At 45.6% G+C, this 72,089-nt stretch overlaps 1 protein-coding gene across 1 annotated transcript; it reads right to left on the bottom strand.

Moving 5' to 3' along the window:
* Window positions 1-24,229: 24,229 nt before the first annotated feature.
* LOC123101761 (expansin-like A1) lies at window positions 24,230-53,948 on the bottom strand. Its single transcript, XM_044523064.1, has 6 exons — window positions 53,748-53,948; window positions 53,647-53,667; window positions 51,964-52,131; window positions 25,246-25,471; window positions 24,853-25,147; window positions 24,230-24,759 (listed from the first exon to the last, which is right to left on the bottom strand). Exons 1-6 carry the CDS (start codon window positions 53,946-53,948, stop codon window positions 24,375-24,377), a joined length of 1,296 nt encoding a protein of 431 aa, XP_044378999.1. The 3' UTR covers window positions 24,230-24,374.
* Window positions 53,949-72,089: the final 18,141 nt, after the last annotated feature.

Below are 72,089 nucleotides of genomic sequence, written 5' to 3'. Positions count from 1 at the left end.
TTGTGTGTCCCTGGCCCCAATTAACCCCTTTAAGCTTCCTAGTGCGATGGCCCTACGACTAAGTCCTTGCTCTAGGACATCTGCCATGTCAACTCCACGACAGTTGGCGCCCATCGTGGGGCCAGCGCATGGTGGATTTGAGTTCTTGAAGGACAACTTCGAAGGGCTCAAGGGATACGCTGTGGGCCGGATGACCAAGAGTCATCGCGGCAAATTCTACATCGACGATGAAGGTTGGGGACCCGAGGCCAGCTCGATCGAGTATGGGTGTCGGGTCCCCTTCAGCGGAATTCACGTCTTCATCGGCCGGATCGGCGAGTCAGGCCCCGAGCCGGACGTCCACACCAACCTCATTGAAACGGCTCAGCGCGCCAGGTCCGCTCATGTTCAATCTATCATGAAACGTGCCTTCGTTGGCTGCATCCATGGCGGTGAATACTCCGAAGGATCGATGGAAGGCGGGGAGACGGCCATCTGCTCTGATACTGCATCATCAACAGGTGAGACGGACTCGTTGTACCAGCTGCAAGACGGCATGCTCGGGGGCTGTTCCGATGGCAGCAGTATTCCGGACCCCCTTGAGCCGCCAAATTGGGCCGGAGTCTTCATGGCGGGGACGCAGCCCGGGCAGAACTCCACCGCAGGGGCAGCAGCGGCTACCGGGTCGGCAGCAGCCGGGTCAAGAGACCCCGCACGCCCCCCGGCTTAGGTTCTAATGGACCTCATGGATAGGCTGACGATTCTGTTAACCGTTGTGGTAGAACCGTCGGATAAAACCCAGCACGACGCAGAAGTGGCACGCGTGCGGGAGGATATGGTGCAAGCTAAGGAAAATCTAGCCGCGGAGGAAACCCGGATGGCAGCAGAACAAGAAGCTCTGGATGCTCGTGCTCATCAGCTTCAAGCAGAAACTTTCCGGCTCTCGATGGATCTTAATGCAGCAAACGAGGTCATGAGGAGGAGGCATCAGAAAACTCAGTCGCGTCTGCCTCTAACGCTGGATCTGAGGAACCTGTTCCATACACCCGGGGCTGGGGGAGCAACCCGCCGGAGGCAAACCGGGTCACGACACCCGGTGCACCAGTTCAGCCACGCGCCATGGAGCCACCTCGCATGAATACAGCTACTCCTCTTTATGTATCAACACCTCCGGGTCACTTCTCCAACCCTATGGAAAATCTCATCGCAGCGTCGGCTCGTTTGGAAGCTCTCCCAATGGAAGGCGACTCGCCAGCAGCAATTGAAACCCGGAGGGTAAGAGAACTACTTCAGACAGCTTTGGCCCAGCAGGATGCATACTCCTACAGTCGAGACAGAATTCATTCAACTCCTCGCCCAAGCCGGAGCCCGAGTTACAGTAGGCACATGGAGTCCGCAGAGATATCAAGTAATGCTCAACACCACAACCGGCCATATAGGCATGAGCCGGTGCGGGCTGGAGCCCTTAACTTGGCGGATCAAGAGAGGATTCGTCAAGAGGCGGAATGAGCGGCTCAGATAGCGGTAGAGCAGGCGGCTCACCAAACCTTTCCAGCTTATCCAGCAACCTCGGTTGAGGCAGGAGTGGCCACAAGAACCGGAGGCGTGCCTTGCTTAGTACCGGCCATACGCAATGAGCGGTTGCCAAGAGATTTCAAGGTGCCTAATTACACGGCTGACCTACAGCCGGGGACTTGGATTGAGAGTGATGAGATGGCTATGGAGTTATTGGAGGTTAGCGATGCTACAATGGCTAAGTATTTTACCATGATGTTGGATGGAACAGCTCGGACATGGTTGAAGGGATTGCCACCCAATTCTATCGGCTCATGGGTAGAGTTGAAAGCACGGTTCATCCAGAACTTTGAAGACACGTGTAAGCAACCAATGTCGATTGTGGACCTGACCAATTGCAAGCAAGAGGATGGTGAATCTACAACCCATTGGGTGCGCCAGGTCAAGGAGATAATACATTCGTCTGATAAGATGGATGCCGGCTCAGCAATTTTAATGTTGGAGAAAAATTGCCGTTTCGAACCTCTGAAGCGGAAGCTGGGGCGGCTTAAACGTGACTGTAATGACATGGGAACGTTGATGGTGGCTCTTGTCCAGTATGCTGATTCTGATACCACCAAGGACCCGGTGTCTGACGAAGAAAAGGCAAATGAAGGGAAAGAAGAACGGCAACGGCAAGGGTCACCAGCATAACCGAGCGAATCAGGGAGGTAATAAATGTAAGGCTGATGAGTTTGTTGCTAATACCAATGCACAGGGTGGTAATCAGCGGTGCAAGGGCAGACAACCCCCTCGATCGGGCGGGTTAGGCCCCACCCTTGAGCAGTTGTTGAATGAACCTTGTCCAAAACACGGCACCCGGGAGAAACCAACCACCAACTGGTGGAAGGACTGCATGATCATGAAAGCATTTAAAAGCTCAAATTCATTTGATGGGGGTCACGGCCCAGGTGGCGGTTCAGGTGGAGGCGGCTTCCAGGGCCCGTGCGCCAGTTCAAGCGGAGGAGGTTTTCACGGTCAGGGTTATCCTGGTGACCAAGGAGGATATAATCAGCAACCCGGCCAGGGGAATCAGCAACAGCAATCTGGTTATCAGAGAAACCCGAAGCAGTTGAGTAGTGGACAGTATCATGTATTTACTACCAGTTTATGTAAGAGGGACCAGAAACTTCACAAGAGGGCTGTCAATGCCGTTGAGCCGACAAGTCCACGTTATCTACGTTGGTCAGAGCAGCCTATTGTGTGGAGCAGAGAGGACCACCCGCCACGGGTTGATAATCCGGGTCACTTGGCTTTGGTATTAGCACCTTAGGTTGGTGGATACAAGTTTACTAAGGTACTCATGGACGGAGGCAGCAACATCAACATCCTCTACTATGAGACGTTCTGCCAGATGGGATTGACGGATAAGAATCTTAAGCAATCCAACACTATTTTTCATGGGGTGGTACCTGGTAAATCGGCATACCCAGTTGGTAAGATTGATCTAGAGGTAGCCTTTGGGGATGAGTATGATTCCAGAGCGGAGAAATTAACCTTTGAGGTGGTAAAGATCAAGAGCCCATATCATGCTTTGTTTGGGCGGCCGGCTTATGCCAAGTTCATGGCTCGGCCGTGTTACGTATATTTGTAGCTCAAGATGCCCGGTCATCAGGGCACCATTACAGTACATGGGAGCCGGAAGATAGCCTTGGAATGTGAAGAAGGTGATGCTGCCTATGCTGAATCTGTTTGCGCAACAGAGGAGTTAAAATTCTACAAGGATCATGTTGACCCGGCAGACATGATGTCATTAAAGAAACCAACAACAGAGCATGAGCCGGAGTTAAAATTCAAATCAGCTGATGACACTAAGATGGTTGACTTTGTACCTGGCGACTCATCCAAACAGTTCATCATCTGCGCAAACTTGGATCCGAAATAGGAAAGCGCGCTCATCGAGTTCATCCGTGAGAACCGGGACATCTTTGCATGGAAACCTTCAGACATGCCGGGTGTCCCGAGGGAACTCGCTGAGCACACTCTTAATATCGATCCAAAATTCAAACCTGTCAGACAGTTTCTCCGACGGTTCAATGATGAAAGACGCAAGGCCATTGGGGAAGAGGTGGCCCGGCTCTTGGCAGCCGGGTTCATTGTGGAGGTCTTTCACCCTGAATGGTTAGCTAACCCGGTGCTTGTACTCAAAAAGAATGGCACCTGATGTATGTGTGTGGATTACACAGATCTGAACAAGGCTTGTCTGGCTGATCCTTTTGCTCTTCCCCATATAGATCAAATCATTGATGCTACGGCAGGTTGCACACGGTTGAGTTTCTTAGATGCTTATTCCGGTTATCATCAGATTAAGATGGCAGTCAAGGATCAAGAGAAGGCAGCTTTTATAACTCCTTTTGGAGCTTTCTGCTATGTGTCTATGCCTTTTGGGCTTAAGAGTGCCCATGCGACTTACCAGCGGTGTGTGCAGAATTGTCTTCACGATCAAATTGGGTGCAATGTTCATGCTTATGTGGATGATATAGTGGTGAAATCCAGGAAAGAGGAAACCTTGGTCACAGACCTGGAAGAGACTTTTGATAATCTTCGGGTTTACAAAATGATGCTTAACCCAGCCAAGTGTGTTTTTGGAGTGCCAGCCGGCAAGCTCTTGGGTTTTTTGGTGTCTAACCGAGGTATTGAAGCTAATCCGGAGAAAATCAAAGCAATTACATCCCTAGCCAAACCAACCTGCGTCAATGATGTTCAGTGACTGGTGGGTCGTGTGGCTACTTTGAGCCGGTTCATAAGCCGGATAGGGGAAAAGGCTATGCCTCTGTATCAGCTGATGAAGAAAACGGATGTTTTTGTTTGGAGCGATGCTGCGAACGCTGCTTTTGAGGATCTGAAGGCACAACTGGCTGAGCCGCCGGTCCTGGCTGCTCCAATTGAAAAAGAGCCGCTATTGTTATGCATGGCTGCCAACTCATGGGATGTTAGTGTGGCTATTGTGGTAGAGCGCAAGGAGGCTGGCAAAGAGCATCCGGTTCAGCGACCAGTTTATTATGCCAGTGAAGTGCTAATTGAGTCTAAGCAACGATATCCACATTGGCAGAAGCTTGTTTATGGGGTGTTCATGGCGAGTCGGAAGCTTAAGCATTACTTTCAGGGACATCCAATCACTGTGGTTAGCTCTGCTCCTTTGGGAGACATTATTCAAAACAGAGAAGCCACGGGGCGAGTCACCAAGTGGGCAATTGAGCTTGGGTCTCATGGGTTCAAGTATGTTCCACGTGCTGCAATTAAGTCTCACGCCCTGGTTGACTTCATCATTGATTGGACAGAGATGCAGATGCCGGAAGAGAAGACGGACAACACATATTGGACTATTCATTTTGATGGGTCGAGGCAATTGGAAGGCTCGGGGGCTGGAGTCGTGTTAACTTCCCCATGAAGTGACAAATTTTGTTATGTGTTACGGTTGATGTTTCCATGCACTAACAACGCAGCAGAGTATGAAGCCTTGCTCCATGGTCTTCGAGTGGCAAAGGAGATGAGCTTGAGCCGGGTCAGATGTCTTGGTGACTCAGATCTAGTGGATCAACAGGTATCTGGCAAGTGGGATTCCAAAGACCCTCTCATGGCGGCTTATCGCCGAGAGGTCGATGCTGTTGCATGATATTTCAAAGGTTATCAGGTGGAACACATTGACCGTCGAAACAACGAAGCAGCTGATGCTTTAAGCCGGCTGGGGTCTCAGCGTAAGCCAGTGCCCAACACCTTTTTGGATGTTTTGCATAACCCCTCTGTCAAGTTGCCCATAGAAGAAGATTTAGTTGTTCCTGACCCGGAGGCGCAGTTGGTAGCGGCTCTTCATGTCATCCCAGATTGGACGGTGCCGTTCTTGGCTTACATGACCCGGGGAGAGTTGCCAGCGGATGAGACCCTGGCTCGACAGATAACCCGGTGATCTAAGTCCATGACAATTTCGGATGGAGAGTTATTTCATCGCAGTGTTTCCGGAGCATTTCAACGGTGTGTTTCCCCCGAAGAAGGTCAAGAAATCCTTCATGAGATCCATGAAGGCGATTGTGGTCATCACGCCGGGTTAAAAACTTTAGTGGCCAAGGCGTTTTGTCACGGTTTTTACTGGTTGACGGCTCACGCTAATGCAGAAGATCTGGTCAGTAGATGTGATGGATGTCAAAAATTTGCACGACAAGCGCATGTGCCGGCTCAAGAGCTCCGGATGATTCCAATCACTTGGCCGTTTGCGGTCTGGGGGCTTGACATGGTGGGGCCTTTCAAAAGGTCTAAAGATAAAAAGACACATCTCTTGGTGGCAGTTGATAAGTTCACCAAGTGGGTTGAGGCGGAGCCTGTGAGTAAGTGTGATGCAGCCACGGCGATTCAGTTCATGAAAAAAGTAATCTTCCGTTTCGGTTTTCCACACAGTATTATCATCGACAATGGCACTAATCTATCCCAAGGGGCTATGGAAGAGTTTTGTCAGCGAGAGCACATCCGGCTTGATGTTTCTTCTGTAGCTCATCCTCAGTCCAATGGTCAAGCTGAGAGAGCCAATCAGGAAATTCTGAAAGGGCTAAAACCCCGGCTTATGGTTCCTTTACAGCGAACGCCGGTTTGTTGCGTAGAGGAGTTACCCTCAGTGTTATGGAGCATCAATACTACGCCCAACAGGTCTATGGATTACACACCCTTCTTCATGGTTTATGGAGCAGAAGCAGTGTTGCCTAGTGACATCCGGCATGACTCGCCCCGTGTGGCGGCTTATGTTGAAGCTAACAATGAAAAAGCCAGACAGGATGCGCTTGACTTGTTGGATGAAGAAAGAGACTTAGCAGCGGCGTGGTCAGCAATTTATCAACAGGACCTACGTCGTTATCACAGCCGCCGGGTTAAGTCCAGGACTTTTCAGGAAGGCGACTTGGTGCTCCGGCTCATCCAGGATCTTTCAGATGCACACAAGTTATCCCCACCTTGGGAAGGACCCTTTGTGGTCAGTAAAAATTTAAACAATGGGTCATACTACCTCATTGATGTTAGAGAGCATGCAGACTCACGTAAGTCGGGAGAGGAGACCCGCCGGCCATGGAACATTGCTCAACTTCGGCCATATTACACCTGAGCCACCGGCTCTCAACATGTACATACGTTCACATTGTATATACTATGATAAGCAATAAAGTAAGACCATCGGTCTCTTTTCTTTTCACAGACTATACATCTTTATTATTTCTTACTTACAAATGACTATTAAGGAGCTCATCATATTTGAATCAAGTTTAATCTTTTTGGTCCAGCTTATGATCGTATCCGAATCTAGCTGCAAATCTCAAGGTCACTTGGGGGCTTCCTGTTCAAACATAGGTCGTATTCGAACCAAAGAGAACATAGTTGTCGTAACCCTCTTGATCGGCTCAAGGCCAAACTCACTTGGGGGCTTCTTGATCGTATCCGAATCATAGCTTAACCCCTTTTGAGTCCGACTTGGATCGTATTCGAATCAGGGTCGTTAGAAACCTCTCAAGGTCATTTGGGGGCCTCTTGTTCAAACATAGGTCGTATTCGAACCAAAAAGAATATAGCTGTTGGTACCCTCTTGATCGGTGCAACGCCAAAGCCACTGGGGGCTATATGGTCATATTCTAACCTTAGCTTAACCCCTTTGGTCCGGTTTACTGATCGTATTCGAATTAGAAACACCCAGCCTTTTGAATACAGAGTTAAAATTATGTTTATTATCTGTTGCTTGCCTTTTAGCCTTTGTTGTTTCAATATTACAAATAAGATAGCCTGGTTTTCTTCACCGGATCAATTATTGGACAACACAACCGCCCGGGTTATTCAAGCCGGTGGCTCAAGGATCCAAAGGTACGAGCTACTAAGATATGATGATCATTGAGTATTCAAGAAGTATTAACTTTTCATACATATTGAATTATCAAGTTCACCACCCAGATTATTAAAACCGGCGATCTAAGGATCAACAAGGACAAGGTATGGTTCTTACTTATACGAGCTTACCCGCTGCGTTAACTCAAGAGTTAGTATTAACCCTTATCCTTTCTTTACATTTGTCTCTATTTTTTATTGAGGTAAATATATTGGCTGTAAATTAGGTGTTTAAGCCCGTTTGGTTCTAAACCGCCTTGCCAGTCTTTTCCTTGTATTCACAGGAACAGAGTTCAAACATTGCAGAGACAAACATTAAATGATGCATACATTGACATCTGGAAGCAGATTCACATAGAAGTATTTTATGCGCGATGGCATAAGCAAACATGCGGTGTTTTAGCAACTAAGTTATTACAAGGCTTTATAAGCCCATGAAGATGATCATCGTCCCTCCCTCGCCGGTTCACCACCTTCTATTTGCTGGGAGTTGGATTTTGGCCAATCAAAGCCGTTCATGGCGACAAATTCGGCTTCGTCGTCAATCAGGCCGACCGGGTCAATTTCCGGGGCAAAGGTATCTTCTCTCACTGGTGGGATCAGATCTGCTAGCTCCTTTGTATGAAGGAGTGGCCATCTTCTTATTTTCACTATCAAAACCCGGCTGGTACTTATCAACATTAGTGTCATCTCCAAGACTAGTCGCTTGAGGCCGGACTTCGCGTACGCACGCTATGAAATCATCCTGATCAAACGGAGACCCGTCCTCCTTCCAGTAGGGTAACCTCTTGCTACGTCTGCCGGGTCTAGGTCTGGCACCCAAGCCTTGGAGCGGCAAAGGACAGTCAAAGCTCCGGCTCGCGCACAGGAGCGTTTTACTTCTTGGAATCTGGCAGGAAGGATGAACAGCTTCTTCAGGACATCGCTGAGCCGGTTGGGTCCTTGATTTGCAGGAGAGATAGCAGCCACAACCCGTTGTGCACCAATATACAATTGTTCAACCAAGGTGTATACTGCCTTCAGTTTAATCAATGGGTCTTGGCTCAGATTTTTACTTCACGGACCTGCTTATATTTTTAACAGAGTAAGTTGGCGGATTATACTCCGGTTTGGCGAAAATTATAAGAAAGGTCAAATCAGGCAGCTTTCCAAAGATAGCAGCGACCATCTGAGACACCCGGCCCTTTAAACCGTTCAGCTCCGTTGAAATTTCTTTCAGAGCTGTTTCGGCTATCTCAGCTCGTCGGGTTAGAAGTGTTTTCTCATTTTCCCAAGCCTTCTCCTTGGTAGCAAAGCTGGTCTTCAAATTTTCCGTTGCAGAAAGGCTCATTTGCAGTTTGGAAGTGGAAGATTTGATTTCAGACTCCTGACTTGCTAGTCGGGTCTTTGCGTCCGACAATTGAGAGTTTAATTCAGACAAGGCATTCTGTGAAACGTTCAGATAAGTCAAGACTTGGTTTCAAATTCAAATATCCAAATTCAAGATTCAAGTCTTAAGGTACTTTACGAGTAAACCACTTGACACTTGGGGGCTAATGTATGCCAAATCAAATTTTTATGACTCTACAAACATATTTAAAGTCCCAAGTCCCTTACAAAGTAACAACACTTGGCACTTGGGGGCTAATGTACGCAGTTCAGCAAGTTTATCAAGGTTAAACCAGAGTGTTAAGTACTTTGAAGACGGTTCTAAAGTACCGATTCATTGATGATCAAAATAAACCGGTCCTTGGGGACTATAGGTGAAGTTTTTGTTTCTATCAATATCAGGCAAAGATTCAGAGGTAAAAGTCTCGGCCTGTACTTTAAGTCTATAGGTTATTCCGTTTCTCTCATAATCCGAAGACTTGCGGGCTGAAGGAATATTAGTAAACCGGAAACAACATACCTCATACTTCAACTGAAGCTGCTTGACCATCTCGATCTTAGACTCACGACTGGAGTGTACATGACTGAGATAGCCGGATAAGATATCACTGGCATTGAGACGGTCATAGTTGGCAACATCAAAGCGAACCTTCTGCCTCTCCAATGCTTCTTGCTTTGCTGTGCACCGAGCCAACACCGTTGGGTTCCCCGGCTCAACAAAGCGGCTCCCAGTAATTTGAACATCTTGAGCACGTGGAGACGGCGGGTCGGTTGAGCTTGACGGTCCAGCTGTAGAAGGATTCATAGTGGCTTCGTCAAGGGACGGCTCCGGAGGATTTGCTTCATTGACAATAGGCGGGTCTTCTGGGGCGTCAGTTAATGGAGAAGGCGGCCTAGCCGGGTCAGATGCTAGCACTGGCGGGTCTTCCGCCGGTTTTGCTGCCTTCGCCTTCTTGGATTTAGCCTGGCCGCTAAGGAAAAAATATTGCAGGATTGTCAGCATCAAGATACAATTGAGCAACCCGGAAGAAAAGAGGATTTCTGATTACCCAGGAGCAGTCTTGAAAGCCGGAAATTGTGTTTGTGATGAGTCGCCTGAGGAACGAGACACCTCCTGAAAAGGTAAAAGAAAAGAGTTAAAAGAAATACAAGGAGCAGGATTCATTAAAACGAGTTAAGGACAGTAATAAGTAAACCTCGTTCGGGCGTTTCTGAGGGGTCTGTTGAAGGACGACAGCCGGTTCATCTTCAATCTCAACTTCACGACGGCTTTCAGGTTGCTGCTTTTTCAAATGAAAGTTGGGATCCAAGTGAGCTAAGGGGTTAGAAAACCTTACTTTACGGATCACTCGTCGAACTTTGTGTCTTGGTAAGGGCTCTGAGTCGGAGGAAATGATAGTTACCTCTACTTCCCCGGCCTGACTGGCCCAGTGTCATCCTGGTAAGGCTCAATGTCAATAAGATTGTTAAAAAATTGGCCAAGGGAATCAAGGGCTACCTCCGAGTCACACGTGTCATCAAGTTTCATTAAATCTTCAAAAGTGGTTTTCTTTTTCTTCTTCGATCTCCGGGTCAATTTCTTGGCGTTCATGGCGGCGAGTTTCGCCTTCTTGGCAGCTTCGTGATCATATTTCACTTTCCAAAAGTCAGAGTTGGCCTACAAAGACAAGAGGAAGGATCAATGATAAACAATATGGCTGGACAAAATACAAAGGGAAAAAGATCGGAATATCCTTACTTCTGGTACCGGGTTAAGTTTACATAAGGGATTTAACCCAACAACACTGAAATCTTCATACTTCACATTCACTAGAAGGTTTGACATTGTGACAATGTCCTCCTTGGTTAGTTGAACCGGGGTATGACGGAGAGAGTCGTCCGGGTCTCCACCATATTCATACATCAATTTTGAACGACGACTTAATGGAATAATCTTCCATGAGATCCAGCAGCGGGTTAGATCGACTCCGGTTAAACCGTTCCCCAACAAACCGTTGATTCTTCTGATAGATGGAAGCAGCTTCTTGCGTTCAGCAACGGTAAGTTTATCTGGCAGGGCGAACTTGGAGTGAAGACGATCGGGGCGGTAACCCGGCAGTGGCTTCTCGTTGGCGGTGAGATGTCCTGACAGTAAAACCAAGTTTGGTTCCAGTCCTTTGCGTGACTTGGTAAAACTATGAGAGGGAAGACAGCACCCTAACGGCGCTGAATTGAGACGCCTCCAAGCTCTAAGCTAAGGCCATTGGTGCACTCGTTCTGCCAGTTCAGATAGAAGTACTCTCTAAATAGTTCCATAGTCGGCTCTTGCTGAAGATATACCTCACAGAGCACTAGAAGTTACAAATATTGGATATGGAATTGGGCCCAATATCCTGAGGATGGATTTTGAAAAAGTGAAGAACTTCTCTGAAAAACTTTGAACCGGGCGGTGAGAAGCCCCGGTTCATGTCGTCAGTAAAGACGATCACTTCACCGTCTTTTGGATTGGGTCATTCTTCTTCCGGGTCAGGAGCACGATAAGACATGATGCTTCTTGAGGGAAGAAACCCAATGAGGAAGAACTCTTTTAAACACTCCTCAGTTATGGTTAAGGGGACCCAATTGCAGATGGTGGGTGTCTTTGACGACATGACATGCAAGGGACTGAAAAAGGAAAAACAACATGTCGGTTCAACAACTAAGGGATAATGACATGTAAGGAAAAGAAAGACGGAGTGGTAAGCCGCCATGACTACAGACTTTCTCAGAAAGCAGATTCAGAAAAAGGGATCTACTGCTATCAAAAATGAATACAAAAACAGCTACCGTAGCAGTTCTACACTATCTGACGATCAGGAAAGGGCATCAGAGGTGAAATCTATCAAGAGTCTGTAACGGGCGGCGACAAACACCGACGAACTCGAAAAGCCGCAATGCAGATCTAAGGCAGAAAAGGAAAGGGACTTACAGATGCAGGGCTACTGCGGAGGTTCGTCGCATTTCTCTGGTCATATCAGGTCGATGCAGCGGCCTGAGGTGGAGAAGACGAGGAGATCTGGGGCGGCGGTGGCGGCAGAGCTCGAGCGGCAGCGAAACAGTGAGAGGAGGAAGACGACCGAAGGGGGAGAATGAAAAAGACCTAGGTTGTGCCTATTTATAAGGGAGTACGCGAACAGGCGGGTGCGAAAATCAAGGAGACCCGAATAATGATTATCCAACTAAACGGACGCCTCGGTTCTCGGAAGGCATTAAAAAATAAAAGATCCGTTGGAAGATGACATCGTGAAAGTTTTTTGTGTTTTCAAAAGATGACGTCACGGCGGGTTACAGAAGTTTTCAGACAGAGGATGGATTCCATCTAAGTATTGAAGATTGACAAAGAACAAAGTTCAAAGTCAACCTGGGGCCTAATGTTGGGGATATTACTACCAGTATGACCCGCCCAGAAGGGGCCGGGTCAGCCCTAATGGCGGGTTACATAAGAAGCCAAATAAACATTCAAGATGATAGTTTACTAAACGTATAGAAGTCCCAAAGGCCTGGGGCCGGCTTAAGGCCTGATATTGTAAACCGCCGTATGTAAGGAAAGACTTGTAAAGAAAGGCATGTAAAGGAAGTCTCCGAGTCGGACGCGATTATGAGTCGGCTGGGACTCTGTAGGCCATCAGGCGTCAACCCGTGTATATAAGGGGACAACCCGGTGGCGGTATAGGGCAAGAAACAACGAAATCGATAACCAAGCTGGCGAGTTGAGCCCCTTGGAGATCGAATCTTCAAGCAATACCAATCCCAACTAGACGTAGGCTTTTACCTTGATCGTAAGGGGCCGAACTAGTATAAAAACTCTCTCATGTGTCCCTTGTCCTGATTAGCCCCTTTAAGCTTCCTAGTGCGATGGCCCTACGACTAAGTCCTTGCTCTAGGACATCTGCCGTGTCAACTCCACGACAATCCTGCTTATGCTACTTCACCTATCTTTGTTACTGACAAGGATTATGATTTCTCTGTTGATACTGAGATAATTACTTTAGTTGAATCTGATCCTTTCTATGGCTATGAATCTGAAACTGTTATGGCACATCTTACTAAATTAAATGATATAGCTACCCTGTTCACTAATGATGAGAAAACTCTCTATTATTATATCCTTAAATTATTTTCATTCTCATTAAAGGGTGATGCTAAGATATGGTTTACTTCTCTTGACCCTGGTTGTGTGCTTAGACCTCGGGATATGATTTATTACTTCTCTGCTTAATATTTCCCTGCTCATGAGAAACAAGCTGCTTTAAGGGAAATATATAATTTTGTGCAAATTGAAGAAGAGAGTCTCCCACAAGCTTGGGGGAGGCTTCTCCAATTACTTAATGCTTTTCCCGATCATCCTCTTAAGAAAAATGAAATACTTGGTATCTTTTATAATGGACTAACCGATGCTTCCAGAGACCACCTGGATAGTTGTGTTGGTTGTGTTTTCAAGGAAAGAACACCAGATGAAGCTGAAATTCTATTGAATAATATGTTGACTAATGAAAATAATTGGACACTTCCTGATCCAATTCCTGAACCAACTCCTAAGCCAACTCCGAAGAAGAGGGGTATTCTATTTCTTAGTCCTGAAGATATGCAAGAGGCAAAGAAATCTATGAAGGAAAAAGGTATTAAAACTGAAGATGTTAAGGATTTACCTCCTATTTAAGAAATACATGGTCTTAATTTACCTCCTGTTGAAGAAATACATGGTATTGATAACCCGACACAGGTAGTAAAGATAAATTCTCTCTATAGATATGATAAAGCTGAAATCTCATTTACTAAGTTTGCTAGCCCATGCTTGGATGAGTTTGATGACTTTATGGTTAAACAAGAAAACTTCAATGCTTATTTTGGTAGAGAATTAAAACGCAATGTTGATATGCTTGAAAATTTGGGTGATTATATGGCTAATGTTAAAGATGAACTTAAACTTATTAGTAAACATGCTTCTATGGTTACCACTCAAGTAGAACAAGTACTCAAAGCTCAGAAGATTTGCTCAATGAATTGAATAGTAAGAAAAATGATAATGATGTTAGAGTTATGACTAGAGGTGGTAAAATGACTCGGGAACCTTTGTATCCTGAGGGCCATCCTAAGAGAATTGAGCAAGATTCTCAGAGAACTAATATTGATGCACCTAGTCCTTCTAAAAGGAAGAAAAAGAAAAATGATAGGACTTTGCATGCTTCTAGTGAACCTGTTGTTGACACACCTGAGAATCCCAATGATATTTCTATTTCTGATGCTGAAACACAATCTAGTAATGAACATGAACCTAGTAATAATGTTAATAATGATGTTCATGTTGATGCTCAACCTAGTAATGACAACGATGTAGAGATTGAACCTGTTGTTGATCTTGATAACCACAATCAAAGAATCAACGTTATGATAAGAGAGACTTTGTTGCTAGGAAGCACGGTAAAGAAAGAGAACCATGGGTTTAGAAACCCATGCATTTTCCTCCTAAACCATCCAAGAAAAAGGATGATGAGGATTTTTGAGCGCTTTGCTGAAATGATTAGACCTATCTTCTTGCGTATGCATTTGACTGATATGCTTAAAATGAATCCTTATGCTAAGTATATGAAAGAAATTGTTACAAATAAAAGAAAGATACCGGAAGCTGAAATTTCCACCATGCTTGCTAATTATACTTTTAAGGGTGGAATACCAAAGAAACTTGGGGATCCCAGAGTACCAACTATACCATGCTCCATTAAAGGAAACTATGTTAAAACTTCTTTATGTGATCTTGGAGCCGGTGTTAGTGTTATGCCACTCTCTTTATATCATAGACTTGATTTGAATAAGTTGACACCTACTGAAATATCTTTGCAAATGGCTGATAACTCAACTGCTATACCTGTCGGTATTTGTGAGGATGTGCATGTTGTGGTTGCAAACATTACTATTTTAATGGACTTTGTTATTCTTGATATCCCCGAGGATGATAGTATGTCTATTATTCTTGGAAGACCCTTTTTGAATACTGCAGGGGCTGTTATTGATTGCACCAAAGGCAATGTCACTTTTCATGTTAATGACAATGAGCATACGGTACACTTTCCGAGGAAACAACCTCAAGTTCATAGTATAAACTCTATTGGAAAAATTCCATCGATTATTTTTGAAGGTTTTGAATTTCCTCTTCCTACTGTCAAGAAGAAATATGATATTCTTATTGTTGGGGATGTGAATATCCCCATTGAGGTAACCTAGTGTTATTCAAAAATTCTCCGGTTCCATGTTATTCGGAATGAGTTTGTTAACAAGACCTGATCAACCTTGTTAGTGGATTCCTTTTGATGAACATGAGATGGATGAATTTAGAAAACACAACTCTCTATACCCTCTTTTTACTTTTTGTTATTTATATTAAATAAAGCAAAAATAGTAATTTCTGTCTATTTTCTGAATTATCCATGCAATAAAAAATACCCCGAAAATAAAAGTTCTCCAAATGCCCTGAAATTTAAATATGATTTTTTCTAGAATATTTGAGAATATCTAGCACTAAGAACACAGCAGGGGGAGCAAGCACCTGGCCACGAGAGTGGAGGGCGCGCCCTACCCCCTGGGTGCGCCCCCTGCCTCGTGGGCCCGTGGTGGCTCCCCTCCACTTATTCCAGCTACCACACACTCCTTCTCCCTCCCACAAACATCACTAACTAGCTCAAACCCGAGTCCAAGCTCATTTTGCTGCCATTTTCGATCTCCTTGCTCAAAGCACCTCTCACAAAACTGCTTTGGGGGATTGTTCCTTGGTATGTGACTCCTCCGTTGGTCCAATTAGTTTTTGTTCTAGTGTTTTATTCATTGCATATTTTTGCTACTTAGGTGACCCTGTTCTTGAGCTTGCATGTCAAATTTATGTGGTCAAAAGTAGTTTTGATGCATGATATTGTCTCTAGGCAATTTAGGAGTAGTTGATATCAATTTTGTTGAGTTTGGTTCACTTTATTTTGAAGTTACTAAAAATTTCAGAAATTTTTAGAAAAAGATGAAGAAATTTTTGAGGGGCTCATCGAGTCGAAGCTCGAAGGATAAGAAAAGTGAGGAGGATAAGAGGCCCAAATATAATCTCCCTCGCACTGCGGAGGTTCGGCCGTGTGAATGGCCTTGTGATAATTTCTTGAGAGCAGCCGGGATTTATGACGATTTCTATGAATTGGCTGAGAATGCAGGCCTCACCGCCTTCCTCCATGACCAACGCGAACAGTATCTCTTACTCACCAATATCTTTGTGCAAAACTTTCATTTCCATGCTAGGAGCTCACCACCTATGGTAGAATTTTATTTATATGATGAGCATAAGGAGATGTCACTTCGTGATTTTTGTCGGGTTTGTTTGATACCTTTTGAGGGTAGCATAGAGGAACCACATCATGATGATGTGGATGGGTTTATTGATACCATTGCTGTAGGGGAAACGAGGAAGGTTTCCGATGCACGAATTACTAGCATACATTTTCCTGTTTTACGTTACTTCGCAATATTTGCTAGTAGATGCTTAATTGGTTGCGGAAACTGTGGCAACCTTAGTGCCCCTGATATTGTTATTTTGTGCCATGCCTTGTTCCATGATGACACATCTAGTATGGGCACTATTGTTGCAAAGTGGTTAAATCTTAACCGTACTAAGGGCCCCGTCCTTGGAGGCATCTTCGCCTCGCTGCACACTTTAACATACCTATTAGGCATTATGAGAAGGAAAAGAAGTTGCTGCCTCCTGTTTATTTAGATTATAAGAGTATGGTAGCACATGATTTTATTGTTAAGAATAGGGAAAAGGCACTTAAGTACAAATTAATATTTGGTAAAAATCATCCTGAGACTATTACCTTGCCTGCTCCTTCCTTGTTTGATTTATCTGCAGGCAAGTACCTTGTTCCATTGGAGGCCATTCACGCCTACCGGAATCCTACATCAGCTACATAGCCAGAGCCGGAACCACAATTTGATCCTCCACGACAGTCTGATTACCAGTGGGATCCAGAGGTGATTGCCAACCAATGGCAATCCGAGGCTTCTTCACAGTACGATCCCAATTATTACTTTGGATATCCGCCAGGCCAACCGTGGCCATAGACCAACTCAGGGCAAAAGCCTAAGCTAGGGGGAGTACGTATTTCTCACCGACATTACATTCATGTTCACACACTCATTGCTAGTTGTCCGTGCTCATACTTTTTCATTGTATCATCCATGCTAGTTTATTTTCCTTTTTTATGCTTTCTTCTTGTGTGTGTTAATAAGCCTTAAGAAAAACAAAAAAATTAGTTGTAGCTTTTAATTAGTTTACTTTCCACGCTTGTAGTAGTAATTAAAAATAAAACCCAAAAAGATTTCTCGTTCTTCTTTTGCTTGTTGGGAGCTTTCCCGTGTAAATAGTTTTATTTCTTTTCTTGTTCTTTGGGGGTCAATAGGAGAAGACCATAATGAAAATGTTGAGTGGCTCTTATATGCATTATTGTTGATCTAACAAAGAGCCCATATTACCTTGTCTTCTCTCTTGAATTGAATGCCTGCAGATTCCAGCTTAGTCCAATGCACGTGCACTGTTATTATTATCCACACTATTCGGTTGTGCAAGTGAAAGGCAATAATGATGATTATATGATGAACTTATTGAGATGAGAAAAGCTGGTATGAACTCGACCTCTCTTGTTTTTGTAAATATGATTAGTTCATCGTTCCTGATTCAGCCTATTATGAATAAACATGTTTGCAATGATAATTAGAGATTATGGTTGCTTATGCCATGCTTAATTAGCTAGGAGCTTATAATGGTTTACCTTGCGTGCCAACATGCTATTAAAATGATTGTGATGTGGTATGATAGAGTGGTATCCTCTTTTGAATGATTCGAGTGGCTTGACTTGGCACATGTTCACGCATGTAGTTGAAACAAAATCAACATAGCCTCTACAATATTTATGTTCATGGTGGATTATATCCTACTCATGCTTGCATTCGGTGTTGATTAATTTTAATGCATGTTCATGACTGTTGTCACTCTCTAACTGGTCGCTTCCCAGTGTTTTGCTAGCCTTCACCTGTACTAAGCAGGAATACTGCTTGCGCACCCGATTCCATAAACCCCAAAGTTATTTCATATGATTCCACCATACCTACCTATATATGGTATCTACCTGCCGTTCCAATTAAATTTGTATGTGCCAAACTCTAAACCTTCAAATAAACATTCTGTGTTTGTATGCTCGAATAGCTCATGTATCAACTAGGGATGTCCGTATCTTCCATGTTAGGCGGGTTATTCTCAAGAGGAGTGGACTCCGCTCCTCACTCACGAGAAAATGGCTGGTCACCGGGATGCCCAGTTCCATGCTTTATGCAAATAAAATCAAAATAATTGCAAACAAAACTCCCCCGGGACTCTTGTTAGTTGGAGGCACTCGTTGTTTCGAGCAAGCCATGGATTGATGCTTGTTGGTGGAGGGGGAGTATAAACTTTACCATTCTGTTTGAGAACCGCCTATAATGTGTGTAGCATGGAAGATATCGCCATCTCTTGGTTGTTATGTTGACAATGAAAGTATACCATTCAAAATATTATTCATATCTATTTCAAAACCGAGCTCTGGCACCTCTACAAATCACTGCTTCCCTCTGCGAAGGGCCAATCTATTTACTTTCATGCTGAGTCATCATCCTCTTATTGAAAAGCACCAGTTGGAGAGCACCACTGTCATTTGCATTCATTGTTGTTAGTTTACATTGAGTATGACTTGACTAGATCTCTTTTACCATGAATTACAATGTCTAGTCTGTCCTTGATCTTTAAAGGTGCTCTGCATGTATGTTTTGCGGTCTCAGAAAGGGCTAGCGAGATACCATCTTGTTATATCATATCATGATTGTTTTGAGAAAGTGTTGTCATCCGAGATTTATTATTATTGCTCGCTAGTTGATTATGCCATTGATATGAGTAAATATGAGACCTAAATGTTATTGTGAATATGGTTAGTTCATAATCTTTGCTGAAAATCTGAATGTTGGATTTACATATTTACAACAACAAGCAAACAGAGTTTGTTAAAGTTTTCTTTATCACTTTCAGTTTATCAACTGAATTGCTTGAGGACAAGCAAAGGTTTAAGCTTGGGGGAGTTGATACGTCTCCGTCGTATCTACTTTTTCAAACACTTTTGCCCTTGTTTTGGACTCTAACTTGCATGATTTGAATGGAACTAACCCGGACTGACGTTGTTTTCAGCAGAATTGTCATGGTGTTATTTTTGTGCAGAAATAAAATTTCTAGGAATGACCTGAAAATCAACGGAGAATTATGTTGGAATATATAAAAAATACTGGAAGGAAGATCCACGTCAGGGGGGCCTCCACCTGTCCACGAGGGTGGGGGCACGCCCTACCCCCTGGGCGCACCCCCTGCCTCGTGGGCCCCCTGACGCTCCACCGACCTCAACCCTAACTCCATATATTCTCTTTAGGGGAAAAAACTAGAGAGAAGGATTCATCGCATTTTACGATACGGAGCCGCCGCCAAGCCCTAAACTCTCTCGGGAGGGCTGATCTGTAGTCCGTTCGGGGCTCCGGAGAGGAGAATCCATCGCCATCGTCATCATCAACCTTCCTCCATCACCAATTTCATGATGCTCACCGCCGTGCGTGAGTAATTCCATCGTAGGCTTGCTGGACGGTTATGGGTTGGATAAGATTTATCATGTAATCGAGTTAGTTTTGTTAGGGTTTGATTCCTAGTATCCACTATGTTCTGAGATTGGTGTTGCTATGACTTTGCTATGCTTAATGCTTGTCACTAGGGCCCGAGTGTCATGATTTCAGATCTGAACCTATTATGTTTTCATCAATATATGAGAGTTCTTGATCATATCTTGCAAGTTTATAGTCACCTATTTTGTGTTATGATCCGTTAACCCCGAAGTGATAATAATCGGGATACTTACCGGTGATGACCATAGTTTAAGGAGTTCATGTATTCACTATGTGTTAATGCTTTGGTCCGGTACTCTATTAAAAGGAGGCCTTAATATCCCTTAGTTTCCAATAGGACCCCGCTGCCACGGGAGGGTAGGACAAAAGATGTCATGCAAGTTCTTTTCCATAAGCACGTATGAGTATATTCGGAATACATGCCTACATTACATTGATGAATTGGAGCTAGTTCTGTGTCACCCTAGGTTATGACTGTTACACGATGAAGCGCATCTGGCATAATTCTCTATCACCGATCCATTGCCTATGAGCTTTCCATATACTGTTCTTCGTTTATTTACTTTTCCGTTGTTATTGTTATCATCACTACAAAACACCAAAAATATTACTTTTGCTACCGTTACCTTTTACCACCATTACCACTACTATCATATTACTTTGCTACTAAACACTCTGCTGCAGATATTAAATTTCCATGTGTGGTTGAATTGACAACTCAGCTGCTAATACTTGAGAATATTCTTTGGTTCCCCTTGTGTCGAATCAATAAATTTGGGTTGAATACTCTAACCTCAAAAACTGTTACGATCCTCTGTACTTGTGGGTTATCACGCATATGCCGCTCGCCGTCGGCTTGCTCCTGACGGAGCCAGTGCGCCTTCCAACACTCAAGGTGGGCCGCCTCCTGCGCCGGTGTCGTGGCGTAGTGGACAGAAGGCGCGCTCACCAACTCATGGTATTGGCCCGTCCACGTGTAGGCCTCCTCCGGCCAAGTGGGTGGAGGCGGGGAGCGCTTTCGTGTCGGCTTCGGCTCCGGCTTGGTCTCGACGGGCGACGGCGATGGCGTAGGCGGGACGAAGAGCGGGGTGTGGACGGAGTCCCCCACCGCAGACAGGGCAAGGGCTTGCTCTAGCCCATCCCAGTGTGTGTCCTCCTCGAGACGGCTAGCCTCTAGCGCGTGTTGCAGAGCCTCCTCGAGGGCGGCTTGGTACTCCGCCTCCGCCTCCATTTCCTCTGGCTCTACCCGCGGGGGCGGCGGTGGAAACGGCGGCGGCGCCTACACGTCGTTGCTCCTCGTGTTCGAGGGCAAACTAAGCCTCCCAGTTGGGAGAGTTGGTGGCGTACTCGGGCATCCGTCGCTGCTCCGGCGTGAGCTGCGCGCGGCGCCTGAGCACCTCCTCTTCGTGCGCCCGCTGGGTCCGTGGAACCGCCGGCACCGGGATCCGGTGCGGATCCAGGTGCCAGTTGTGCGGCAGCGTGACATCGGGGTAGGGCTGCGGCTGCCTGTACTCCTAGTGCCACCTCGCTTGGTGCACCGGGATGTGTAGGCGCCGGCGACCTGGGTGGAAACGCGCCGGCGCCGGACGAAGAGGGGGGAGGAGCACTGGAGGACGAGGCGCCGGGGGTGCCCTTGCCGCTGCTGCTACCGAAGAGGCCCATCGCTTGCTAGGGTTTGCTGTCGCCAGTGAGGAAGCAAAGGGAATGGTAGGGGGCTAGATGTGGATGGAAGTGAGGCAGCCCCCCGCCACACGCGTGGCTAAAAAAGGACACTTCCACTAGTTGACTAGTGGGCCCGCTATCAATTATCGTCATAAATAAGACGACGAGCGGTAGTTGGCTGGCCTACAGGTGGAGCCACGACGGATGCCGAGAAGACGCGCGGCGCGCCCGCGCCGACACATTTCAGGCGCAATTTTGAACCAGAAATGGATCGGCGCGGACGCCATGCGAATGAGATTTGGGCTTGGATTGTTGCGTTGGGCCTTCATTTTTGTCCGCGTCGATCGAAACGGACGCAGACGAACAAAATGGATCCCTTCATTGGAGTTGCTCTTATCATAGGCCATTGAACGCCATAGCCACCTCTGCATTTTTTCTAAGCGCTGGGTAGGATAGCTGTCAAACGTCCTGCTGCCAAAAAAATGTCTCTTTTTCCTTTTCCCCCTTCTTATTCTCCAAGCTTCATCTTCTCTGGTACTTCTTTTCTGCAAAACATGACCTCTTTGGCCCTTTTGTTACATCATCAAGACGAACGATTGGTAGAAAATTTCTAGGCTATTAAATTTATATTTTGATGGAATGATGGGTTGTCTCTTATTAAACACTGGTTTTTAGGTTGCTAAGCTTAATTTCATATGTTAGCAATAGAGTTGCACATGTGCCGGTCGCGGTGGCGAGTAGTACAAGACTAAAATTGACTTGTCCATTTGAGTCACCCGCGAGAACTTACCGAGACCTGGTGGAGTCACTATCATCAGCCACGCAAAGGGTAGTACTCCCTCCGTTTTAAAAAGCTTGTCTTAGATTTGTCTAAATAAAAATCAAGCTAACACTAAATGTGTCCGTATCTAGACAAACTTCCAAGCGTAGGCTAATACTTAACTCGTAACGGAAACTCGGTGTCTCACTCACACTCCATTCCTGCAACCTCGTTTCGTCCGGCTTTATTAATGAATTAGCACCGCATCGATGGACCGCACTGCGCGGCTACACATGTTGCACCCTCGATCAGTTGCATTTCAATTCGATTGATCGCTTGATGCTGCACGCCAAGGTATAGGGCTTAAGTTAGCATGCTTGCATGCACCTAATCTTTCAGGCCGCTGCAGAATTGCTCACAGCTTTCGATTCAGTTAAGCGTCCTCCTGTTGCTTTCGTTACGCACTTAATTAATCTTTGCACTGTCCATAATAGGCACAGTTTGCACTAAACACGCGTTGATCAAGATCAGAATGGTATGATTTGCATCCACCCAACTAACATTTCAGGCCTAATTAACTACACAAGCTAATCCAACATTTATGCGATTAGCGTGTGGATGCAGACATACTACATGGAGTTCAAGGACGTGCACGTTTTGCCCGTTTGCGTCACCCCTGTGCCTGAAATTTGGCCACCGTTTTCCAAAAATGGATAATTTACGCGGTGCCACGGCGACGCCCCTGGTTGGTGGCGGCGGACAGACGCAGAGTGCACTCCGACAGAATCTTGGCTGGCTTTCACCGGCCAGCATCACATACATACATTTTGGCCATTACACTACAAGCTCCAATGGCCATCGTTATCATACCATGAGGAGTAGATGGTTGCGGTTGCACCGATGAGTGGCTAATATTAGAGCATCTACAACTAGACGACTCATATTCATTTCGGACAAATGAGCAGCCTGACAAGTCCCTAATCAAACAGACAAAAAAACATTGTCCAATCAAACCGGACAAACACAACTCAACGTTTAGACTGATCGACACTCATACATAACTCATATCTGGGGTGGATATGAGACAATCGGATGCGCCCACTACGTACGACTGGCAGCAAGGGCCCGCACCAAATCGCTTGAAGATGACCCTCTCCTTATCCAATCTATCATGTTTCTCTCCTCTTTCCGGCCTCGTCCGCACAGTCACCACCGTAACTCTGGCGCCATCGATACTCCGCCACCGTCCCTAACCCACACTGCTTGCACCGAAAACCCCAATCACACAACGCCTCCGACGACCGTGCAGCCATCGAATGCCACCCCGCTACGTCCAACTCCTCTGGACATACACCTCGCGCTATATGTGTTTGATGAAATGCCTAAACATAGTTTTTATTCTTTTGATCATTTGTGGGTCACCGATGGATTCATCGTTGAATGATGGTTATGGAAACACAGAGTTCATCGAATTGTCGGATTTGAATGACGGAGATGCTGAAATGACTATGATAATGAGGATCCAAAAAAAATTTGAGAAGGAAGAGGAACATGTACTGAATTTCAAGGGTTCGATAATGGGCCAGAGAGTAATTCCCCGTGATAGGATCACTGACGCACGACTTGTACACGGACTACTTCACATTGGACCCAACATATCATGAAGGTTTCTTTCGACGTCGTTTTCGGATGAGCAATCTTTGTTCTTGCGCATAATGATTGTCGTGGAGAAGGCTAATGACAACTTTTAAGCTGAGAATAGATGCATCGACAACATCGACATCAACATGCGGACATGCAACTTCTCGATGATCGATCTCGTGGAGTATATATGGATCCATGTTGAAAATCACTGAACTACACTTTTTATGTTTCAATTATGCACTATGAACAAATTTTATGCTCGGATTATATTTGGACTATTTATTTTTATGTAAGAATAATTCGTAGTCGTGTGCGCTACTCATTGTTTGTGTGTGATGCTCAGTGTGCATGTGTTTGCATGGATATGAGTTTCAAAGGTAAGGTTACAAATGCGAACATTTGAGGACCGGGCTGACGCTTTCCGTAGTCGTGTCCGCGGTTTGCTCAGTCCGGTGTAGATGTTGTTAATGGCGCACCGAGTCACCAACTGTGCTCAGCTCAGCTCATACGTGTCTCAAGTGTGCTTATGCTCATTACAGTATGGCATTTTTAGGTTGTGTGTTTAGCTCGTTCGGTGAATCCTGGAAGACCAACGACTAGTTTCGTCCGTCGTCCAACAAATTTCATTTGTATTATCACTTCATTTGCATAAACAACCACCAATTTCATTTGTAGTATTTTGTTCGAGCCTAGCCGTCATCTACTCATTATCACTTCACTTCATTGTTCCTACATATCTTTATTTGTAGTATTTTGTACGTGGTACTTTGCTGGAGCCCCCTGGCAGATCGGCGTGGTTTGCTTGCCTCGTCAGGCGTCACTTCCACTCCTGCGTGTCGCAGGGGAGGCAGGCTTCTTGGGCGATGGCGGTGATCTGGACGCCGGTGTCGTAGACCTCGCCGGCGTGCCACTGGCTCGGCAGGACTTCATGTTCGGCATAGACCCATGCCCCGTCGAACCCGCTGGTCACCACCGCCCTCAGCTGCAGTGGCCCCGGTGGCGCCTCGCTCGTGCTCCACGCCGGCCCGTGGTCTCGTGTCAGGGACGTCCAGCTCGACGACGAACCGACCTGCGCGACGTCGACCTCGACGATGTCGGTCTGGCCGCCCTGGTAGAGGATCGTGATGGCGAGCTCGCTGGGCGCGCGGCTCCGCTCATCCACCCGCAGCGAGAGGTTCTTGCCCTCGTACACGCACGGCACCCTGCACATTCGCGGCAGCGTTGACAATCTTGAGTTTAGCTCTTTCCAATCTCCGTGCTTCGAGACAAATAAATGAGAGGGGGCTTTGGATTACCTCTTGTACTCGACGTCGACGGCGCCGAGCTTGGCGAGCCGCCCAGCCATGCCGGGGCGGGCCATGGCAGCGAACGCCGGGCTGCTCAGCACGAGGTCGGTGTCGTTCGTCTTCGTCCTGGCGCGGTCGGTGACGACGACCTTCACGCCGGCGGTAGCGCAGAGCTCCTCGTCCTTGCACCGCACCTGGAAGCACGCGCCGCAGCCGACGCCTTGTCTGTACAGGGCCGGGCCGGCCCCGGCGAGCAGGTCGCCGTTGAGGGACGCGGCCGCCGCGCCGTACCCGCAGCAACCGGCTGCAAGACACCACAATCGAACAATCAGAATCATGCATGGGCCATGTATAGGTAGAAAGTAGAAACAGAGCATATGTATGCAGGTGTATGGATGGTACCGGCGAGGGTGAGAGACGAGGCGTAGTAGGCGGCTCTGGTGCGGTGCACGCAGCGGTCGCAGGCGGAGGTGAGCGGCGGGAGGGTGCAGAGGAAGAGGAGGAGCGGCAGCAGAAGGATGAGCAGCGAGAGACGGCCATCGTTGTTTCTTTTCTTTTCTTTTGTTGCGGGTGGTGGATCCTTGTGCGGTTGTGCCTGACGAGTGCTTATATATACCACCACCACGACCTGCTCACACTCAGGGTCTACAGCTACAACATCGGTGATCTTGTTAACTGACTTAATCGTGATCCGTTACTTACCTTCAGGGTTCAGGCTCAACAGTATAATTAGGTCAGCTTAGAGAGCTCGAGAGATTATTATGGGAACATATCTACACAAACGAAACAAAAGATTTTTTTAAAAATTATTTTTGAGAAAAGGCCTACATATTTTAAGCATCATATGTCTATACAAACACATCCATACAGGAAAAATGAAATTACATTCAAATCCTTGAGTGCGTCGGAGTCTTCTTTCTTCTATATCCACCGGCAGTGTGCCGGAGCATAGCTCGATGTCGCCTCTAGGCCTCCGTCTCAGCAGAGTAAACTTTTTGAAACCCAGAAACTTGTAGAAGCGGTGGCCCGGAAGTCGTCGAAGCAAACGAGCAAACGCCGACGACTACGATCTGCAAAGCATCGCCACCCCGAAAAAGAAAACACCAGTAAGAGCCTGTAGAAACTCTGAGGACCACAAAAGGTGGTCGAATCCAGATGGATCCATCAAAACCTAAACTGGACAAATCTTGGTAGTCAAAAAATACGTTCCACACGCCCTCTGTCGAGGATAAGCACACAAAGGGACGGGAAAAAAGAGGGCAGATATCTTACACTCTTAAAAAGTTGATCACAATTCTCTCAACATGCAAAGTATCCACCTCAACATCCCCACTAAGCCATGCATTTAAATCTTCTCTCCCACTAAGCCATGCAAAATCTATCACATAAACGAACTTATAGATTATAATTATTTTTCTATTAGTCTATGCATGCAATGTTGCCACATCATACATGATGTAAGTCCTTCACATTTTTTGTTCTAAATTATATTTTAACAGTAATTCAAAAGATTTTATTCTATTTTAGACACTTTTTTATTGATTGTGAAGCTTATATTTGTTTACATTAGATTTAGTTATTTTTTAGCAAATATTTACATATTTAAAAAAAAAGTTACTGCAGCAATGCGCGGGGCATCATCTATTTATTCCTAGACTAGAACAACACCACCGCTTTGCCGTACCAGCCAAACTCGAAAGCTTTCTAAAGAAAACCTGAAAAGAAAAATACCCATGTCGTTTGCACGCACAGATGCCTCGGGAAGCCGGGTAAGACAATCTGGGTTATTGGCAGAATTAGCACCGCACCGATCGATCGCACTACGTCAATTCGATTTATCACTTGATGCTGCACGCAAGGTATTGGGCGCTTAATTTAGCATGCATGCACCTAATCTTTCAGGCCGCTGCAAAATTGCTCAGAACTTTCGAGTCAGTAAAGCGTCCTCCTGTTGCTTTCGTTACGCATTAATTAATCTTTGCGATTTCCTGAAAAGGCACAGTTTGGACTGAACACGCGTAGATCAAGATCAGAATGGTCTGATTTGCATCCACCCAATTAAAATTAGGCCTAATGAACTACTCAAGCTATTCCAACATTTATGCGATTAGCGTGTGGATGCAGACATACTACATGGAGTTCAAGGACGTGCAGTTTTGCTCGTTTGCGTCACCCCTGTGCCTGAAATTTGTCCACTGTTTTCCTAAAATGGATAATTTACGCGGTGCAACGGCGCCGCCCCTGTTTGGTGGCGGCGGACAGACATACAATGCACTCCCGAGAGAATCTTGGCTGGCATTCACCGGCCAGCACCACATACATACATTTTGGCCAGTACACTACAAGCTCCAATGGCCATCGTTATCATACCGTGAAGACTGAGGAGTAGATGGTTGTAGTTGCGCTCATGAGTGGCTAATGTTAGATAATTTACAACTAGACGTCTCATATTCATTTCGGACGAACGAGCAGCCTGACGGGTCATTGACCGGACAGAAAAACGTTGTCTAATCGAACCAGACAAACACGGCTCCCATATACAAAGCTCATATCTGGGGCGAATATGAAAATGTCCGGACATGTCCACTACATAAGACTGGCAGCAAGGGCTCGCGCCAAATCGCTTGAAGATGATCCTCTCCTTATCCAATCTATCCCGTTTCTCTCCTATTTCATGCCTTCTTCTGCACAGTTGCCACCGTAGCTCTGCCGTCATGCTTTGCCGCCGTCCCTTACCCACAACACTTGCATCGGAGGCCCCAACCCACAACGCCTTTGACCGTGCGGCCATCGAACGACACCTCAGTATGTCCAACTCCTCTGGACATACACCTTGCGCTCTATGTGTTCGATGAAATACCCGAACAATTTTTTTATTCTTTTGGGGGGCGTTTGGTTACCTGCATCGTTTTTTGCACTTTGCATACTTGTCTCAGTTGGGCCTGGTTGATCATATGCAGGCAAAAAACCAACATCCGCATGTTGATTGGTTGCCTGCATACCCTCTTTCTGCATTGTAGCAACACCTCTACGCGTTGTGTTTGGTTGCTCGCATTGGTTGTGCTCATACTAATGCATGTTGTTTGGTTGCATACACTGGATATGATTAAGAATTAACAACTACACATAACACACAATGTTACACTAGAGGTGCCTCGGCGACAGAGATGGGCGGCGGTCGCGGCGCCGCGTCCGACACGACAAGCCCGGAGTCGCGGGCGAGCATTCCCATCGGCGGTGCAGTGAACTAGTTGCTAGCACCGCCGCCGCTGAGAAAGTCAGTGTGGAGTAACGAATAGGAGGACATTGATGCAGAGGATGATGGAGAAAAAATGCAGTGTGCGCGCCATGGCGGCCTCAGTGTAGTAGGACGCTAAGGAGAAGGCTGAAAAGAACGACGATGACGACCGCACCAGTGTAGTAGGATGCGAGCGAGGAGGCCGAGAGGAACGACGTTGGCGATGGCTTCAGTGTAGCAGGACATCGAAAAGGAGACCGAGGGAAACGACATGGGAGAGGTGGTTGAGAGGAACACGCCGCCGATGGCGCTAGTGCAACAGCATGTGGGAGAGAACGACGATGGTGACGGCGCCAGTGTAGTAAGACACAAGCAAGGAGGCGAAGAGGATTGACGCCGGCGATGGCTTCATTGTAGCAGGACATGGGAGAGAATGTAGAGACAAACGACGCCGGCGGTGGCGCTAGTGCAACAGCACGCGGGAGAGGAATTCGAGAGGAGAGACGTCGGTGGTGACACGTGTGTAGCAGGACACCGGAGAGGAAACCGAGATTAAGGACTGTCATTAACACCATACATATGCGTATATACTTTTCACGAGGAAGAAGTTACATCTAATCATCTATGATGGTTGAAACAGAAAATGCGCAACACGAAGGTCGTGTAAAACTATAAGATAAAGCTACTGGTCAAAGGAAATTTCAAACGGTCGACCGTGCGCGACGAATTTGAAAAAAATCCATCCAAAATAGCTCCAAACATGAACACGAAATTAAGTATTTACGGTCAACGAAACTTTAAACCAATAGCAAAAATGGAAGAGCTTTTTTCGATTTGATGCATCGTTGTGTAGATTAGAAGGGACTAATAAATGAACCAGGTTAGGAGTTAAACCAACACACCACGTGCAAACTCACATACACCTGTGCATGAGAACGAACTAGGCTGCATCCATCGAGCCACCCACGTGCGCTCGCCTGCATCGCTCGGGCCTAGCTGAGGAAAACAGCCAAATCGAGCATTCCCAGGGATGCAGACTCAGAGGTGCTTTAAAGTTCGTGCTATGCTAGCCCAACAGTGAATGCGAGCAACCAAACAGGCCAAATCCTTCCTGCTGAACCTAATGCAGGTAACCAAACGCGTCCATGATCATTTGTAGGTCACTGATGGATTCATCGTCGGATGATGGCTATGAAAACACATACTTTGGTGAATTCATATACAAAGAGTTCATCTAATTGTCGGATTTGCACGACGAAGATGCTGAAATGATGATGATAATGAGCATCCTAAAAGAAATTGAGAAGGAAGAGGAACACGTATTGAACTTCAAGGGTTTGATAAAGGGCCGGCGAGTTATTCCCCATGATAGGATCGCTGACGCACGATTTGTACACAGACCACTTCACATTAGACCCAACATATCATGAAGGTTTCTTCCGACATCGCTTCCGGATAAGCAAGCTTTGTTCTTGCACATAATGACTGCCGTGGAGAAGGCTAATGACAACTTTAAGCTGAGAATAGATGCATCGACAACTCGACAACAACATGCAAACATGCAACTTTTCAATGATTTGTGGAGTATATATGGATCCACGATGAAACTCACTGAACTACGCTTTTTATGTTTCAGTTATGCACCATGAACAAATTTTATGCTTGAATAATATTTGGACAATTTATTTTTATGTAAGGATAATTCGTAGTCGCGTGCGTTACTCATTGTTTGTGTGTGATGCTCAGTGTACATATGTTTGCATGGATATGAGTTTCAAAAGTAAGGTTACAAATGTGAACATTTGAGGACCGGGCTGACGCTGCCTACAGTCGTGTCCACGTCGTACATGCTCTTAATGGCGCACCAAGTCCCCTACTGTGCTCAGCTCAGTTCATACGTGTCTCAAGTGTGCTTATGCTCATTAGAGCATCTTCAACAGCCGCGCCAAACTAGCGTCGCGCCGCAAAATTCCCCGTTTTAGCGCGCGCACAACCGGAATAGTTGCTCCAGCGGGCGCGAAAAAACAGCGCGCGCGGCATATGTAGTTCAGCGCGCGGGCCGAAACTCAATCGCGTGCCGCTTATTTGCTACGCCTGCTACTGCGTGCTCGCTCGCACCTCCCACCCCCCATCCAGCCGCGCCGCCGCCGCCGACCGCGCCACCCGGCGACCGTTTCGGCGCTTCCCCGGCCTATCCCCGCCCCGCGGCGGCTTCTTCAGCCCCCCCTCTAGTCCCGCCGCCCCTCGCGCGCGTCCGTCCTCCGACGAACAGCGCCCGCGCGCTCGCTGCCGCTCGGCGCCCGCAAGGTGTTCGACAAAACGCCTAGAAGGTATGTATTGCTCAAAAGCCATGAATTTCGTGCATGTTGATTGTAGTTTTTATAGCATAGTATTGAACATTGTAGATGAGTTCGTCGTATGATTCTTCCGAAGAAGAATTTGATATGAAAGAGGAGCAGGATCTTGCAATAATCCTAGCTATGCATATCAATAAAAAACCGAAGCACGGTAGTTCGGTTATGGGTCGGCAGAAAATTTGGAGGGATAGGATTGATGCCCACAACAGATTGATCAGGCATTATTTTGCGGAGAATTCCACATACCCCGAGTCGTATTTTCGTCGCTGGTTTAGGATGAGCACCGAGTTGTTCAGGCACATTGCAGAGAAACTAGCGAGCCATGACCGCTTTTTTCAGCAAAGGAGGAATGCCGCCGGAGAGCTCGGGCATAGCACTTTTCAGAAGGTGACAGCCGCTTTGCGTATGTTGGCATACGGTATACCGGCTGATCTAGTTGATGATCACTAGGCTACGGGTGAGAGCCAAGCCATCATGTGTGTCAAGCGCTTCGCAGTCAGAATTGTGCAAATGTTTGACGAGGAGTATTTGAGATCTCCCAGTGCAATTAAACTGTTTGTTGTGTTTAATTGCACTATTTGTTATGTTTAATTGCACTATTTATTGTATTGGATGATAAACTGTTTGTTTGAGTCATAATAACGAAATTGAACTATTTATTTTGATTTATTTTTGTTTGTATTTAATTTTTTTGCTTCTATTTTGGAATGCATATGTTGTTTGTGCGAGAGTCGCGCGCGCTGAATTTTTGCGCGGCTGCTGGAACCAGCGCTGCACGCCGCGCCAAACCAGGCGATGGGCGCGCGGCAAAGCTGTTTTTTGCGCGCAGCGCGTTCGGCGTCTGTTGGAGATGCTTTTACAGTATTGCATTTTAAGTTTTGTGTTTAGCTCGTTCAGTGAATCCTGGAAGACCAACGACTAGTTTCGTCCATCGTCCAACAAATTAATCTCGCCACGAACAACCCCAATGGAGCTCGGCGCCCATGAATGAAAATCGCTATGTCTTAGAGGCACAAAAAACATCATTGCCGAAAGCAACGGAGTATGAATCCTGCGGCACGCCGACTTGCGACGTTACCCGTTGAGAAAAGCCACCGGATTTTGTAGTATGTTTTGCGATTAGCCTGTGGATGCAGACATACTACATGGAGTACAAGGACGCGTGCGTTTTGCTTGTGTGCGTCACCCCTATGCCTTAATTTTGGGCACCTTTTTCCAAATATGCATGGATGATTTACATGGTGCGACGGCGCAGCCCCTGGTGGGTGGCTGCAGACAGACGTATAGTGCACTGCGAGAGAATCTCGGCTGGCTTTCACTGCCAGCACCACGCATATATTGGGCCAGTAGGGAAAGTTTCAGGTGATAGAGTGATACAGGATTCTGGGTCGTTGGATCTCAAATCCGATCCAACGCATCTAAGAGGTTGTTGTACCTATGCGCAATTCCTGAACTTCTGAGGGGCTCCTTTGCAAAATGTTATAGAGCCACCTTAGAGTCATTGGATCTGATATCCAACGTCTCTAGGAGCTCGTATCGTGGTAGCATCTCAGTGCGGGAGCACCTGATATTCTCCTCATTACCATATGTGAGGAGTAGATGATTGCAGTTGCACTGATGACTGGCCAGTGTTAGAGCATCAACAACTGGACCTCCTATATTTGTTCCAAACGTCCGAGTGGCCTGGCCGATCACAATCTGAACAGAAAAACGATGTCCAACTGGACCGAGCAAACTTGGCCCAAAACATTTGGTTGACTGACACTCCCCATACCCAGCACATGAGATGGATATGAGGACGTCTGGACCGTCTGCTATGTAGCACTGATCGCAAGCGCCTGCGCCAAATCGCTTGGACGTCTCTCTTCTTACCGGACATGTCCTCTTCCTTTCCCCCTTTTTGCCTAGTCCGCACGGCCGCCATCATAGCTCCGTCGTCATTGTTGCTCCTCCGCCATCCCTAACCCACAGCGCTGCCACCGGAGGCCCCAACCCACAGCGCCTTCGACCAAGCCATCACCTGATGCTGCCCGGTACGTCCAACTCCTCCAGACAAACACCTCGCGCTCTATGTGCTCGATGAAATATTCGAGCAATTTTTTTTGGTAATTTGTAGGTCACTGATGGATTCAATGTCGAATAATGGCTATGGAAACACGGACCTTGGCAAATTCATATACAAAGAGTTCATCGAATCATTGGATTGAACGATGAAGATGCTGAAATGATGATGACAATGACGATTAATGTGCATGTGTTTGCATGGATTTGAGTTTTTAAAAGTAGAGATTGTGGTTGTTGCTGAACCGATGTCCCGCACCCCCTGGTTTTCCAGCTCGAGCGACCGCACTGGCATCCCTTCGAGCCGCCGCCGGGAAAGACTAGTATGGTCTATGGGGCCACTCTAGATCCCCCAGGTGCAATGGCTAGGAACCGGTGGCTATGGCTGGGGCGTTACAATTGGTACCAAAGCCAACCCTCGTGGTTACACGAACATGTGCGGGTCAGGTGCGCGTGCATGTGGTGTATGGCACTTCTGGCCCGTTGTGGCACACGGCATGGCACATGTGCCGGACTGGACGCACATACGTGTGCCAAGAGGAAACGTTCCCGATTGGCCGATGAGGATGCCAATTCCTTTGAGTGGGGGTGTATGTGAGAGCCTGGCCTAATAGGAATGATAGACTACTCATATCAATAAGGGATTCCTTGTTTTTTGGTAGCTCATTTGGAAAGAACTACAAAGTTAAGCATGCTTGGCTTGGAGCGATCTGAGGATGGGTGATCGACCGGGAAGTTGGTCCCGGGTGTGCACGAGTGAGGGCGAAGTACACAGGAAAGACTAGTTGTTGGGGATATAACTATTTGTGTAAGCCGCCTAGGAGGGGCCGGGTTACGCAAAGGTGATTCATCATATGAAGCCCAAGATCAAGCATGAAGATGGTGGTTCAATAAAGGGTCTAAAGCCCACAGGCGACTTAAGGCCCATAGTGATAAACCGCCGTGATGGCATGACTTCTAAAGCAGGATTAACTAGTCACCAAGCCGGACACTGTTTATGAGCCGGTCGGGACTCTGTAGGCCGCAGGGCGTCAACCCGTGTATATAAGGGGACGACCCGCCGGCGGCTTAGGGCAAGTAACATCCAATCGAGAACCGGGCATAGCGTATCTCGCTCCCTGGTCATCAAAACCCTAGCAATACCAACCCAACTAGACGTAGGCTTTACCTTCATCGTAAGGGGGCGAACTAGTATAAAACCTCTCTCATGTCCCTTGTCCCGTTAACCCGGCCCTTTAAGCTTCCTAGTTGCGATGGCTCTACAACTAAGTCCTTGCAAGAGGACATCTGTCGTGACAATTCCACGACAGTTGGCGCCCACCATGGGGTCAGCGCACGGTGGATCTGAGTTCTTGAAGGGCAACTTCGAAGGGCTCAAGGGGTACGCTGTGGGCCGGATGACCAAGAGTCGTCGCGGCAAGATCTACATCGACGACGAAAGCTGGGGCCCCGACGCCGGCTCAATTGAGTACGAGTACCGGGTCCCTTTCGGCGGAATCCACGTCTTCATCAGCCGAATTGGTGAGCCAGGCCCTAAGCCGGACAACTGCACCAACCTCGTCGAGACGGCTCAGCGTGCGAGACCCTCCCGAGCTCAACCCGCCATGAAGCGTGCCTTCGTGGGTTGCATCCACAAAGGAGAACTTTCTGAAGTATCCGCAGACGACGGTGAGACAGCCGTCCACTTTGATGGTGATTCGTTCACTGATGAAATAGATTCGTTGCATCAACTGCAAGATGGCAGGCTTGGGGGCTGTTCTGATGGCAGCAGTATTCCGGACCCCTTTGAGCCGCCAAGCAGGGTAGGGATCTTTATGGCTGGTACTCAACCCGGCCAAAACTCTATGTCTGCGGCAGCAATAACGTCCGGGTCAGGAGCGGCCGGGGCAGGAGGCCCTGCGCGCCCGCCGGCTCAGGTGCTGATTGACCTCATGGACAAATTGGCGGCCCTGTTAACTGCCACGATTATTCCTGCAAGTCAAGATGAGCACGATGCAGAGGTGGCACAGGTACGTGAGGAAATAGCCCGGGCCAAGGAGGCCTTAGCGGCTGAGGATAACAGGTCGGTCACAGAACAGGCGGCTTTGGATGCATGGGCCCAACAGCTCCAGTCAGAGGCTTTTCGGCTTACGATGAGCCTGAACGCATCTAATGAGGTAATGAGGAGGAGACACCAGAAAACTCAATCCCATTTGCCTCCGGTTTATGATCCCCGGAACCTTTTCTCTACACCCGGAACCGGCCCTAGTAATCCGCCTGAGGCAAATCAATTCATAACATCCGGAGCAGGGGGACCGGTTTAGCCTCGGGTGATGGCACCTCCTCATATGAATATGGCCCCGCCCTGGTACGTACCGACACCGCCGGGTCACTTTTCTAACCCCATGGAGAACCTGATCGCAGCATCGGCACATTTGGCGGCTCTCCTAGTGGATGGCGACGATCCAACAGCGGTAGAGACGCGAAGGATCAGAGAACTTGTCCAGATGGATCTTGCTCAGCAGGAGGCTTATTCCTATAGTCGAGACAGGATTCATTCGACTCCTCGCCCAAGCCGGAGCCGAGTTACAGCAGGCATATGGAGTCAGAGGCCTTATCAAGCAACGCCCAGCGACGTAACCAGCCCGGCGGTTATAACCTGGTGCAGGACCGGATACGTCAGGAAGATGAGCGGGTGGCTCAACTGGCGGCTCAGCAGACGGCTCATCAAGCCTTCTCGGATTATCCAACGACTTCTGTTGAGGCAGGAGTAGCCACCAGAACCGGCGGTGTTCCTTGTTTGGTGCCGGCTTTACGTAATGTGCGTCTGCCTAAAAATTTCAAGGGACCCCGAAAGGTGCCAAATTACATGGCCGACTTACAGCCTGGGGCGTGGATCGAAAGCTATGAGATGGCCATGGAGCTGTTGGAGGTCAGCAACGCGGCAATGGCTAAGTATTTCACCATGACGTTGGATGGAACGGCCCGGACTTGGTTAAAGGGCCTGCCGCCTAATTCCATTAGCTCATGGGCAGAGTTAAAGGCCCGGTTCATTCAGAACTTCAAAGACACTTGCAAGCAATCTATGTCAATTGTGGACTTAACTAATTGTAAGCAAGAGGAGGGTGAATCTACCACTCATTGGGTGCGCTGGGTCAAGGAGATAATACATTCGTCTGACAAGATGGATGTCGGCTCTGCAGTCTTAATGTTGGAGAAAAATTGCTGATTTGAACCACTAAGACAGAAGCTGGGACGTCTCAAGCGTGATTGTAATGATATGGGTCGGCTGATGGCGGCTTTAGTCAAATACGCTGATTCTGATAGTACTAAGGATCCCGCGTCTGATGAGGAAAGGACAGGGAAGGGAAAGAAGAACAGCAATGGAAAGGGCCAGCAGCATAACCCGGCGAATCAAGGAGGCAATAAGCGTAAGGCCGATGGTAACCCGGAGTTTGTGGCCAACGCCAATGCACAGGGTAACAATCAGAGACGCAAGGGGAGGCCGCCCCCTCGATCTGGCGGGTCAGGTCCATCTCTTGTGCAGCTACTCAATGAACCATGTCTGAGACACAGCACCCGGGAAAGGCCGGCCACTCACTTATGGAAGGATTGCGCGATCATGAAGGCTTTCAAGAATTCCAACATGTTCGACGGCAATCATGGGTCGGGTGGTGGCTCAGGTGCCGGCGGTTTTCATGGCCCGGGTGGCGGTTCAAATTCCGGCTTTCAGGGAAATCAAGGTGGTTATAATCAGCAGCAGTCTGGTCAGGGAGGTCAGCAGCAGCAGCAGTCGGGTTATCAAAGCAATCCAAAGCAGCTGAATAGTGGACAGTATCATGTGTTCACCACTAGCTTATGCAAGCGAGACCAGAAGATTCATAAAAGGGTTGCGAACGCTGTTGAGCCGGCGGTTCCCCGTTATTTGAGGTGGTCAGAGCAGCCTATTGTGTGGAGCAGGGAAGATCACCCTCCCCGGGTTGACAATCCAGGTCAGTTAGCCTTGGTCGTAGCACCTCAAGTTGGTGGATATAAATTCACTAAGGTACTTATGGATGGAGGTAGTAGCATCAACATCCTCTATTATGAGACCTTTCGACGTATGGGGTTGACTGACAAAAATTTAAAGACATCCAACACCGTTTTCCATGGAGTGGTGCCTGGTAAGTCGGCATACCCAGTCGGCAAGATTGAGCTGGAAGTAGCCTTTGGAGATTGATACGTCTCCATCGTATCTACTTTTCCAAACACTTTTGCCCTTGTTTTGGACTCTAACTTGTATGATTTCAATGGAACTAACCCGGACTGACGCTTTTTTCAGCAGAATTGCCATGATGTTGTTTTATGTGCAGAAAACAAATATTCTCGGAATGACCTGAAACTCCACGGAACATCTTAGAAAAAACAATAAAAAATCCTCGCCAAAGATGAAGACCAGGGGGCCCACACCCTGTCCACGAGGGTGGGGGGCGCCACCCCCTCTAGGGCGCGCCCCCTACCTCATGGGCCCCCTGGACACCCTCCGACGCCAATTCCAACTCTATATATTCGCTTTCAGAGAGAAAAAAATCAAAGAGAAGAAATCATCGCGTTTTACGATACGGAGCCACCGCCAAGCCCTAAAACCTCTTGGGAGGGCTGATCTGGAGTCCGTTCGGGGCTCCGGAGAGGGGGATTCGTCACCATCGTCATCATCAACCATCCTCCATCACCAATTTCATGATGCTCACCGTCGTGCGTGAGTAATTCCATCGTAGGCTTGCTGGACGGTGATGGGTTGGATAAGATTTATCATGTAATCGAGTTAGTTTTGTTAGGGTTTGATCCCCAATATCCACTATGTTCTGAGATTGATGTTGCTATGACTTTGCTATGCTTAATGCTTGTCACTACGGCCCGAGTGCCATGATTTCAGATCTGAACCTATTATGTTTTCATGAATATATGTGAGTTCTTGATCCTATCTTGCAAGTCTATAGTCACCTACTATGTGTTATGATCCGGCAACCCCGAACTGACAATAATCGGGACCACTCCCGGTGATGACCATAGTTTGAGGAGTTCATGTATTCACTATGTGCTAATGCTTTGTTCCGGTACTCTATTAAAAGGAGGCCTTAATATCCCTTAGTTTCCAATAGGACCCCGCTGGCACGGGAGGGTAGGACAAAAGATGTCATGCAAGTTCTTTTCCATAAGCACGTATGACTATATACGGAATACATGCCTACATTACATTGATGAATTGGAGCTAGTTCTGTGTCACCCTGTGTTATGACTGTTACATGATGAACTGCATCCGGCATAATTATCCATCATTGATCCGGTGCCTATGAGTTTGCCATATATTGGTTCTCGCTTATTTACTTTCCCGCTGCTATTGTTACAATCACTACAAAAATACCAAAAACATTACTTTTGTTGTCTTTACTTTTGTTGCCGTTACCACCACTATCATATTACTGTGCTACTAAACACTTTGTTGCAGATACTAAGTTTCCAGGTGTGGTTGAATTGACAACTCAGCTGCTAATACTTGAGAATATTCTTTGGCTCCCCTTGTGTCGAATCAACAAATTTGGGTTGAATACTCTACCCTCGAAAACTGTTGCGATCCCCTATACTTGTGGGTTATCAAGACCTTTTTCTGGCGCCGTTGCCGGGGAGCATAGCTCTATTCTTTGACTCACTTGGGATTTATATCTGCTGGACACTATGAAGAACTTGAAAGACGCTAAGACAAAAAATTATCCCTCAACTACGAGGGGAGGTAAGGAACTATCATCTAGCCTTGCACTTGATTCACCTTCTGTTATGAGTAAGCTAGCGACACCTAAACCTGCTTCTGCTATTCATTCTGATATGTCGCATGTTATTGATGACGCCACTTCTGCTATGCATGATACTTATGATGAAACTGCTTCTATGCCTGATACTACTGTGCCCCTTAGTGAAATTCTTGATGAACAAATTGCTAGGGCTAGAGAAAAAGAAATTATTGAATCTGAATACGATGATGAAAGTGATGATGAAAATATGCCTGTTATTCCTGAGGGTTATCTTTTTGATATGGAATCTTCTGTCGCTATTTTAGCTTGCAAAGATAGATATGAGATAAAGTGGCTATTAGTTAAATGGAACAAAGAATCACTTAGAGATAAAATGAAACCCGACCCTGCTTTTGCTACTTCACCTATATGTGTTCCTGATAAGGATTATGAATTCTCTGTTGATCCTGATATAATTACTTTGGTTGAATCTAATCTTTTTTATGGCTATGAATCTGAAACTGTTGTGGCACATCTTACTAAGTTAAATGATATAGCTGCCCTGTTCACAAATGATGAGAGATCGCGTTACTTCTATATACTCAAAATATTTCCGTTCTCATTAAAGGGTGATGCTAAGATATGGTTTAATTCTCTTGATCCTGGTTGTGTGCGTAGTCCCCAGGATATGATTTATTACTTCTCTGCTAAATATTTCCCACCTCATAAGAAACAAGCTGCCTTGAGGGAAATATACAACTTTGTGCAAATCAAAGAAGAGAGTCTCCCACAAGCTTGGGGGAGGCTTCTCAAGTTACTTAATGCTTTGCCTGATCATCCTCTTAAGAAACCTGAAATACTTGATATCTTTTATAATGGACTAACCGATGCTTCCAGAGATTACCTGGATAGTTGTGCTAGTTCTCTTTTCAGGGAAAGAACACCGGATGAAGCTGAAATTCTATTGAGCAATATGTTGACAAACGAAAATAATTGGGCACCTCCTGAGCCAGCTCCTGCTCTAATTAATGAGCCTATTCCTAAACCAACTCCGAAGAAGATAGGTGTTCTATTTCTCAGTCCCGAAGATATGCAAGAGGCAAAGAAATCTATGAAAGAAAAAGGTATTAAAGTTGAAGATGTTAAGAATTTACCTCCTATTAAAGAAATACATGGTCTTAATATACCGCCTGTTGAAGAAACATATGATCTTAATCATTTATTTATTGAAGAACCTCTTGATTCCGATATCCCGACACAGGTAGTAAAGGTAAATTATCTCTATAGATATGATAAAGCTGAAATCCCTCCTACTAAAATTGCTACTCAGTGCTTGGATGAGTTTGATAACTTCATGTTTAAGCAAGACGACTTCAATGCCTATTTTGGTAGACAATTAAAAGAAAATGCTTATAAGATTAGACGCTTGGGTGATTATATGGCTAATATTAGAGGTGAACTAAAACTTGTTAGCAAACATGCTTCTATGGTTACCACTCAAGTATAACAAGTACTTAAAACTCAAAAAGAAGTGCTTGATGAAATGAATAGTAAGAAAAATGATTATGCTGTTAGAGTGGCTACTAGAACTGGTAGAATGACTCAGGAACCTTTGTATCCTGAAGGCCACCCAAAGAGAATCGAGCAAGATTCTCGAAGAAATAATACTGATGCACCTAGTTCTTCTAAAAAGAAGAAAAAGAAAAATGATAGAACTGTGCAAACTTCTAGTGAACCTATTGCTGAACCACCTGATAATCCAAATGATATATCTATGTCTGATGCTGAAACACAATCTGGTAATGAGCATGAACCTAATGAAAATGTTAATAATAATGTTCATGATGATGCTCAACCTAGTAATGATAATGATGTAGAAATTGAACCTGCTGTTGATCTTGATAACCCACAATCAAGAAATCAACGTTATGATAAAAGAGACTTTGTTGCTAGGAAACATGGTAAAGAAAGAGAACGATGGGTTCAGAAACCCCTGCCTTTTCCTCCCAAACCATCCAAGAAAAAGGATGATGATGATTTTGAGCGCTTTGCTGAAATGATTAGACCTATCTTTTTGCGTATGCGATTGACTGATGTGCTCAAAACAAATCCTTATGCTAAATATATGAAGGATATCATTACTAATAAAAGAAAGATACCAAAAGCTGAAATTTTCACCATGCTTGCTAACTATACTTTTAAGGGTGGAATACCAAAGAAACTTGGAGATCCCGGAGTACCTACTATACCTTGCTCCATTAAAAGAAATTATATTAAAACTGCTTTATGTGATCTTGGAGCCGGTGTTAGTGTTATGCCTCTCTCTTTATATCGTAGACTTGACTTGAATAAGTTGACACCTACTGAAATATCTTTGCAAATGGCTAATAAATCAACTGCTATACCTGTCGGTATTTGTGAGGATGTGCCTATTGTGGTTGCAAACGTTACTATTTTAACGGACTTTGTTATTCTTGATATTCCCGAGGATGATAGTATGTCTATTATTCTTGGAAGACCTTTCCTTAATACTGCAGGGGCTGTTATTGATTCCAACAAAGGCAATGCCACTTTTCATGTTAATGGTAATGAGCATACGGTACACTTTCCGAGGAAACAACCTCAAGTTCATAGTATCAACTCCATTGGAAAAATTCCATCGATTAAATTTGGAGGTTTTGAATTTCCCCTTCCTACTGTTAAGAAGAAATATGATATACTTATTATTGGGGATGTGCATATCCCCGTTGAGGTAACATAGTGTTATTCGAAATTTCTCCGGTTCCATGATTATCGGAATGAGTTTGTTAACAAGACTTGATCAACCTTGTTAGTGGATTCTTTTTGATGATCATGAGACGGATGAAACTAGAAGCACAACTTTCTGTGTCCCTTCTATACTTTCTGTTATTTAGTAGAAATAAAGTAAAAATAGTATTTTTCTGTCTGTTTCCTGGTTTACCCGTGCAATATAAAAATATCCCGAAAATAGAAGTCCTCAGAATGCCATGCCAATTTAATATGATTTTTTTGGGAATATTTGAGGATTTACTGTGCAAAAATTATCGCGGGAGGAGCTGCCACCTGGCCACGAGGGTGGAGGGCGCCCCCCCCCCCTCTAGGGCACGCCCCCTGCCTCGTGGGCCCACGGTGGCCCTCCTCCACTTATCCCAGCACCCATCTTCTTCCTCTGTCTCACACAAACCCGAAAAACCAACTCAAGCACGAGTTCCAGCCACTTTTGCTGTGATTTTTGATCTCCTTGCTCAAAGCACCTCTCGCAAAACTGCTTGGGGAGATTGTTCCTTGGTATGTGACTCCTCCATTGGTCCAATTAGTTTTTGTTCTAGTGCTTTATTCTTTGCAAATTTGTGCTGCATAGGTGACCATGTTCTTAAGCTTACATGTCAAATTTATATGGTTCCAAGTAGTTCTAATGCTTGATATAGGCTCTAAGCACTTGTAGGAGTAGTTGCTATCAGCTTTATTGAAGTTGGTTCACTTTTGTTTGAAGTTACTAAAAATTTCAGAATATTTCAGAAATAATGAGGAGACTTTTGAGGGGTTCATCGAGCCGAAGCTCAAAGGATAAACAAAATGAAGAAGCTCAGAGGCCCAAATATAACTTGCCTCGTACCGTGGAAGTCCGGGCGTGTGAATGGCCTTCTGATAATTTCTTGAGAGAGGCTGGGATTTATGAGAATTTCTATTCATTGATTGAAAATGCTGGCCTCACCGACTTCTTCCGCAACCAACGTCCATAGTATCTCTTACTCACAAATACTTTTGTGCAAAACTTCTACTTTTACCCTAAGGAATCACCTCCTCAAGTAGAGTTTCATTTATATGACGTTGTTAAGAAAATGCCATTGTCTGAATTTTGCGCAGTCTGCAACATACCTCCTGAGGGCACCTTAGAGGAACCACCCCGTAAGGAGTTGGAACCATTTATTAACCTTATCTCTGTGGGAGAAACCAGGAAGGTTTCAGATGCGAGGATCACTAGCATACATTTTCCTGTGTTACGCTATTTTGCTTTATTTGCTAGTCGATGCTTGATTGGTCATGGGAACTGTGGGAACCTCAGTGTTTCCGATAATATTATTTTGTTCCATGGTTTATACCGCGACAACACTGTTAGTATGGGCGGAATTGTTGCTAGACGGTTAAGTCTTAACCGTACTAAGGGTCCCATCTTTGGAGGCATTTATGCTTCACATCTCGCTACATACTTTAACATAGCTATTAGGCATGATGAGAAAGAAGAAAAATTGCTGCCTAGTGCTTATCTAGATTATAAGAGTATGTTAGCACATGATTTTCTTGTTAAGGGAAGGGATGGAGAGCTCAAATATAAGTTATACTTTGATAAACATTATCCTCAAACTATTACGTTGCCTGCTCCTTCTTTGTTTAATTTTGTAGGACCCTATCTCGTTACGTGGGCTGCTGTCCAGGCTTACAAGAACCCTGCACCAGCCCCAGAACCGGAACCACAAGATGAGCCTCCACGACAATCTGTTTATTCGTGGGATCCAGAGACGACTGTCAATCAGTGGCAGTCAGAGTCCTCTTCTTCATCATAGTATGATCCCAACTATTCTTCGTTGCAGTACGACCCCAGCTACACTTACGGGTATCTGCCAGGCTACCCCTGGCAATAGACCAACTTAGGTCAAAAGCCTAAGCTTGGGGGAGTACGTATTTCTCACCGACATTACATTTATGTTCACACACACTCATTGCTAGATGTCGGTGCTCATACTTTTTCACTGTAATATCCATGCTAGTTTATTTTCTTTTTCTTGCTTTCTTCTTGTGTGTTTGTTAAACCTTAAGAAAAACCAAAAAATTAGTAGTAGTTTATTTTACTGTTGTAGCAGTAGTAATTAAAAAGAAAACCCAAAAATATTTCCCGTTCTTCTTTTTCTTGTTGGGAGCTTTCCCGTGTAAATAATTTTATTTCTTTTCTTTTCTTTGGGGGTCAGTAGGAGAAGACCATGATTAAATTGTTGTAGTGGCTCTTATATGCATTATTGTTGAATTAACCAAAGAGCCCATATTGCCTTGTCTTCTCCTGTTTATTGAATGCTCACAGATTCCAGCTTAGTCCAATGCACGTGCACTCTTATTATTATTCACACCATTCGGTCGTGCAAGTGAAAGGCAATTATGATGACATATATGATGGACTGACTGGGATGAGAAAAGCTGGTATGAACTCGACCTCTTTTGTTTTTGTAAATATGATGAGCCCGTCGTTCTTGATTCAGCTTGTTATGAATAAACATGTTTGCAATGACAATTATAGATCATAGTTGCTTGTGCCATGCTTGATTAGCTATGAGTTATAATGGTCTACCTTGCGTGCCAACATGCTATTGAGATGGTTATTATGTGGTATGATGTGGTGGTATCCTCCTTTGAATGATTTAAGTGACTTGACTTGGCACATGTTCACGCATGTAGTTGAAACAAATCAACATAGCCTTCATGATATTTATGTTCATGGTGGATTATATCCTACTCATGCTTGCATCCAATGTTTATTAATTTTAATGCATGTACATGGTTGTTGTCGCTCTCTAGTTGGTCGCTTCCCAGTCTTTTGCTAGCCTTCACCTGTACTAAGCGGGAATACTGCTTGTGCATCCAATCCATTTAAACCCCAAAGTTATTCCAGATGAGTCCACTATACCTTCCTATATGCGGTATCTACCTGCCGTTCCAACTAAATTTGTATGTGCCAAACTCTAAACCTTCAAATAAACATTCTGTTTTGTATGCTCGAATAGCTCATGTATCAACCAAGGTTGTCCTTATCTTCCGTGTTAGGCGGGTTATTCTCAAGAGGAGTGGACTCCGCTCCTCACTCACGAGAAAATGGCTGGTCACCGGGATGCCCAGTCCCATGCTTTATGCAAACTAAATCAAAATTAATTGCAAACAAAACTCCCCCTGGGACCTGATGTATGTTGGAGGCACTCGTTGTTTCGAGCAAGCCATGGATTGATGCTTGTTGGTGGAGGGGAGTATAAACTTTACCATTCTGTTTGGGAACCGCCTATAATGTGTTTAGCATGGAAGATATCGCCATCTCTTAGTTGCTATGTTGACAATGAAAGTATACCGCTCAAAATACAATTTATCTCTATTTCAAAACCGAGCTCTGGCACCTCTACAAATCCCTGCTTCCCTCTGCGAAGGGCCTATCCATTTACTTTTATGTTGAGTCATCACCCTCTTATTAAAAATCACTAGCTGGAGAGCACAACTATCATTTGCATTCATCACTATTAATTTATATTGGGTGTGACTATAATTGGATCTCTTTTACCATGAATTACAATGTCTAGTTAGTCCTTGATCTTTAAAGGTGCTCTGCATTTATGTTTTGCGGTCTCAGAAAGGGCTAGCGAGATACCATCTTATTATATCATATTATGATTGTTTTGAGAAAGTGTTGTCATCTGAGATTTATTATTATGGCTCGCTAGTTGATTATGCTATTGATATGAGTAATTGTGAGACCTGAGAATTATTGCAACTGTGGTTAATTATGATCTTTGCTGAAACTTGAATGCTAGCTTGACATAGTTACAACAACAAGAGCAAACAGAGTTTGTAAAAGTTTTTCTTTCTTTCTTTCAGTTTGTCAACTGAATTGCTTCAGGACAAGCAAGGGTTTAAGCTTGGGGGAGTTGATACGTCTCCGTCGTATCTACTTTTCCAAACACTTTTGCCCTTGTTTTAGACTCTAATTTTTATGATTTGAATGGAACTAACCCAGACTGACGCTGTTTTCAGCAGAATTGCCATGATGTTGTTTTATGTGCAGAAAACAAATATTCTCGGAATGACCTGAAACTCCACAGAACATCTTAGAAAAAACAATAAAAAATCATCGCCAAATATGAAGACCAGGGGGCCCACACCCTGTCCACGAGGGTGGGGGCGCCCCCCCCCCCCCTAGGGCGCGCCCCTACCTCATGGGCCCCCTGGACACCCTCTGACACCAATTCCAACTCTATATATTCGCTTTCGGAGAGAAAAAAAATCAAAGAGAAGAAATCATCGCGTTTTACGATATGGAGCCGCCGCCAATTCCTAAAACCTCTCGGGAGGGCTGATCTGGAGCCCGTTCGGGGCTCCGGAGAGGGGGATTCGTCGCCGTCGTCATCATCAACCATCCTCCATCACCAATTTCATGATGCTCACCGCCGTGCGTGAGTAATTCCATCGTAGGCTTGCTGGACGGTGATGGGTTGGATGAGATTTATCATGTAATCGAGTTAGTTTTGTTAGGGTTTGATCCCTAGTACCCACTATGTTCTGAGATTGATGTTGCTATGACTTTGCTATGCTTAATGCTTGTCACTAGGGCCCGAGTGACATGATTTCAGATCTAAACCTATTATGTTTTCATGAATATATGTGAGTTCTTGATCCTATCTTGCAAGTCTATAGTCACCTACTATGTGTTATGATCCGGCAACCCCGAAGTGACAATAATCAGGACCACTCCCGGTGATGACCATAGTTTGAGGAGTTCATGTATTCACTATGTGCTAATGCTTTGTTCCGGTACTCTATTAAAAGGAGGCCTTAATATCCCTTAGTTTCCAATAGGACCCCGCTGGCATGGGAGGGTAGGACAAAAGATGTCATGCAAGTTCTTTTCCATAAGCACGTATGACTATATACGGAATACATGCCTACATTACATTGATGAATTGGAGCTAGTTCTATGTCACCCTGTGTTATGACTGTTACATGATGAACCGCATCCGGCATAATTATCCATCATTGATCCGGTGCCTACGAGTTTGCCATATACTGGTTCTCGCTTATTTACTTTTCCGTTGCTACTGTTACAATCACTACAAAAATACCAAAAACATTGCTTTTCTTGTCTTTACTTTTGTTGCCGTTACCACCAGTATCATATTACCGTGCTACTAAACACTTTGCTGCAGATACTAAGTTTCCAGGTGTGGTTGAATTGACAACTCAGCTGCTAATACTTGAGAATATTCTTTGGCTCCCCTTGTGTCGAATCAACAAATTTGGGTTGAATATTACCCTCGAAAAATGTTGCAATCCCCTATACTTGTGGGTTATCAGAGATGAATATGATTCTAGGGCTGAGAAGTTAACCTTTGAGGTGGTCAAAATCAAAAGCCCATATCACGCTCTGTTTGGTCGGCCGGCTTATGCCAAGTTCATGGCGCAGCTGTGTTATGTTTACTTGTAGCTCAAGATGCCGGGTCACAAGGGCACCATTACTGTGCATGGGAGTCGAAAGATAGCCCTGGAATGTGAGTAGGGCGATGCGGCTTATGCCGAGTCGGTTTGCACAGTGGAGGAGCTAAAGTTTTATCAAGATAACGTTGACCCGGCGGATATGACATCTCTGAAGAAGCCGACCACAGAGCATGACCCGGTGATGAAGTTTAAGTCAGCTGATGAAACCAAGCTTGTTGATTTTACTCCAGGAGACTCATCTAAACAATTCAGCATTAGTGCCAATCTGGATCCTAAATAGGAAAGCGCGCTCATCAAGTTCATCCGTGAGAATCGGGACATATTTGCATGGAAACCTTCTGACATGCCGGGTGTACCGAGGGAACTCGCTGAGCACACTCTTAATATTGATCCGAAGTTTAAGCCGGTGAGGCAGTTTCTTTGGCGGTTCAACGAAGAGAGACGGAAAGCTATTGGTGAGGAGGTGGCCCGGCTCTTGGCGGTCGGGTTCATTGTTGAAGTTTTTCACTCAGAGTGGTTGGCTAACCCGGTGCTTGTACTAAAAAAGAACGGCACCTGGAGGATGTGTGTGAATTACACGGACTTAAATAAGGCATGTCTGACTGATCCTTTTGCTCTCCCCCGTATTGATCAAATCATTGATGCTACGGCGGGTTGTGAGCGTTTGAGCTTTCTAGATGCTTGTTCTGGTTATCATCAGATCAAGATGGCGGTTAAGGACCAGGAGAAGACGGCCTTCATCACTCCGTTTGGAACCTTCTGCTATGTTTCTATGCCATTTGGGCTCAAGAGTGCCCAGGCGACTTATCAGCGGTGTGTACAGAACTGTCTCCACAATCAGATTGGGCGCAATGTTCATGCTTACGTGGATGATATAGTGGTGAAATCCAGAGAGAAGGAAACCTTGATAGATGATCTGAAGGAAACCTTTGATAATCTCCGGGTCTATAAGATGATGCTTAACCCGGCCAAATGTGTGTTTGGCGTGCCAGCAGGCAAGCTTTTGGGTTTCTTAGTCTCCAACAGGGGTATTGAAGCTAATCCGGAGAAGATCAAGGCAATTACCTCTTTGGCTAAGCCGGCATGCATCAATGATGTTCAGCGACTGGCGGGTCGTATCGCTGCTTTAAGCCGGTTCATAAGCCGGTTAGGTGAGAAGGCCATACCGCTGTATCAGATGATGAAAAAGACGGACACTTTTGTCTGAAGTGATGCTACTAATGCTGCCTTTGAAGATTTAAAAAGACATTTATATGAGCCGCCGGTCCTTGCGGCTCCCATTGATAGAGAGCCGTTGCTGTTATACGTGGCTGCTAACTCACGTGATATCAGTGTTGCAATTGTGGTGGAGCGCAAGGAGGCTGGTAAGGAGCATCCGGTTCAACGGCCGGTTTACTACATCAGTGAGGTGCTCATTGAGTCTAAGCAAAGATATCCGCATTGGCAGAAGCTTGTTTACGAGGTGTTCATGGCGAGCCGGAAGCTTAAGCAATACTTCTAGGGTCACCCCATCACGTTGGTAAGTTCTGCTCCCTTGGGAGACATCATCCAGAATAGAGAGGCCACAGGACGAGTCGCCAAGTGGGCGATTGAGCTTGGGCCTCATGGTTTGAAGTATGCTCCACGTACTGCTATTAAGTCTCAAGCCTTGGTGGACTTTATCAATGATTGGACAGAGCTGCAGACACCTGAGGAGAAGCCGGACAACACGTATTGGACTATTCACTTTGATGGATCCAGGCAGTTGGAAGGCTCGGGGGCTGGAGTCGTTTTAACTTCCCCTCGAGGTGACAAATTTTGTTATGTGTTTTGGCTCATGTTTCCTTGTACTAATAATGCAGCTGAATATGAGGCCTTACTCCATGGTCTTCGGATGGCCAAAGAGATGAATTTGAGCCGGGTAAGATGCTTGGGCGACTCAGATCTCGTGGCTCAATAGGTGTCAGGCAAGTGGGACTCCAAGGATCCCCTCGTGGCAGCTTATCGTCGTGAAGTTGATGCTATAGTTGGGCACTTCAAGGGTTATCAAGTGGAGCACATTGATCGAAGGAAGAATGAGGCGGCTGATGCTTTAAGCCGGCTGGGATCTCAGCGTAAGCCGGTACCACCTAACACCTTTCTGGATGTTTTGCATAATCCTTCTGTCAAGTTACCCACAGAGGAGGACTTAGCTGTTCCAGACCCAGAAGCGCAGTTGGTGGCGGCTCTTCACGTCATCCCAGATTGGACAGTGCCATATTTGGCTTACATGACCCGAGGAGAGTTGCCCGAGGATGAGACCTTGGCGAGACAAATCATCCGGCGGTCTAAGTCCATGACCATTGTTCATGGTGAGCTGCATCATCACAGTGTCACTGGGGCGTTTCAACATTGTGTGTCACCTACGGAAGGTCATGAAAAACTTCGGGAGATCCATGAAGGTGATTGTGGTCATCATGCCGGCTCAAAATCTCTTGTGGCCAAAGCTTTTCGTCATGGTTTCTACTGGCTGACGGCTCATGCTGGTGCGGAAGATCTGGTCAGTAAATGTGACGGTTGTCAAAAATTCTCACGACGAGCTCATGTGCCGGCTCAAGAATTGAGGATGATTCCAATTACTTGGCCGTTTGCAGTCTGGGGGCTTGATATGGTCGGGCCTTTCAAAAGGTCTAAGGATAAAAAGACACACCTCCTGGTGGCGGTGGATAAATTTACAAAGTGGGTTGAGGCAGAGCCGGTCAGTAAGTGTGATGCAGCCACGGCGGTTCAGTTCATGAAAAAAGTGATCTTTCGTTTTGGTTTTCCACACAGCATCATAACTGATAATGGCACTAATCTCTCCAAAGGTGCCATGGAAGAGTTCTGTCAACAAGAACATATCTGGCTTGATGTTTCGGTGGTAGCTCATCCTCAATCCAATGGTCAAGCAGAAAGAGCCAATCAGGAGATCTTGAAAGGTATAAAACCCCGGATCTTGGTCCCCTTATAGCGGACGCCGGGTTGTTGGGGGGAGGAATTATCCTCTGTGATTTGGAGCATCAACACTACACCTAACAGATCTACGGGTTATACACCTTTCTTCATGGTGTACGGAACAGAGGCGGTCCTGCCACATCCGTCATGACTCGCCCCGCGTGGCGGCTTACGTTGAAGCTGATAATGAGCAAGCTCGTCAGGATGCACTTGACTTGTTGGATGAAGAGCAAGACTTGGCAATAGCCCGCTCGGCGATTTACCAGCAAGACCTGCGCCGCTACCACAGCCGCCGGGTTAGATCCAGAACCTTTCAGGAAGGTGATTTAGTGCTCTGGCTCATCCAGGATCAATCTGATATGCACAAGCTATCCCCCCTTGGGAAGGACCCTTTGTGGTCAGCAAGAACCTGAACAACGGGTCATATTACCTCATCGATGTTAGAGAGCACAAAGACTCACGTAAGTCAGAGGAGGAGACCCGTCGGCCGTGGAATATCGCTCATCTTCGGCCTTACTACACTTGAGCCACCGGCTCTCAGGATGTACATATTTTGATGTATATATTATGAAAAGCAATAAAGCAGGACCTCCGTCCTTTTCATCCTCAAATGCTTACATGTCTTCTTTATTATGTTGTTGAAACAACCAATAGGGAGTGGATCATATTTGAATCCGGCTTTCCCTTTGGTACGGCTTATGATCACATCTGAATCTAGCCATGATCACTAGGGGGCTTCCTGTTCAAACATAGGTCGTATTCGAACCAAAGAGAACATAGTTGTCGATACCCTCTTGATCGGCATACTGCCAAGCCCACTAGGGGGCTTCTTGATCATATCTGAATCATAGCTCAACCCCTTTGGGTATGACGTGGATCGTATTAGAATCAGCGTCATTAAACAACTCTTATGGTCACTTGGGGGCTTCCTGTTCAAACATAGGTCGTATTCGAGCCAAAGAGAACATAGCTGTCGATACCCACTTGATCGGCATCGCCAGAGCCACTGGGGGCTATATGATCGTATCTGAATCTTAGTTTAACCCCTTTGGAACGGTTTACTGATCGTATTCGAATCAGCGGCCTTTCAATTTTGTCTATCTCTCATAAAACATTGCAAATAACAATTGTTTGACGATTTTCAGATCATTTTCTGAGAGCATTTATGGGGTGATTTTTATCCCACCGGCTTAATTTTGATCAAATACAGTTGTTCGTGCATAATAAGCATCATATGTGCCAGGTTTCAGGATTAAAAAGCTTACCCTCATTGTTCGGGTCACATAAGCCGGCAAGGTAATCAAAGGATCACATGTATGCTGTTACAATTATGTCTTAAGGATATAATTGAGAACCGGCCTTTTTATGATTTTTTGATTCATACTCCGAGTTATCTATAAAACATATGACCCACCATGCGGTAAGCCGCCAAGGGACTTGCATTTTTTGTTCTGTATGCAGGGTAACTAAAGCAGAAGATCAATATAAACTGGAGGAATATAACGACGGCGGCTTGAACAAGTGTTGAGCGCCTCAAACGTGCGCGATGGTACGACAAAGTCAAGTCTTTATTCTACCCTATTACAAGACTCCTCGAGTCTGGATAATGAATAATTGTTTTCCACAAGGCATAAAAATAAGACGCCCGACGAATCACTCATTTTGTTGGCCTGACGCTTCCGGGTCACCCCTTTCCGCTCCTCCTTCGGCTGCCCTGTCCTGGAAGGTTGTTGATGACCAGTCAATGCCACTCAAAGCTTCAAATTCAGCTTCATCATCAATTAACCCGGCCGGATCGACTTCAGGGGCGAAGGTATGCTTACGAACTGGAGGGATCAGGCTGACTACATCATAGTGTGGCGTTGGGATTCTCTGGTTCTGACTGTCGTAACCCAGCTGATACTTGGTAAGGTCCGTATCATTCCCAATAAGAGTGGCCACAGGACGTATTTACCTCACACAGGCGGTGAAGTCTTTTTGGTCAAATGTGGTGCCATCCTCTTTCAGGCTTGGATATCCAAGGGCGATGTCGGCCGGGTCTAGTTCTGGTAGCCATGCCTTGGCCCGGCTCAATGAGGCTATGGCTCCGGCTCTTGCAAACGCCCGCCTTAGCTCTTGGACCCATTGAGGTAGCACAGCGAGCCGCCTTAGCACGTCCACCAGGAGATGGGGAACCTCATTTGACAAAGCCACAACGGCTAAAGCACGTTGTGACCCGGTGTAGAGTTGTTCCACCAGGGTATAAACCGCCTTTAACTTGATCAAGATGCTCTGGTTAAGATTCGAGGTCCTGGGGCCTGCATTAAGAAACATCAGGTGAGCCGGAGGTGACAATTGAGATACTAGTCGAAAAAAGATTTGCAGTATTGAACATTGGCAGAAATAGCTTACCAAAGATTGCTGAGACCATCTGAGATATATGGTGCTTTAAGCCGGATAGCTCGATAGTTGCTTCTGCAAGCGACGCCTCCGCTTTCTCTGCCCGGGAGATCAAGGAGACCTTTTCATCAGCCCATGCCTTCTTGTCTACTTCAAAGCTCTTCTTCAAATTTTCTTGTTCAGAAACGCTGAACTCAAATTTGGAATTGGCCTTTTGGGTTTCAGCCTCTTGAGCTTCCAGCCGGCTCTTCAAGTCAGAGATCTCCGCCTCAAATTGACTCATGGCTGCCTGTATCAGCGCCGGGTTACAGTCAGAATTATTATAATACAACATTAAGTCCCAAGCACTTTGCAAGCAAAGATACTTGACACTTGGGGGCTAATGTATGCTGAAGAACTCTAAATTACTACGGTGGTTCATGGAAACTAAGTCCCAAGCACTTTGCAAGCAAATATACTTGGCACTTGGGGGCTAATGCATATTGCATTTCAAAGTATTATACTACACCGGTTCAAATATCTTATTTTCAAGCCGGCCTTCAAGTGTTACATGATAAGCCGGGCGTCTGACAAGCAGTGCTAAGCGGATTCTAAGTCTACAGCATATTTTCTCATAAGCAATAGACTTGGGGGCTGGTATAGTAAGTATGAATAAGGAAAAGGAACAAAAGTTATACCTCAGATTTTTTGATGTATCTGTTTCACCATGTCAACTTCCAGGTCACGGCTACTGTGTACTTAACTTATGTAGCCAAAGACAATTTCTCCAATACTCAGATGAGTATAATCAGTGACGTCCAGTTTGGCTTTGCGACGTTCCAAAAGTTCTTCCTTGGCAGAGCACTTGGCAAGTACAGTGGGTCTTCCCGGTTCAACAAACTGAGTCTTAAGGATCTCGACTTCTGGGTCATATGTTTTGGCCAGTCTAGGAATCTCCGGGTTATCAGAGCCGTCAAGAGCTTGTTCGGCAGGCGGATCAGAAGTTGGTGGTGGAATATCATGGGCCGGTTCAGACAATGGCTCATGTGTGGAGGTGTCAGGAGCAGTTGTTCCGAGCTCGGGGTCAGTCACGACCAGTTCTTTGGTCGGCTTAATTTTCTTCGCCCTTTTGCTGGGCTTCACTCGTACGTTGTGTGCAAATCAGAAGGGTTAGTACAAAAACATGAGTAAGATAAGCATAAAGATAAATAAGTTGACATTACCCTAGAGCAGTTTTGAAAGCCGGCATGTTGGATTGCATGGATTCGCCGGAGGAAGGTGAAGTGTCCTGATAGTTTGAGTCAGATGAATTGAGGGGTTGATAAATGAAACCCGCCAAAGGTAAAAAAAGAACATAAATCGGAAATAACCTCAGTCCGGCGCTTCCTTATTACATCAGGTAAGCCGGAGGAGAGTTCCGCGTCTTTGCTGGTCCGGGTCTGCCTCTGGCTCTCATGAGTCTGTTGCTTCAAAAGAAATTGAGGATCTTGGTAAGCTAAAGGATGTGAAAATCTTACTTTCCGGGTCACTCTTCGGATTTTCTGCCTCGGCAAAGGCTCAGGGTCGGAGGAAATTATAGTTACCTCTTCCTCAACTGCTTGGCTGTTTCCCATGTCCTCCCGAAGGAAATTAATGTTAGTAAGATGATGGTAAAGGAATCAGGGGAGTTAAGGATTACCTCTTCTTCATCATCAGTGGTGTCATCCAGTTTGAGAAAATCTGAGGCACTTGGCTTCTTCTTCTTCTGGGTTCCTGCCTTGGCGGCTTTCCTCTCGGCTCTCTTGGCCGCTCTGGCTTGTTTGGCAGCCTCATGGTCATATTTGACCTTCCAGAAATTGGCATTTGCCTGTGAATATTGAGAAAAGGTTATGAGTAAAAGCAAGGCATTCCACAATAAGGGTATAAATTTTTAGGTTGATGACTTACTGCAGGAGCCGGGTTATTCTTGCAGAATGGAAGTAAGCCGAAGGTGTTACTCACCACTGTGCCCTCTTTCAAAAGAGATTGGGTCATGGCTTCAACCATGTCATCAGGTAAATCGTCGGGACAATGACGCAGCGGGTCATCCTTTTCACCTGTGTAAGTGCACATCAAGCCAGGCGGCGGCTTAACAGAATCACCCGCCATGAGATCCAGACTCGGACCAAATCAATGCCATCTAAGCCGTTCCCCAGGAGAGCTTTGATTTTCTTTATGATGGGAGCAAGCTGTAGACGCTCAACGGTAGATAACTTGTCCGGTAGTGGATGGTTGGATTCGAGGCGCAGAGCGTGAAAGCCGGGCAGCGGGTTCTCATCAGCCGGAGAAGCATGTTGGCAATAGAACCACGTCTGGTTCCAATCCTTAGGGTGGCTTGGCAGTTCAGCGTATGGGAAAAGGCAGTCCCTCCGTCGCTGAATGGAGATACCACCAAGTTCCAGGCTGGGCCCATTGGCACGTTCATTTTGGCGGTTTAAGTAAAACAATTCTCTGAAAAGTAACAGGTTGGGTTCTTCTCCAAGATACACCTCGCAAAAGACTTGGAAGTTGCAAATGTTTGACACGGAGTTGGGCCCAATATCTTGAGGTCTGAGGTCAAAAAAGTGCAAAACATCCCTGAAGAATTTTGAGCCGGGTGGAGAAAAGCCCCGGCTCATATGATCAGTAAAAACGATCACTTCCCCCTCCTTGGTTTGCGGTTTTTCCTCTAACGGGTTAGGAGCACGATAGGACATGACTTCTTTCTTGGGCAGATAGCCAGTCTTCACAAAATCAGACAAGGTGCTTTCAGTAACAATGGACTTGACCCAATTACAGGTCACAGGTGCTTTGGGAACCTTGGGTGCCATTATGCAGATGCAAGCCTATGACAAAATAAAATTTTCCGGTTCAATTTAACCTGGAGGAAAACATTTCAAATTCTATTCAATATGGCGGCTTACGAAGGGGCCTAATGACATATGGCTAATGGTATCTGGTCAGTTAAGCCGCTATGAATATCAGAAGCAGTTAAGTTATTTTAAACCGCCAGAAGTTGGCCAGGTTGTCAATCAGTATTGTATTTTTAAGCCGGCGGTGAGAGTCGCCGTGGCTAAATGGATCTGACAGAAACAGATTTTTGACTAAGTATGGAACAACCAGGTTTCACAAGTTGCAGTTATTATTTTGGATCAAATGGTCGTTCCAAAAAAGAAAATATTCCAGACCTAAAGCCAGTACAGATGAGTTCATAAGCTCGAATGAGGCCTCTATGCAAGTGAAAAGGGGTTTGTTTACATTTAAAAAGGGGGCGGAACAGCTACCGCATGAGTTTTTACTCTCTTATAGATCGAATCAGGCTGCGGTGGCGAAATCTATGAAGGGTTCGTGACGAACAGCGAAGAACACCGAGGAACTCGAGTATCCTAATGTGGATCTGAGGTACAGGGAAGAAGAAAACTTACAGATGCAGATTTGCTGCAGGGGTTTGTCGCAGATCTCTGGACGGTTCAGGTCGATGCAGCGGCCAAGGTCGACGAAGGTGTGGTGCTCTTCTGCGGCGGCAGCGGCGGCGGAGCTTGAGCAGTAGCGGGGTCACGAGAGGAAGAAGACGACCGAAGGGGAAGAATGGAAAACGACCTAGGGGTCATGCCTATTTATAAAGAAGGGCTGACTGAGAAAGCGCGAGAAACAAGGAGGCCAGGCATCAATATCCAACGACTCCGACGCCTCGATTTTCGGAATGGTCAGTAAAGATAAAGATCCGTTAAAGATATGACAGAATAAAATATGAATTTAATGGAGGATGACGTCACGGGGGGTTATCACGGATTCAGAGGATCACGTCATGACGGGTTATTACGGATTCAGAGGATGACATCACGACGGGTTATCACCTTTGCGCACACAGAAGACAGAAGGCTCTACCTTAAAGTGTTTTAAGATTGACATGAACAGGTTCAAATCAATCTGGGGCCTAATGTTGGGGATATAACTATTTGTGTAAGCCGCCCAGGAGGGGCCGGGTTACGCAAAGGTGATTCATCATCTGAAGCCCAAGATCAAGCATGAAGATGGCGGTTCAATAAAGGGTCTAAAGCCCACAGGCAACTTAAGGCCCGTAGTGATAAACCGCCGTGATGTCATGACTTGTAAAGCAGGATTAACTAGTCACCGAGCCGGACACTGTTTATGAGCCGGCCGGGACTCTGTAGGTCGCAGGGCGTCAACCCGTGTATATAAGGGGACGACCCGCCGGCGGCTTAGGGCAAGTAACATCCAATCGAGAACCGGGCATAGCGTATCTCGCTCCCTGGTCATCGAAACCCTAGCAATACCAACCCAACTAGACGTAGGCTTTACCTTCATCGTAAGGGGCCAAACTAGTATAAAACCTCTCTCGTGTCCCTTGTCCCGTTAACCCCTTTAAGCTTCCTAGTTGCGATGGCTCCACGACTAAGTCCTTGCAAGAGGACATCTGCCGTGACAATTCCACGACACTAGTGTTGGTCTGTGATGCCAGTCTAGATTCCGCTAGACGTAACAGCCAGGAACCAGTGGTTGTGGCCTGGGCGTTACAGTCCATTTCCAGGAGAGCTTATCAGGGTCATGGGAGAGAGTGACCTCCTGGAAGTTTCTCCAAAGCTGAACATGCTCGACTGTAGCCACGGGGGTTGAAAGTTTTGTGGATGTCGGTGATCAATGTATTATTGTCGAGGGCCTCACTTGCAAGGAGTCACCTTCGATGGTGGCACGGAATGAGGGAGGAAAGGTTGGCGCAATCTTGGAGATGGACTACCCCTGCAGCCACTGATCGTGCTAAAACCGGAATGAATTGCCATCACCAAGTGTCCACGAAGTAGAGGCTCGGAAGAACTCGCTAGTCTCGCGACCGTCAGGCAGATGAAGGTGCCTCCATGGATGATCTGGGTCGTGCCTCCAAGGAAAGGGGGGCTGCCCCTCCCCAACCCTAGTCCACTTCGGGTTGGGCTTGGGGGGGCGCCTCCACCTGGCTGCTGCCTCCTCTCTCCACTAGGGCCCATGAAGGCCCATTAACTCCCCGGGGGGTTCCGGTAACCTCCCGGTACTCCGGAAAAATGCTCGAACATCTCGGAACCATTCTGATGTCCAAATGCAACCTTCCATTATATCAATCTTTATGTCGCGACCATTCCGAGACTCCTCGTCATGTCCGTGATCACATCTAGGACTCCGAACAAACTTCGGTTCATCAAATCACATAACTCATAATACAAATCATCATCGAACGTGAAGCGTGCGGACCCTACGGGTTCGAGAACTATGTAGACATGACTGAGACACATCCCCGGTTAATAACCAATAGCGGAACCTGGATGCTCATATTGGCTCCTACATATTCTACGAAGATCTTTATCGGTCAAACCGCATAACAACATACGTTGTTCCCTTTGTCATCGGTATGTTACTTGCCCGAGATTCGATCACCGGTATCATCATACCTAGTTCAATCTCGTTACCGGCAAGTCTCTTTACTTGTTCTGTAATGCATCATCCCACAACTAACTCATTAGTCACGTTGCTTGCAAGGCTTATAGTGATGTGCATTACTGAGAGGGCCCAGAGATACCTCTCCGATACACGGAGTGACAAATCCTAATCTTGATCTATGCCAACTCAACAAACACCAACAGAGACACCTGTAGAGCATCTTTATAATCACCCAGTTACTTTGTGATGTTTGATAGCACACAAAGTGTTCCTCCGGTATTCGGGAGTTGCATAATCTCATAGTCAGAGGAATATGTATAAGTCATGAAGAAAGCAATAGCAATAAAACTATACGATCATTATGCTAAGCTAACGGATGGGTCTTGTCCATCACATCATTCTCCTAATGATGTGATCCCGTTCATCAAATGACAACACATGTCTATGGTTAGGAAACTTAACCATATTTGATTAACGAGCTAGTCAAGTAGAGGCATACTAGGGACACTCTGTTTGTCTATGTATTCACACATGTACTAAGTTTCCGGTTAATACAATTCTAGCATGAATAATAAACATTTATCATAATATAAGGAAATATAAATAACAACTTTATTATTGCCTCTAGGGCATATTTCCTTCAGTCTCCCACTTTCACTAGAGTCAATAATCTAGTTCACATCGTCATGTGATTTAACACCAATAGTTCACATCTTTATGTGATTAGTTCACATCTCCATGTGACTAGCACCCAGAGGGTTTAATAGAGTCAATAATCTAGTTCACATCGCTATGTGATTAACACCCAAAGAGTACTAAGGTGTGATCATGTTTTGCTTGTGAGAGAAGTTTAGTCAACGGGTCTGCCACATTCAGAGCCGTGTGTATTTTGCAAATTTTCTATGTCTACAATGCTCTGCACGGAGCTACTCTAGCTAATTGCTCCCACTTTCAATATGTATCCAGATTGAGACTTAGACTCATCCGGATCAATGTCAAAGCTTGCATCGACGTAACCCTTTACGATGAACTTTTTGTCACCTCCATAACCGAGAAACATGTCCTTATTCCACTAAGGATAATTTTGACCGCTGTCAAGTGATCTACTCCTAGATCACTATTGTACTCCCTTGCCAAAATCATGCTAAGTTATACAATAGGTCTGGTACACAGCATAGCATACTTTATAGAACCTATGATTGAGGCATAGGGAATGACTTTTCATTCTCTTTCTATTTTCTGCCGTGGTCGGGTTTTGTGTCTTTACTCAATTTCACACCTTGCAACAAAGGCAAGAATCCTTCTTTGACTGTTCCATTTTGAACTACTTCAAAATCTTGTCAAGGTATGTACTCATTGAAAAAACTTATCAAGCGTCTTGATCTATCTCTATATATCTTGATGCTCATTATGTAAGTAGCTTCACCGAGGTCTTTCTTTGAAAAAACTCCTTTCAAACACTCCTTTATGCTTTCTAGAAAATTATACATTATTTCCGATCAACAATATGTCATTTACATATACTTATCAGAAATGTTGTAGTGCTCCCACTCACTTTCTTGTAAATGCAGGCTTTACCGCAAGTCTGCATAAAACTATATGCTTTGATCAACTCATAAAAGCGTATATTCCAACTCTGAGATGCTTGCACCAGTCCATAGATGGATCGCTGGAGCTTGCACACTTTGTTAGCACCTTTAGGATTGACAAAACCTTCTAGTTGCATCATATACAACTCTTCTTTAAAAAATCCATTAAGGAATGAAGTTTTGACATCCATTTGCCAGATTTCATAAAATGTGGCAATTGTTAACATGATTTGGACAGACTTAAGCATCGCTACGAGTGAGAAAATCTCATCGTAGTCAACACCTTGAACTTGTCGAAAACCTTTCGCAACAAGTCGAGCTTTGTAGATGGTAACATTACCGTCAGCGTCAGTCTTCTTCTTGAAGATCCATTTATTCTTTATGGCTTGCCGATCATCGGGCAAGTCAACCAAAGTCCATACTTTGTTCTCATACATGGATCCCATCTCAGATTTCACTTCCTCAAGCCGTTTCGCGGAAACTGGGCTCATCATCGCTTCCTCATAGTTCGTAGGTTCGTCATGGTCAAGTAACATGACTTCCAGAACAGGATTACTGTACCACTCTGGTGCGGACCGTACTCTGGTTGACCTACAAGGTTCGGTAGTAACTTGATCTGAAGTTTCATGATCATCATCATTAGCTTCCTCATTAATTGGTGTAGGAATCACTGGAACTGATTTCTGTGGTGAACCACTTCCAAATTGGGGAGAAGGTACAATTACCTCATCAAGTTCTATTTTCCTCCCACTCACTTCTTTCAAGAGAAACTCCTTCTCTAGAAAGGATCCATTTTTAGCAACGAATAAACTACCTTCGGATCTGTGATAGAAGGTGTACCCAACTGTCTCCTTTGGGTATCCTACGAAGACACATTTCTCCAATTTGGGTTCGAGCTTATCAGGTTGAAGCTTTTTCACATAAGCATCGCAACCTCAAACTTTAAGAAACGACAGCTTAGGTTTCTTGCAAAACCATAGTTCATACGGTGTCATCTCAACGGATTTAGATGGTGCCCTATTTATCGTGAATGCAGTTGTCTCTAATGCATAACCCCAAAACGATAGTGGTAAGTCGGTAAGAGACATCATAGATCGCACCATATCTAATAAAGTATGGCTGCGAGTTCGGACACACCATTACGTTGTGGTGTTTTAAGTGGCGTGAATTGTGAAACTATTCCACATTGTTTTAAATGAAGGCCAAACTAGTAACTCAAATATTCGCTTCCGCGATTAGATCATAGAAACTTTATTTTCCTGTTATGATGATTTTCCGTTTCACTCTGAAATTCTTTGAAATTTTCAAATGTTTCAGACTTGTGTTTCATTATGTAGATATACCCATATCTGCTCAAATCATCTGTGAAGGTTAGAAAATAACGATACCCGCCGCGAGCCTCAACATTTATCGGACCGCATACATCCGTATGTATTATTTCCAATAAGTCAGTACCTCGCTCCATTGTTTTGGAGAATGGAGTCTTAGTCATCTTGCCCATGAGGCAAGGTTCGCAAGCATCAAATGATTCATAACCAAGTGATTCAAAAAGTCCATCTGCATGGAGTTTCTTCATGCGCTTTACACCAATATGACCTAAACGGCAGTGCCACAAGTATGTTGCACTATCATTATCAACTTTGCATCTTTTGGCGTCAATATTATGATACATTGGGTGTATGACCATATAAGGTTTTATTCATGTAAACAGAACAACAATTATTCTCTGACTTAAATGAATAACTGTATTGCAATAAACATGATCAAATCATATTCATGCTCAACGCAAACACCAAATAACATTTATTTAGGTTCAACACGAATCCCGAAAGTATAGAGAGTGTGCGATGATGATCATATCAATCTTGGAACCACTTCCAACACACATTGTCACTTCATTCTTAACTAGTCTCTGTTCATTCTGCAACTCCCGTTTCGAGTTACTAATCATAGCAACTGAACCGGTATCAAATACCCAGGGGTTGCTACGAACATTAGTAAAGTACACATCAATAATCTGTATATCAAAATATACCTTTGTTCACTTTGCCATCCTTCTTATCCGCCAAATGTTTGGGGTAGTTCCGCTTCCAGTGACCATTCCTTTTGCAGTAGAAGCACTCAATTTCAGGCTTAGGTCTAGCTTTGGGCTTCTTCATGGGAGTGGAAACTTGCTTGCCATTATTCTTGAAGTTCCCTTTCTTTCCCTTGCCCTTTTACTTGAAACTAGTGGTCTTGTCAACCATCAACACTTGATGTTTTTTCTTGATTTCTACCTTCGTCGATTTCAGCATCGCGAAGAGCTCGGGAATCGTTTTTGTCATCCCTTACATATTATAGTTCATCACGAAGTTCCGGTAACTTGGTGATAGTGACTAGAGAACTCTGTCAATCACTATCTTATCTGGAAGATTAACTCCCACTTGATTCAAGTGATTGTAGTACTCAAACATTCTGAGCACATGCTCACTAGCTGAGCTATTCTCCTCCTCTTTGTAGGAAAAGTACTTGTCAGAGGTCTCATACCTCTTAACATGGGCATGAGCCTGAAATATCATTTTCAGCTCTTGGAACATCTCATATGTTCCATGGCGTTCAAAACATTTTTTAAGTCCCGGTTCTAAGTCGTAAAGCATGGTGCACTAAACTATCAAGTAGTCATCATACCGAGCTTGTCAAATGTTCATAACATCTACATCTGCTCCTGCATTGGATATGTCACCTAGCGGTGCATCAAGGACATAATTCTTCTGTGCAGCAATGGGGATAATCCTCAGATCACGGACAAGTCTGCATCATTGCTACTATCATCTTTCTACTTATTTTTCTCTAGGAACATATCAAAAATAAACGGGGAGCTACATCGCAAGCTATTGATCTACAACATAGATACGCAAATACTATCAGGACTAAGTTCATGATAAATTAGAGCTCAATTAATCATATTACTTAAGAACTCCCACTTAGATAGACATCCCTCTAGTCATCTAAATGATCACGTGATCCATATTAAGTAAACCATGTCTGATCATCACGTGAGATGGAGTAGTTTTCAATGGTGAACATCACTATGTTGATCATATCTACTATATGATTCACGCTCGACCTTTCGGTATCAGTGTTCCGAGGCCATATCTGCATATGCTAGGCTCGTCAAGTTTAACCCGAGTATTCTGCGTGTGCAAAACTAGCTTGCACCCGTTGTATGTGAACATAGAGCTTATCACATCTGATCATCACATGGTGTCTCGGCACGACGAACTGTAGTAACGGTGCATACTCAGGGAGAACACTTATACCTTGAAATTTAGTGAGGGATCATCTTATAATGCTACCGCCGTACTAAGCAAAATAACATGCATAAAAGATAAACATCACATGCAATCAAAATATATGAAATGATATGGCCATCATCATCTTGTGCCTTTGATCTCCATCTCCAAAGCATCGTCATGATCTCCATCCTCACCGGCTTGACACCTTGATCTCCATCATAGCGTCGTTGTCGTCTCGCCAACTATTTCTTCTACGACTATCGCTACCGCTTAGTGATAAAGTAAATCAATTACATGGCGATTGCATTTCATACAATAAAGCGACAACCATAAGGCTCCTGCCAGTTGCCGGTAACTTTTATAAAACATGATCATCTCATACAACAATTTATATCTCATCACGTCTTGACAATATCACATCACAACAAGCCCTGCAAAAACAAGTTAGACGTCCTCTACGTTGTTGTTGCAAGTTTTACGTGGCTGCTACAGGCTTCTAGCAAGAACCGTTCTTACCTACGCATCAAAACCACAATGATTTTTCATCAAGTGTTTTGTTTTAACCTTCAACAAGGACCGGGCGTAGTCAAACTCGATTCAACTAAAGTTGGAGAAACAGACACCCGCTAGCCACCTGTGTGCGAAGCACGTCGGTAGAACTAGTCTCCTGAACGCGGTCATGTAATGTCGGTCCGGGCCGCTTCATCCAACAATACCACCGAATCAAAGTAAGACGTTGCTGGTAAGCAGTATGACTATTATCGCCCACAACTCTTTGTGTTCTACTCGTGCATATAACATCTACGCATAGACCTGGATCGGATACCACTGTTGGGGAACACAGTATTTCAAAAAAATTACCTATGATCACGCTAGATCTATCTAGGTGATGCATAGCAACGAGCGGGGAGAGTGTGTCCACGTACCCTCGTAGACCGAAAGCGGAAGCGTTTAGTAATGCGGTTGATGTAGTCGAACGTCTTCGCGATCCAACCGATCCAAGCACCAAACATACGGCACCTCCGCGTTCAGCACACGTTCAGCTCGATGACGTCCCTCGAGCTCTTGATCCAGTTGAGTACGAGGGAGAGTTTCGTCAGCACGACGGCGTGGCGACGGTGATGATGAAGTTCCCAGTGCAGGGCTTCGCCTAAGCACTACGACGATATGACTGAGGTGTGTAACTGTGGAGGTGGGCACCGCACACTGCTAAGAGAAACTTTCGTGTGTCTTTGGGGTGCCCCCCTCCCACGTATATAAAGGAGGCGGAAGAGGAGGTCGGCCCTAGAGGGGGCGCGCCAAGGGGGAGTCCTACTTGGACTCCCGGTCCAAGTAGGATTCCCCCCCCCCTTTCAAATTCCAACTAGGAGAAGGAGGGAAGGGAGAAGAGGGGAGAAGGAAAGGGGGTCCGCCCCCCCCCTGTGACACTCCAAAATTTTCTTTTGGTTTTCAGCAAAAACTTTGTTGGTTTTTGAAAAGAGGCCATTTAAAATTTTTCCAGAAAACCTTCCTCTTAAAAACTTCTTTGGCAAGGGTTTTTATTTTTGTATATTCTTCAAACTATGGTGTTTGATCATTTAAAACTCTTTCTCTGATGGTTCCCTTCTCAAAGTATATTTTTGGAAATTATTCTTTTTCTTATAAAAAGAACTCTATGAATTTTTAGGTTTTTCTTATCTTGAAAACCACCCATGGTTTAGCCATGTCTCCTATAGTAAATCTTCTCAAAATCCCTCCCTCCACCTTTGAACAATCTAAATTCTCTGTCTCAACAAGTCCAAACAAGTTTTGGATTTTATTTCAATTATTTTATCTCTCAAATCATTTCTGCCAATTATTTTGAGCCTGAGTGATTTTCAAAGCAAGTACCTCATTGCCTTTGAGTTTTTATCTCAAACCAACTCCCCTGGATAGTCCTTAGTATCCACAACCTAGAACCATCTTGATCCACTCTTCTTCTTTTCAAATTTTTCAAATTTCACTCACTGCAAGTTTGGACCAGATTTGCCAAATTTGGTGAAATTCATATCTACACTTCCCCAAAAATTCCACAAAAATTCAGGCACTCTCCTGGTGAAATGAAGGCCACTCCACCAAAAATCAGCTCAAGCAGAGCCTCCCTCATACCAAAAACATCTTGTCGAACACCTAAGCTGCACTGTTCCTTTGCACATTCAGAAAATTTAGAGAAACTTCAGGGTTCAGTGTCGTTTCTCTTCGTCAGATTTCGGTCACGCGGCCACAGTGCCCTTGGCACGTTGCTCGCCGCCTGGCCTGCTTGTCCGGAGCTCCACACGCACGCTTGGCGCCTTCCTGGCGTTGGTGGCACCCTGGCCCACCTGCGCCGGCGTGTCTTGCGGTGGCCGAACCACCATAGCGGCCGACAGGGAGTAGAACGGCGGCTCAACGCCGTTCGGCGCCGCCCAATCCTCCTGGTAGCTCCGCGTGGCCTCATGCACGCCAGCACACCCCGATGTACTGTCGCCGTGGCCCGGCAAGCACTGAGCACGCTCTCTACCGCCGACGGTCCCGCGCCGCCCCGTTCCATCGAAACCCACCCCAAGCTCCTAATCCAAGTCCGTTTAGCGTCTGAATGGAACCAGTGGACCTCCACGTTGATGCCCAACCTCCTAAACTCCCCGACCGAGCACTGCGCCGCCGTAATCCATCGCCGGAGAACCCCATTCACGGCCACCGCCTCGGATCGCCTATAAAAGGGGACCCCGAGCCCACCCTCGAGCACACACCCTCACTACACCCCACAGACACCCCGCCAGGCCACTAGGAGGACCTCGAGGAGGTCTTCTCCCCCAACTCCGGCCGCCTCGTTCCGCCTCGGCCACCAACTCGATTCACTCCGGTGAGGCCATCCCCGACGCCCAAACCTCGTCAGTAGCCTCCTCGAGCACCCAGTGAGCTAACCCAAGCGTCAATTTGGCCTTCGCAGCTCTCCCCGACGAGATCCATCTCCACCCGAGCCACCGTCCGCCGGAGCAAGGGCCGCCATCGACGTAGAGCTCGCCGGCGACCACCACCACCACCAACCGACGCGGAATGACGCCCTGAACACGGAGGTACCCTCCGATCCCCCTACCTCGCCGTGGATCGCCGCCGGCGACCACCGCGCCTCTCGGGCACCGTCGAGCTCTGCCGCCTCTTTTTGAAAATTCAAACCTAACGGGCGGGACCCGCCTGTCAGCCTCTCTGTCCTTTCTACACGAACCGTTTTCTAAAAGCGTCTTCTGCCAAATGCGTTTTCCCTCTAGGCCGGCTCATTCTTTATCGAAGCGTTTTCTGTTTTTATAAGTTAAACCCTGGAAACTTTCTGTTTCATTACAGATGAGTCCCTGGACAAAAACCTTTATAACTTTTAAACAAAAATATATTTTTGATTGATTCTTTTTCTGTCCTCTTTAGAATTTTGTCTAGTTTTTTACCAGATTTATTTGAAAAATATTTGGAATAATTTTTGTGCACCTCTCGGTATTTACGTTAGCGCATGTGTTTTCTTTATACCGTAGATACCAAAGGAGGTGACGGAACCGCGAACTTCACCGAGCTAGGCTCCGACTACTCAGAACCAGGCAAGCATGTTTGAACTTTTGATATGATGATTGTTTTGGCATGTTTGCATTAAGTAGTTTCATGGCATGTTGATGAACATACCGACGAATGTCATGTTACATGCAACGATGAGGCAAGTGAGTTTCGAAAATCCATAAGTGGATGGATGTGAGTATGCATGGCCATGTGTTGGCATGAGGATGGGTAAGATGGCAGTGTTGTAGCATGCCAGTCTTATGCCAGACTATATGACTTCAGTGTCAACCCGTATCGGTCCAGTTCCTTCCATTTTTCCTTCCCTGTACTACCACATGTTTTCCGCAAGGAATATGGCTTAGTAAGTTGCAAACCGCTTTCTTGGTACACACCAAAAAGGAGAGGCCGGGATGATGGTTCCATGGCCCTGGATTAAAGCCAGTCATCCGGTCAGGGGGCATGGGTGTTTCCGGTTGGGACCGAGAGGGGGGCACCCCTTAGAGCGCGCGTATATAAATTTGATCCCATGCTATTCGAGATTGTGATCTCCCCGTCTCAAAAGTTTTTCTTGGACGATGTCTAGGGTGATTCCTGGCATCGAGAGGTAGGATGGGTGTGTACTGGTTAGCTGTGTTTTCTTCCGAAATACCGTAAACGGAACTAGTCCTTCGTGACTACGGAAATCCGTTGGCTGTGGGAAAAATTCTCGTACAAACTCTGCAGAGTCATATATCCCTTTGAATCATCTATTCCATGTCCAAGTTCGGTATTATGTTATCCTGACAAATATCAGTTTTGATGACAGAGACTCCGGTGAATCACATGAGTGCTAAGTCCGGTTAAATGTTTATTTCTGTGGATGGACTAACCCGTTTATTATCATGAATTGAATATTTATTATGAGTATTATTTACTTGTGAATAAAAGCCCTTTCTGCGATGTCGCTCAGACGTCCGACTGTGGCATTGTTATTATTTACTTGTGAATAAAAGCCCTTTCTGCGATGTCGCTCAGACGTCCGACTGTGGCATTGTTATTATTTACTTTCAATAAAAGCCCTTTCTGCGATGTCGCTCAGACGTCCGACTGTGGCATTGTTATTATTTACTTTAAATAAAAGCCCTTTCTGTGATGTCGCTCAGACGTCCGACTGCGGCAGTACTGTTATTTACTTTCAATATAAGCCCTTTCTGTGATGTCGCCCCGCCGTCCGACTGTGGCACGCATGTCTTTTATTTTCAGTTTAAGCCCTTTACGTGGTGTCGCTTAGACGCCCGACTGCGGCATGACCTTTATTTATTTGTTCACCCTTCGAGGCGTCGCTTCAGACTTCTTTTTGTTGGGTTTTCAGGTGGACTACCGTTGATTCCCTTTTTACTTACCTTGCTTGCTAAATTTTGAATGTGCATTGGTAAATTAATCATGACGCATCCATGCATGCATTTGTTATATCTTACGTCCGAACTGTCTTGCGAGTACTTTCAAAGTACTCACATGGCTTGTTGATTTGGCCAGATGCTGACGAAGGCGATCTCATGGATGAAGAATTTGATAGCGAGTCCGACGCCTAGAGGAATCCCAGTCAGTCTCGTACGACCCTGGATTTGGTCACTGTATTATATCCGCTTCCGCTACCAAATAAATTCATCGAGCCTCACCTCGACGCTCGATGAGATGCCAGTTTTAGAGTCATGTATCTCACTCCCCGCTGTGATTTTCCACCACCACCCTATCCTCGAGTCAGTAGTATGCCTCCACACCACTGTGTCATATCCGCCATTATGTATAATTATTGGCGTGCTTGTAATAATTTGGTTGAGCAACCATAGCTCGACCCTATAATATATTTTATGCTACTGGCTTATTGTATCAAGAATTTGTCTACCAGTAAGGAGGATTTTTCTCATACTGGAATCAAAAGATTGGTTTCTCAATAAACATTTTTATTGGAAAACCGATCGTGACAAGCTTGGTATCAGAGCCAGGCTGACTGTAGAAAGCCACTAGGTGCGATCGCTAATCGGTTATTAGCATAAGAGCTAATTCGTGTTGCTCCGCCCCTGGCACCCGCTCCATCTACTCGGCGCAACACTACACGTATGGAGCCTATCAGTGAGGAGGAAGTCGAGTCCCCAGCCTCGCTACGCCTCACCCTTGGCAGGGCCAAGGAAATCATCAACATCTCCGACTAAGTACGCTTAGCCGTCATGCGATGTACCGCCGTGTAAGATATTGGAAGTAGCTTGTTTGCGCATCGTGTAGGAACTGGGAGAAGTGCACTAGCCTAAATAACATGTCAGGATTATGTACACATATCCTGAGTGATGTATTGTATAATTATCACCCGCGTGTAAGATATGTATGAGCAGTCCTTCTCCGTGCGCAAACGATGTCTATTTCAAAAATCCTGGAGTGTCCTTTTTGGTTTTGTTTGTTCTTGCGCAATTGTTGATTTTTGCAACTCAGTTTCTTTTCTTATGGGTTTTACAAAATATATCCCCAGAGTGAAAAATGTCTCGTCCTTGGACTCGCTCCATGCCAACTCCACCAGAGGAAAATTATGGCACTCAACCGGGCAACAATTTCACACAGGGACAGTCGAGTCAACAGGACAGTGAAATAGCATTTTCCCAAATGTGCCGCCTTTATGAGCAGAGTCAGCAACAACATCGGGAAATGATGAACCAAGTCATCAACATGGGAAATCACCATGGACAGTATCAGCAGCATTCCAAGTTATCTGAGCTACAGAAGAGACGTCCCCAAACATTTTCTCATACTGACAAGCCTCTTGAAGCCGAGGATTGGCTTCGAGATATGGAGAGAAAATTAATTATTGCAAAATGTTCAGACCCCGAGAAGGTACTATATGCCCCGCACTATCTCACAGGAGCAGCTGCATCATGGTGGGAGAATTTTCTGCACATGCACCCCAACGAAAATGATATAACCTGGGATGATTTCAAGGAAGGTTTCCGTGGTGCACACATTCCTAAGAGTATTATGAAAATCAAGAAGAGAGAGTTCGATGACCTCAAACAAAGGAACATGACAGTGTCAGATTACAACGGTCAATTTACTCTATTGTCTCGCTACGCCAATGAAGAGCGTATGACTGAAAGCAAGAAGATGGAGAAATTCCTTGACGGTCTGGCGCCCGCGCTTAAATGCCAACTGGTTGTGCACACTTTTCCAGATTTTAAGACACTAGTGGACAAAGCCATTACTCTGGAAAATGAGAGACGTAGCTTGGAGGATTTCTGCAAGCGAAAAAGAGACCAGACTACTCTTGCGCGCAACCACCGAAGCAAGACAGATTTTCAGAAAGGTGGGACACACAAACCTACGACAAACGTCTCACGCCCAACCAAGAATTTCCATGCAAGGGACAAGGAGTTCAGATATCGCCCAGGCGTTACTTGCTACGCTTGTGGAGAGGAAGGGCACTATGCCAAGCAGTGCCCCAAGCCAAGGAACTCGACCCCAAAGACGAACAATGGTGGCAATAATTCAGCACCCAAGCGAAACAATTTCAACCCCAACAACAACCACAGGAAGGGTCATCTGAACCACGTGACCAAAGAAGAAGCACAGAACGTCCCAGATATCGTACTCGGTATGTTTCCTGTCAACATAATACCTGCAATGGTTTTGTTTGATTCTGGAGCTTCTCACTCTTTCATTTCGAAAAGTTTTGCTTTGCAAAATAATTTTTCGATGCTTCCTTTGGAGAAATCCATGATCATCAAGTCCCCTGGGATTCAGCAAGTCACTCAGAATTACTGTTAGGATGTGGTTATTGAGTTTGAAGGATTGAAGTTTCACGCCAATCTTATTGTATTGGAAAATAAAGGACTGGATGTCATCCTAGGGATGGACTGGTTAACCACCAACAAAGGTTTTATTGACTGTTTCAACCGGACCGTAATTCTCACACACCACCACGGGAAGACAATAAGAGTGTCAGCCAAAGAAAGAAAAATACCCCGGCAACCGAGATTGAATAAGGTGGACGTTTCTGAGCTAAACAAGGTTCCAGTAGTGTGTGAATTTCCAGATGTATTCCCCGAAGAACTACCAGGCATGCCACCAGACCGAGAGATAGAATTCAGCATTGAGCTAGCACCAGGAACCACCCCCATATACAAGAAACCATACAGAATGGCACCATCCGAGTTGATTGAGTTGAAGAAACAAATAAAGGAATTGTTGGACAAGGGATACATTCGAGCCAGCTCCTCACCTTGGGGTGCACCAATATTATTTGCCAAAAAGAAGGATGGAACACTAAGATTGTGCATAGACTACCGAGCACTTAACATGGTCACAGTCAAGAACAAATACCCGATGCCAAGGATAAACGATTTGTTTGATCAACTCGCTCAGGCCAAGGTATTCTCAAAAATAGACTTAAGGTCAGGATACCATCAATTAAAAGTGCGAACAGAAGATATCCCCAAAACAACATTCACCTCTAGATATGGACTATATGAGTTCACAGTAATGCCATTTGGATTAACGAACGCCCCCGCATATTTTGTTCACCTCATGAACAAAGTATTTATGAAGTTTATGGACAAGTTTGTTGTGGTATTCATCGATGATATTCTGGTATACTCCAAGACACCAGAAGAGCACGCGGAACATCTCAGAATTGTGCTAGGAGAACTCAGGAAACACCAATTGTATGCCAAGTTCAGCAAGTGCGAATTTTGGCTAAGACAAGTAGGCTTTCTAGGCCACGTGCTGACCCAAGACGGTATTGTGTGGACCCGGAGAAAGTCAGGGCCGTACTTGGCTGGAAGTCACCAGCCAGCGTAACGGACATACGAAGCTTCTTGGGAATGGCAGGATATTACCGCAGATTTATTGAAGGATTCTCCACCATAGCCAAGCCAATGACGCAGTTACTCAAGAAGGACAAGAAGTTTGAATGGACAGAAGCCTGCGAGAAAAGTTTCCAAGAGCTAAAACGGAAATTAACAACAGCACCGGTATTAATTGTGCTAGACATACACAAGAATTTTGAAGTGTATTGTGACGCATCCAGAAAGGGCCTCGGGTGCGTGTTGATGCAAGAAGGCAAGGTTGTCGCATATGCTTCAAGGCAACTTCGCAAGCATGAGGAAAATTATCCCACTCATGACTTAGAAATGGCAGCAGTCATTCATGCACTCAAGGAATGCATGCATTTCTTACTTGGAAATCAATGTGAAATATACATGGGCCATAAAAGTCTCAAATATATTTTCACACAGCCAGAACTAAACTTACGGCAACGACGCTGGTTGGAATTGGTAAAGGATTATGATGCTGGTATCCACTATCATCCAGGAAAAGCAAATGTAGTGGCCGATGCTCTTAGCTGGAACCCCAGCCCGGACGACAACAGTCTGCCAGACTTGAGACCTGAATTCCAACAAGAATTTGCCAAACTCAACTTGTTAATGATCACGGAAGGCACCATATCAAACTTGGAAATACAGCCCGACCTTGTGGAGAGAATTAAAGAAGCTCAGCCTGGTCACCCCAGCATCGAAGGAATTAAAAGAAAGGTGAGTATGGGCAAGGCCTCGGAGTTTGTCATAGACGATGGAGGAATATTATGGTACGGAGACAGACTCTCCGTGCTAAATATAGAGGACCTCAAACAGCAAATTCTAGCCGAAGCCCACACCGCCCATATTCGATCCACCCTGGAGGGACCAAAATGTATAAGGATATTCAGGAAAGATTTTGGTGGCACGGTATGAAGAGGGACATAGCCACATTCGTTGCATGTTGCGATTCTTGTCAACGCATAAAAGTTGAGCATCAAAGACCAGCCGGACTACTGCAACCAAATAAGATACCCGAGTGGAAATGGGACGAGATCGGAATGGATTTCATTGTTGGGCTACCTCGGTCACGACATGGGCATGATGCCATATGGGTCATCACTGATAGATTGACCAAAGTAGCGCACTTCATCCCCGTAAAGACAACTCACACCACTCAGAAGCTCGCTAGGCTTTATCTTTCTCGTATCGTCTGCCTACATGGAGTTCAGAAGACTATAATATCTGACAGAGGCACACAATTCGTCTCCAGATTCTGGGATCATTTACAATAGGCTCTGGGAACTCAACTAGCCTTCAGTACAGCCTACCATCCCCAGACTGATGGACAGGCTGAACGCGTAAACCAAATTCTAGAAGACATGCTGAGAGCATGTGTCCTCACCTATGGGACCAGTTGGGAAGAAAGCCTGCCATATGCCGAGTTCGCATACAACAACAGTTACCAGGCCAGCCTGCAAATGGCACCTTTTGAAGCCCTATACAGACGGAGATGTCATACCCCGCTAAATTGGTCAGAGACCGGAGACAGCCGCATCTTCGGCCCAGACATGCTCAAAGAAGCCGAGAAAAGGTCAAGCTAATCAGGGACCGACTCAA

This window comes from Triticum aestivum, chromosome 5A (genome assembly GCF_018294505.1).
Source record: "Triticum aestivum cultivar Chinese Spring chromosome 5A, IWGSC CS RefSeq v2.1, whole genome shotgun sequence".
Lineage (NCBI taxonomy): Eukaryota > Viridiplantae > Streptophyta > Magnoliopsida > Poales > Poaceae > Triticum > Triticum aestivum.
Note: the sequence above shows the minus strand (reverse complement) of the source record. Positions and strands in the feature narration are given on the sequence as shown.

Coding starts and splice junctions, on each gene's coding strand:
- LOC123101761 (XM_044523064.1), bottom strand. CDS start 53,948: ATGGCGGGTGATTCTGTTAAGCCGCCGCCTGGCTTGATGTGCACTTAC. Junction 53,668..53,747: donor AGAATAACCCGGCTCCTGCA/GTAAGTCATCAA, acceptor CAATATTCACAG/GCAAATGCCAATTTCTGGAA. Junction 24,760..24,852: donor GTCGACGTCGAGTACAAGAG/GTAATCCAAAGC, acceptor GCGAATGTGCAG/GGTGCCGTGCGTGTACGAGG.